A 71,309-nucleotide genomic window follows, 5' to 3' on the forward strand; every position below is an offset into this window, starting at 1 on the left:
GACCTGCTGAAATCCGGTTCCATTTGTACACTGTCAAAGTCACTAACTAATACTATCAACATACATCTATTCTATATACCCTCTACAACAGTGGTTCCCAAACCCTTTCTTGTCAAGGATCCCAGAATTTACACTTTATCAGCCCGTGGAACCTAACCCTGCAAATAAAAATAAAAAACCAACATGACTACAAAATGTAGGCCTACATTTTTACAAACTTGATACACACCTTTAACAAACATTTTCTAAATTTGTCATTGTGCCATTTTGGCACTGACCCAATTATATAAAGTAAAAAAGAAAAAGGTATGGTATAATTATGAGCATCCACATAAATTCAGTTACAGTCATGATGCAGTAGCAAATATGTAATACCCTCTTTTTAAAGCCTTTAGCAATGTTTTCACAGATAAGCTTTTATCTCATGTCAGCAGAGCTATTCCCCTCGCGCCAGATGAGCCAAACACTCGCACTTTCATCAGTGAATCCCTCATACTCGGAATTGGTAATCTTAAAATGATATATTATTATTAGTATTAAACTCTATTGTTACAAAATAGAGTTTGGTTTGTGTGAAGTGGAGATGTGAAGATGAAGAACTGTCAGAACTCGGCACGACATTAGGCTGAACAGGACAGAGAAGATACCTATGATGACTGGCAACACAGGGACTCCTTTCCAAATACGCTCGACACTGAAACGTACGTAATGGTTTTTTTGCTATCGGGGGAAACCCCCATATTTCCAGAGGATTTTACCCCCCAAAGGATCCAGTGTAGTTATTGACCCCCCTTCGTCAATATGTTATAAATATATATAACTATATGCATAACGACTTATGACAAAGACACCTTATAACTGACTACACGATAGTTCTGTGTTCCACTGATCTTATAATGCATTATGACCAGCACTTCAGTTATACTTCACAAACCTTGTCATAAGTTATGCATAATTATTAACATTTATAACGAGTGTTATAATGCCTTATAACCACACTATGTGATAATGCATTGTAGCCCTGAACTTAATATACAGTATACCCTTTATTGGTTAAATAATGTATAAACTAACTCCAGAAAGACTTTAGTCATCCTTTGGTAATTAACTAAAACATCATGTAAAACAAGTTTCTGGAGTTTATGGTTTTAGATTAATCTTTCAGTATATATAATTAGTACCAGTAAGACGCCCTGAGGGCAAGAAGAGTCGTGTGCACGCATCCGCCCGAGTGACGGCAGACTGCTGGGCGAGCGCTGGTGCTTTGGATCAACACTTGGAATGTCAGAATAGGTCAGCTCCATATATGGAGATCTAAGGGTGGCAGTGGGGGAAGTGTCTTGAATGTACAGGGTTTGATGAGGTCAGATCAACATATGGAATGTCAGAATGTCAGCCCATGGAGATCTAAGGGTTTGAGGTCAGATGTAGAGTTGCTGGCCGGCTCCATATGCAGATCTAGGTGTCTTCTCCATGTATGGCTATCCAGGGTTTGATGAGGTCAGTGTCATGATCTTCATATATGGAGACGGCCATGGTGGCGTGACGTGAAAATCTTGAAAGTGTTGGAAATTATTTCAACACAATCAATTTGGCGGTCAAAGTTTGAGAACTACTGTTTTAGAAGGCATTTGTAGAATCGGCCTCACTTGATTAGAAATAGAATACGATGCTGTGGAATGAGGTAGGGCCAGCTTCAGGTAAAGGAATTACTGTATTATCAGTTTCGATTTCACAGGATCTTCATCAGGTCAGTATTAATCCCAGTGTGCATAGGTATATGCTTAGAGAATACGATGCTAACATAATTCTCTTCAATGTTCCAGAGCTAGCAGTTGTACTGCTCTTGGCTACATCCAGTGCACAGGCTTCCATCCAGTCCTGTCTCTGTACAGCGCTGCAACCAGGCGGGCTACGAGTCAACTGCAGTTCCCTGAACCTCGTGGACGTGCCCAGGCTCCCTCCAGACACCACAGAGCTCCACCTGCAAGGCAACCAGCTCACCGTGGTACCACCGGGCCTTTTCGACAGGCTGCCGGGACTCATGAGGGTCTCTCTGGCCGGGAACCCGTTTCACTGTGACTGTGGGATCCAATACCTAAGGAACTGGTTGCTGAGGAACAGGGACGTGGTATCACAGGAGCCCGCGTGTGCCAGTCCCAGCTCTGTGGCGCATGCCCGCATCGCTGACCTCAGCGATGCTGATTTTGACTCCTGTGCCCAGCAAATGTGTAGCGGTGGCGCTTACGCTGTCCTGATCGGGACGATGCTCTTTGGCCTCATTGTTCTGTTGATGTGGGGTCTGAGGCTAGCCAAGAATTCTACGTTCACTCTGGACATCGACGAGAGACACGCGGGATTCCAAGCGGACTCTTTGCGATCGTTGAAGCCCAAACACAGGAAGAGGCTCCAGAGCGACCTGTCCGAGATCACAGAGACCTGGTCCGATGATGACCTGGAAAGGCCTCTCATCAACATGGAATTACTGCCACAAATACTGGACGTCTTGCACAAGGAGCACAACATAAAGATAAAGTCCACTTGAGAAGTATTCTGTCCATATGGATCATGATGTCTGATGATAGCCTTCAGTCAGACTGTACTTGAATATAGGCCATGACCTCTGTGCCCCCTCAGTTTGGTCTCATGACATTCAAAACATTTATGCCTCGAGGCCATCGTGGCCTTGATACTCTACACACACAGCAAATTTTACACATTTCTCTTTCCAGTCAATACGGTTTTTAGACACCAGTGTCTTTTGTTGATATTCTCAATCGTCTTTTGTTGAGATTCTGAATCGTCAACTCTCCCTGGCTCCCCTCCGAGTCCAGTGCGTTTTAACAGCGGGCGAGCATCGGGTGACACATCACCTAATCACCCACTATCGGGCGAAAAGATTAATTATTTTTATCTTTTCGGCGTTCCTCCGCCCACTTTTCGACTATCGGCCATTCGCCTGTAGTCACTGGGTCCACAAATATTGCACTTCCGGAAAATTGCTGTTAAAACCCACTGTTATCACTATCAGTCCAGGGCCAGTCCATGTACAAATGTTTGACTCAGGAATTTGTACAAATATTGATCCGTTTAAATACCAATAAATTGTTTGGGGAAATAAGAAAGCATTATTTATCATTTATTTCACTGATAATACTATGTATTGAAAATAGATCCACCCTTAAAAAACTCATTCAGTGCCACCTGGTGGACACCAGTTTTGTTGCCACCGAAGCCCATTATAAAGAAAATGAAATTCTAATGTGCATGTCATCACCTGCACACCGGATTAGAGGAATTCTCAAGATATGGAATTCAAAAAGGCGTCCAAAGGCGCCCATGGCACTTTAGGACATAAGGGGGAGGCGTCCAAAGGCGTCCTGTGGCACTGAGTGAGTTGGGTTAACAGACAGATAATAAAATAATCACACACAGCTGGAGTTGAGACAACAAGGTACCATGAAGGTTTTATTCTTTTTTCTTTCCTTTTTTTCTCTCCCATGTGCTCCCCACACACCAGGTGGGAACTGGGGACTTTAATTTAACCTCAGCTTGGTTCCTAAAACTCAACGTATTTCAGTCAGGTTGTTAACATTTACCTCAATAGGAAATGCATCAAATGAAATGCATGGTAAATCTTCAAATGAAAAAATATCTTGTTAGATTTATGTCTACAATATAAATATATAGCTAGTTTCCTGCTCATTTTGTCGTCCTCCAAATCCTACATTTACAAGGGGTAGGTCCACCAAACAGGGATATGGGGTAAGATTTAAACGTTTGGATCTGTGCAAATGCCGGTCAATGCTTACACAACGAGACACAATGCAGACAGACAGCACTATCACGGGACAATATTGCACTATTGATACATATCTATTCATGCTTATTGGGTAAAATGGGTGTTGGCCATTTGGAGATTAAAAAACAGAAATCATCTTGAGAACAAAAGGTTTAAAACATAAAAAGCACAAAACCATTGAGAACTTCTTGTAATAAATATCGGATGGTTTAAAAAAGTCGAACACCCATTCAAAACATGGCCACAGTTTAAGACATGATTTGCCTTGAATAAACATACCAGGAAATAAGGCAGTCTTTAAAACGTCCTTTTCCATAAAGTTAATTGTGCACTTATTCAATTAAGAGACCGTCACAAAATAAAAAAAATACTGCTAAAAACTGTTTAAAACAGTGAACGGTTAAAAGAGTTAATATGTTTAAGTATGAATGTAACCTATGTTTCTTTAACACACTGGCACGTCTGTAAACAATGTCCATGTTCATAGACATTAATAGTTAAAGTGATTTAACAGCCCAGACCTCTACCAGGGCATCTGGACCTGCACCAACCCGACCATTTAAACCACGGAAAGGAGTAGTCCACCTTAAGCATTCATAAGCCAATAAGGTGATGACCGGTGGAGTCTCCTATGTGTAATTGACAGAAAATAAGTAATTTTTTGGGTGAACTACTCCCTTTAAAACGTTATAGTCCACCAGGTCCACTCTATACTAGGTCCCCTCCCGTTTTAGCTATCATTGGATAAAACAGCCGAGCTACAAGCTCACTAGCTTGTACGAGCTACAAGCTCACAACGTGTGGCGTTGTGAGCTTGTAGATCGGCTATTTCCGCAGAGAGTTCCAGGAATGCATTGCTAAGGGTGAGGTCATGTGATCTACTGAGGCACAAACTGTTCTTGCTCAAAGATGAGGTTGACGGCTTCCGCCACGTCGTACACCAGGTGACTGGGCTCCACCAGCGCCGGGTCAAAGCGGAAGTCTCGGTGCCCATGGAAGACCGTCTCTTTGATGCTATGGCCGGCGTCGGAAGGCGTGTTAGGGTTGTACACGCCCGTGCAGACCAACACCGACTTACAGGAAGTGGCGGCGGGGGGTGCCAGCTCGCTTTCCCAGGCGACGTCCGCTTCCTCCTCCCTGCGGGGCAGAATGGAGCCGGCGGAGCCAGTAGCGGCCACCATCTTGGCCACGGCCTTGGACTTCTTCCTGGCGGCATTCTCCTCCAGGTAACGGTTGTAAAGGTTGGCGCCATAGATGTCCGTCATGAGGTTGTCCCTTTGGAGGATGTGAGAGGAGCAGGGTAAGCTCACCAGCCAACTGGTCTGATCTACACTTTGTTTTTCCAGTCCCCAAAAACTGTTTACACATTTGAAGTTGAACTGCTTGATAATGCATTATGGTGGTAAATAACAGTGGTGAGGGCAGATGGTATGGAAGGTCCAAATTGTAATTAATTAATCATTGAATAGAGTTAAAAAATAGACTTGTTTTAAAACAAAAGCATTATTCGGTCTGCACAATGACACATGCAGGAAATTAAGTTACAATGAAATTAAGTTACAATGAAGACTTTGTGATAAATATATACACCGGTATATTTGTTTTGTAAATTAATACACATTATCATAGAAATTGTCACACCAAAAGTAGTGAAAATGTGCAGATCTACAAGCGCCGAACACTCGGATCACGTCGCGATGCGATGTGTTCTGAGCTTGTAGATCGGGCTGTATCACTATTAAAAAAACTATTAAATTAACAATCAAAAAAGGAACGGTTTTGGACATACAGTACAAGGTTTCCACCCAACAGTCCAAAGCTTCTATATCTTAGAAGATATCTTCTATATCTCCTATGAGATCATAGGAGATATAGTGCAAATTCCAGCTCAGTGAAAGTAGACAGTGTTACACTATGTTAAACTCAGACATTGTGACGTTTTTCTGTAATTCTTCTCTTTATATTAGATTTTCTGTGGTCTGCGGTTTTCAGATTTTCCTGAATGACTGTGATGTCAGTCAGCAAATCCCATATATAACATAGGAATCTGCCAGCAGATGTCACTGTTTTCACTGTTTTCATTGCAGCTCAAAAGGACACAGAAAGAAATCCCAGACCACAGAAAATCCACTGAATGTTCAAAGTTCAGGTTTTTTGGGTGTAGTTGAGGTCATAAAACCTAAAATAAATAAAAAATAAATGAAAATTAATGTCATGAAACCTTTAAGACATTAAACAAGTCCATTCACCTGTGTATTCTGTGAGCCACCAAGGCTGATATTTTATTACAAACCCTACTCGCACTGGGCCATCAAAGCTGATTATTTTATTGCTAAAAGGGTTGCCTGAATGGAATGCCTACCATGAGGTTGATATTTTGACAAGCGCTCAACCACCAATGCTTATATTTTGTTAATAAAAAATATATATATATAAAATAAATAGGTCACTCGCCAAAGTGTTGGGTGACTTCCACACGGAATAAAGCTAAATGCAATCTCATGACTGAAAGTTTCATGATGATGTTTAGTAGGTACTATCATTCTAAATCTAAACCCATGTTGCTGCTGTTCTAATTCAGTACATACAGCCAACCAGTTGAAGAATTTCAACAGATTTGTGGCATTAACCTTTTGCTTTTATGACATTTCTGAGATTATTTATGTTTATGGAAGATGCTTCTAAACATGTCTTCTAATTCTAGTTTGATCACTTCAAATACTCTAACCCAAAAATAATAGCCAAAAATAGCTAATCTACAAGCTCAACACTTTGCAACGCGACATCTAGCGAGATTGTAGATCTGCTATTTCCGGTGGGCAACATGCTTTCATAGAAGACATGGAATGCAAATGACTTTAATCCATGTGTCCAAAACCAAATGAAAAATCTACACACGCTTGATGCTTGGCTAGTGATCATTTCGGACCGTGATAATGTAAGGAATTATGCCACCAGAAAGGATACATTTTTAATATATCAGTACAACGGCATCAGTGATGTAAAGTATACTAAATGCTGGAGGTCATCCAGAAACATGCTTGTGAGTAGACAGAGAAGTGGAAAGGTCACTTCTGTTTTTGATGAGTGACTCTGTTTACGAACGCAGATCTATGCTTTCAAACCAATGTCTGCCGAGGACTTAAATAACTTATTCTTTATGATCTCCCAGACTGCCAACAACGCCATTAACGCCTTTTTAAAACGTGTATAGAAAAAAATAAAAATAAAAATAAAATAAAGAAATGTATAGAAACAGGGCCTTTTTTGGACTGTGGTCTAATCGTTAGGCCACTAATGCATATCAAAGGGTCAGCCCTTCAAATTAAAAAAGGTTTAGAACGAATCAGTGGCATAGAGGGAGGTTTCTTACCCGATAGCGTAGAGCGAGGTGATTGGACGTTTCCATCCTCTCTCCATGGCCTGGCCTCTGATTAGGTATTCACAGAAGTGGTAGGTAAGTTCACAGGGTTTCCCCATCAGGGCCTCGTACTTCACCTCTCTGCCCGTTATCTTCTTATAGATGTTCTCAAGGCACACGAGGAACGCCCCATGGCCAAAGCTAAAATGAAATCAGAAAGAGTTACATTTAGAAAGTTCTAGATTCTAGTTACATCTAGATTATAAAACAGAGAGCGAGAGAGAGAGAGATAGAAAGAGAGAGAGCGAGAGAGAGACAGACAAGTGGGAGAGAACGAGAAAGGAAATTAGAAATTAACACTTCTGATGCCCAGGAGGTCCACACACGTCTTGTCAAATAAAACCGTGGGGTGCTAAGGAAGTGTGGGACGTCTTAAGGTCTTTATAATCAATATTAAACGGGATATCTGAAATCCATGTGCGAACCACAGATTTTACCTGGGCCTCAAGACAGAGGTCAGAGTCCAGTAGTACACCCACATTTTTGTCTACTGGTGTGACATTGGCTTACATGAAGTCGAGACAGTTGTGTAGGTGGGTTCTAGAGGCAAGTGGACTTATTGGTGTTAAGTTGCAGGGAATTTGTAGACATCCAGCTTTGAAGCTCGGCTAGGCAGGCATTAAGGGATTTTTCGAATAAGTTGCTGGACAGGTGAGTGAGGAGCTGAGAGGAAATAACTTTTTCTATACTTTTGGACATGAAGGACAGTTTGGAAATTGGTCTGTAGTTAATGAGGAGAAGAGGATCAAGACTGAGTTTCTTGGGTGAATTAAGACGTGTTTAAATAAAGAGGGGACAGAACCAGAGACAATAGTGATTAATTATATTGAGGATGAACGAACCGTTTCAATTACCTCTTTTAATATTGGAATTGTGTCCAGTGATCCTGTGATCTGCTGACACATTTGTGTTTGGTTGCGGCTATGAAGGATGAATGAAAAAATGATTTCCCTTTTTGCCCGAAAACATTCCAATAGCAGGACTGGTGCTGATTATGCAGTTACCGTGGAGACTGGGCCTCAGCCATCCACATGAGGTCCATGTTGCAGGCCAGCAGAGGGATGTGGGGAAACGTCTGGGGCTGATGGACACTGCTCAGGTTCCCATTGGTCAGCAGGACGTCAACGATCAGCTGGAGGTTGGTCTCCCATCGAATCGGCTCCCCAAAGAGGATGACAGCTGTGTGCGATGGAGGGACACGCATGACTTGAAGGAGCACGTCACCCATTCTCAACACGTCTTCATATAATTGATCCTCAGTAAGAGTTAATAATAAAGATGGCACCACATCCGTCTACTCACTCTACTGCCCAATCCCTCAAGCCCTGAGCCCTCATTGACTTTAGTGACGTCAGCTGCAAGTGCTTGAGGGCGAGAGGCTGCAAGGGCTCCAAATTGTTGTGAAAGGAATGGGACAGCACTTTGAAGATGAGTCCGCCATTCATGACACTTTGCAATTTGCATCACTTTATAAAAACTGTCCTTATTCACAGCCAGTGCCTACTGTATATGCTTGGCCTATTTATACTACATGTCGATCATGTCTATTTTAGTATTTAAGCTGTTCGTTTTATTATTTTCATAAATACACTTTCCTGTGATAGGGGTTGTAATATTCATATATAATAATATTCATTATAAATGTCATTTCCATATTATTTTACTTTGCTCATTAGTCATTTCTCATCATGTTTCCCTTATTATTAAATATATAGCCTATCCTTCCATTCCGTCTCCCTTTGAGAACAGTGAGAAAGCACTATTGTGTTTGTTGACATTCTAACCACGATACATAACTAATATGCACACTTAAATGATTGACGTTCGGAGGATCCCCCTCATTCCCCACGTAACACTATGAACTGTGGGTAATTTATTTGCCAAAGTCAGTCAAAGTCAGCATCGATGCTGACTTTGGCAAAGGGCACACAAAGGGACGGGGCTGAGCCCTCACTGACTTACCGATTTCAAATGGGACATCCCTCAAGCCCTCGCAGACTTCACATGAACGTGCAGCTAAGTCAGTGAGGGCTCATTGAGTCAGCAAGGGAGTGGATTGGGATTGGGCCTACGTCTTAGAGGAGGGCTTTGGACGGTTCAGGAACATGTCTACCAGTGACATCATTGATATGCAGGTTTTGGTCATTTTAAAAAAAAGGTTTTATATTGTATTAATGCAAGAACAATGGCATCTATTTCTGCATAACTTTCCAAGAATAGAAAGGCAGTCGTTTCTATTAGCTTGGAATACCCATCGATGATGTCATTGGTTATCCAAGTTTCTGAACTGTCCACAGCATGCCAATGAGACACAGAGTGAGTTGATGGAAATTGTGTGAACTATTACGAGTATTAGGATTGAGGAAGGCAAATTATATGAAGATACGGTTTACAATTAGTGAAGTACACTCTTCATTGCCGATTCTGAACCTTTTTAAGTTCAAGGACGCTGAGGAAGAATTGTGGTAGAATTACATTTTATGCCGTCATGCTGTCAAGGTGCCAAGGTGCCAGATTACAGACCTGGTAGCTCAGATCTGTGAACCAATACCAGAAATCAGACAGGCTCGGCCAGGCTACAGGCCTGGAAACGGTAGAGTTTTGGGTTCAGCTGTACAGCTTAGTCCTGTGACAGTCACACAAGCAAGTTCCTCTCTTATCTTTCAATATACCTAGGCTCTCTCTCTCCCTGCTTTCCCCTGAAAAGTAACTGTACCGCCTGGCTGTCTAATGTTTCCCTAGTGGTCCAAATTGTATGGGTCTCGAGTACATATCCCATTGTTTTTGTTTCCTACATTTTGTTTTGATTATTTCAAAATTCACAATTCTTCACAAGTTAAAAACAAATTCAACGTTTTTCAAAATAATTCCATATTAATTAGAGGGGAAAATAGCAGATCTACAAGCTCGATGCAACATGTGAGCTTGTAGATTCCCAAGTTTGGGTCACAGGGAGACATCAAATTTCTCTTTTGGGTCTAGAGCTAAAAGGTTTGGGAATCTCTAATGCACTTCTCCCATGAGTTCATGTATTTAAACTTCTATCTTGGCATGAAACATCTCAAACTCTTTCTGCCTCAACAATACTAGCTGATAAATAATTATTTTATATTCATTAGGCCATGGAGCCCCCCATTTGGTACGTGTTTGTGCATCTATTGGACTCCAATCAACACTGTAAATTTCTGTGTAATTCTACCAGACCCTAAGTGTCCATTTGTACCCCTGGTGGTCGGGAGCTGACGTTACACAGCCATTATTTGCCCTGGGTTAGGTAGTGATAAAAGGACCGGAAGGGTTGAGCTTCCGCTGATCGGTTAGCGGCAACATCAGTTCTATATACATCCAATCAGCAGAGTGGAAGACAGTGAACTTTGTCAGTTCGCATAATGGCGAGCTCAACAGCCAGGAACGCCTGCCATATGTTCAATCAACTCCATCCTCGCTCTGTTGAGAATTCCAGTGGGACTCTGGGCAGTTGACCATAATGGCAACATTGATTGAACGTGTTCAATCTATGTTCAATTAAAGTGCTGATCAAATGCGGTTTTGTCATCGTCTTTGTTAATAAATAAGGCTATGGTAATGTGTTTTTTAAAATTATCACCTAGCACAGGGGTTTTCAACTGATTGTGAACCAAGGACCACTACCCTCCTGACTAAAAATCAACATGGTTTAGATTAGTGCTTCTAGAACAGTCCAGGCATTATTTAACTGAAATATACAAGTGGTCCAGAGCCTTTTTGATCTATTTCTATCCCACGGTTACCCTTATTCCATTCTCTTACTTTATCCAAGCTTGCATTAAACTCACTCTTGGTTTACTGATAGACAGTACTAATATAGTAAACGCATAATACGATGATTAAATGGACACATTTACTAATAATGACTCAATCAGGCAAGCTGGTACACTTACCCTTCTTGAGATTCTATCTCCCTTTTCTGTGGAATTTCTTAACCTGACTTCCCAGTAACTGACAACATTGACGCACTTCCACAGAACCATGCAAAGTTTAGTGCACTGTTGCGTGTAAGAAAATACAAAATCTTCACTTTGCGATTAATTAATTAATTACTAAATGCATGGTCAGGGAACACATGCAATGCCTTCACAGACCACCCGTTGAAAACCCCTGACCTGGCAGTTAATCTGTGTTTTAGCAAATAAACTATAAAAGGAGAAATGTTCCTGGGCAACTTTGACAATGCCAGCTGATTATTAGTTGAGGTTATATAGATGTATAACACAGTGTAATATATAGATCAAGCACATACCTTCAACCTTAGGAAGGTTGCCAACAGGAGTAGACTGAAAGAAAGAATACAATCTAATTGGACATAGTTTACAGTGGCACGTGTTACTACAAATAGTTGTTGTTCTGGTTAATACAATTCAGGAAATTCCTGAGGCGTGTAAAACATTTTACGTTCCCGAGGCGTGTAAAACATTTCACTGTGCATTTTACTGTGCAACAATTGTATAAGGCTCAGTTTTGTGCGTTTTCTAACGGTATGTGTCACCGTGTTTTGTACATATGTGACTATCATTCACAAATGTATATTCTACTGTGGCCTGTGTTTTTAAGTTCCACATGGAATGTTCTGCATCTAGTCTCAGGATATCCGGTGATATGGCCTCCTACAAGGTTTATAGTTACTATTCATTCCTCACAATAGTCAATGGTATTGTCAGTGTTTGGTCATTGGCACAATAAAATCTAACACACCCATTACTAGGTTGCAGCTGTGTTTCATATGTACATATTTTAACAAGCTCAGCCTATCCCTTTTGATAATGTTTAAGCTTTAAATAGCAGCAAACTCACAAAACTGGCACAAAAGTGCCGCTAGCCAAGGGCTTAGTCCCCCTCTAATGCCATCCAATTAACTCACTGGCAGTTTCGGTCTCCTGTTGTGATCCACCATGTCCAGCAATGGGAATGATTCCCTCAGCATTTCAATACTGACCACATTCTCAAAGCCCAAACTAAAGAGAAAGACAAATTATTATTCTAGTCAGAGACTAGAATATACAGATCAAGACAGAAGCTCACAAGATTCAACAATACTTTCGTACTTTTTGGCAATGTCCAGGACCGGTCCTTGTCCTGACACGAGAACACACTTCTCATGGTACTTCTTGAACATCCTCAGTGGACTGTGCGACATGATGACCTGGTCTTGAGTAATCTTTAAACAGAAAAACAAAAACACAGGGGGAGATGAATAGCGCTGTGCATAAACCAGGTGAGGTATGAGGAAAGGCTTGGTCAATATAATCAATATTGTGATATAGGACTGGATAATCATGATCATATGAGATTATCGATCATTATCATAATATTGTGATATGACAAAAAGTGTCATTTCAAGATTTGAATCTCCCAACGTGTCTCATCATGACACGTTGTGAGCTTGTGGAGTTTAGTTGTATTTTTTAGTTTTGCTTTTTTTGTGTGTGCAAAATGTTAAAGAAAATACACATTATCCTCACAATAACAATGTTTGAGGTATTTGGTTAAATAATATTGTGATATTTTGCTGGACATCATAAACCAGTAGACAGGATGATACTAATATGAGCAAACCAGGTGAGGTATGCACTGCAGTCTCGTTGCATATTATTTAGTCATGATAATAGGGTTGGGATCCTTTACGATTTTAACAATTCTTAGCAGTCTGATTACATAAATGTTTAAGGATTTCTATATCCTCACTTGTTCTTACACAGGACAGGGACCCTCTGGGTTACTTGAGGAGGCTCAAATAGACCCTTACAGATCTGTAACTCTGACAGTGTACAAATGGAACAAAATTGACACGATTTGTACACTCTTAGAGTTATAGTGGTCCATGTAATTAAAACGTTTGAGAACGGTTGAGAACCACCGGTATTGTGATTGTATAGCATTAGAATACAAGAAGTCCACACGCCGGCCCCGACAGTTTGATAAACCAGTTCTGGAGACGGTTCCGAATGTCATGAGGAACCGGTTCCACAATGTTGGATCCCAACCCTATAGTTGCCAATGCATCTACTTACAGGTACACCCAGAATATGAGAGAGCTGGTCTGCTTTTGTCTGTCGCAGGCAATTTCCTGCGTTTGTGACAAAGACGACTGGTACCCTAAATTGACCCTCATTGTTGACCAGCTTCTGAAAAGCCTTCTTTGCAGCGGGGATGGGCGTCTTTCCCCGGACGAGGACCCCGTCGATGTCAAACAGCAGACCAAAGCTGGGCTGTGGCTGTGTTAAAAGAGACAAGAATGTGTAAAGAAAGAAAGAAAGAATATACACCGGTACATAATGTAGGGCAAAAGGTGTCTCGTGATCGGATGACAGGTGTGAAATGAAAGAAACAACCACACATGGAACTAAACAATGAAGGTGGTGTGGGATTCATGAGCTGTAAGTACGTATGCATACACTATTAAGCAGTGATTCTCAATGTGGGGTCTGGGGAGGGGACCTCCAGGAGTCATTGAGGGGCCTCCGGGAAGACCCTAGCAAAACGAGGAACAGTTACTTTGAACACTTAGTAGTTCACCCCAAAAAATATTCAAGAAAGTTATTTACCAAACTTTCCACCTCAGAGGAAAGCCTGGTCTGTGTAACTAAATCGCCTGTGTGATCCCATCTAGGCGTGGTCTAGACTGGATGATAAAATCTAAATAATAATTTAAAAAATATTATTCTGGTTAAGTAGTTCAGTTTTTTACGGCATCGCTTTGTTTTGGTCGCGCCTGTTTGTTGTTAGTCTTGCAAGTCGCTACGAGTTGCAATAAAAGATGGATATACCAAACAAACTATTCCAAAAAGTACTTAGTAAGAAACATACACTGCATCAAGGCTTTTATTGGATGGGCCCTAAAATGATGATGCCCTTGATCACATGGAATTTGGGGTAATGCTGATTGTGGTTTGGGGGTCCGGCCTGACGACTACAAACCAGACAAGGATTACCATCCACTCGCGACTGGATCATGAACCTGAAAATGGTATGACTTGACTCCCACTCCCAGGCTATCCATGTGGCCTTGAATTCATGGAGATTTTTTTGTTTTTTGTCCAATTCCTAAGCCAATAATTTGATGACGGGCAGAGTCCTCCTATTGACAGATGACCCGGTTATGAAATTATTGTCTCAGGAATGCAACAAAAACGTCTCCATGAAATCAAGGTTTGTGGTGTATGTAATAGATAGAAAATAAGCATTTCTTTTGGGGGGTGAACTACTCCTTAAACCCCATTAAAATGTTCCGCTATTTGAAAATAGCTGCTCTACATGAGGACATGAGACTAATGATGCATCTTTGTTTTTAATATTGCTGCAAGGTTAATATTAATGAGACCATACAAAGCATCATATTTGAAAACAAGTTAACTAAGTAAGTTAGAACTGTGTGGGCCTTTAGATCTGCTATTTTTAATAAACGTTGACAAATCTTCTCTTCTTACTTATTTTCAAATGGGAGTCCACAGCCAAATACAAATCAATTTGGGGGTCCTTGACATGATGAAGCATGAGAAGGCCTACTACTGTACTAAATGTTCTATGGTGATTCGGTGAATGACTCACAAATTACCTGTAGGCTATGCCTAGTGTAAAGTGATAATCACAGATGACCAACTATCTGTGAGCGTATGTCATAATCTACATTAGTTCTGGTCCATAGCTAAATCTACACTATATTTTATAGTGTTTTTTATAGTTTACTTTAATTTGAATAATTAAAATACTGTTGTCGTGTGATACATTATAGCATCTGAGGAGATTGGTCATTTAGCTATTCTATGGGATGGGATTATAACTATTTACATTGTTTTAATTGCATATTTGCCGCAAAGTATGTAGGAGTAAGTAATGATTCAGATTGTCATCCCAACAAATAGCTCTGGTCCATAGCCTTGTACTGCTCTTGCTGCCGTTGCATAGAGCTATGGACCAGAGCTACCCAACACAGCTAGAGGCTCTGCGTTACGACATCGCTGTCTAATTACACACTCACAAAAACAACCAGTGTGGAAAATGTACTGACAAAGACACAGGGGGAATAGTTGTTTTTCTCAGCCGTAGAGTAGGCTACACTACAGTATCACTCAGTATGCAAATGTAGGTCCCAAATACAGAAACGGTAACCAAGACAAAGTGTCCCGAAAGGGGCTAGCAAATGTCGTTGATGTGAGGTTAGGTCAGCTCCCTGCAGTTTAGTGGCTGGCCTGAGAGCCGCGTGCCGCCGCATCCAAGAACGTTTACAATGCATTGCGACGCAATAGCGTGAGAAGGAACTCTATGGACCAGAGCTAATTCATTTGATACGCTGACCTATTTAATGACAATCAATCGACATGGCAACAATGCAGTTCGATGGAGCCAAAATGAAGCAACGAACGGCTCCAGACCGAGTCGAAACCGTACCTTGTTATTAGACACAGTTCCGTAAAACCCGCACCGAGAACCGGCGGCTTGACGGTTACTGAGGGTGCATACCGCCCTGTGGCTAAACGTCAGGAGTCCCTTCATCTCCTCTACCGGGTTAAAACAATAAAATACGGAAAAAATAAAAAGCGCTATTGAAGGGAGCCGGCTTGGGCTGAGCTGCTCAGCTTGGCTCTTGGTCTTTCCCTTCTAGACTTGTTTTGCTGTTTTCCTCCGGTTCTCTCTCGCCCATACATAATTTGACTCGACAAGAGAAGATGACGACATATGGGCAGGAGGAGGTCCTTCGCGCATCGATGAAGACTCTGGGCATCGAACAGAAAGGAGTGAGGAGCGGAGCCAAGCTGCACCGCTGCCATTTTATACAGCATCAGGTGGACGTGGGAGTTTAAAGCCAAGGCACAGCCTCAAAGCAACGGCCAGTACTGCACACTGAACAAAACCAGTAACCAGGAACAAAACCCTTGATTTTCATACATTTTAATTTTATGCAAGTAGACACGCGGTTCTCAACCTCAAAACCTTAGAAATTCGAGGGACCCGTTTGAGGTAATAATAGGACACAGGATCACAGACTCCCACTGTGCCCACCCCTCTTGAGGGTGGGTATAAATAACCAAATGGAACTGTAGTACTGTACTGTACCATTGTATCCTCCGAGTAACAGACCTAGCCCCCGACCCCCAACCCACCTGTTAGCCACCATTGTATGAGCAAGTTACTTACCCAAACATGCCTCCGGCTCCTTCCCATGTTTCATCTCAGCCCCGCATAAGAACCATTATCTATAAAAATAACATTAATTGGTATTAACCCAAGCCAAGCTGGGGCCCAAGATCTGCTTTATATAGGGTACCTAAATTTACCCTAGCACTAGCAGTGCTAAGGAATTGGATGTAGAAATCTGAGCTATTCGTCCGAGGCTACAGAATGTCCCACATTCTTTGAAGAAAATGTCACCTAGTAACCAGTGGCCCATTTGTTGTGACAAACATGGCAAATGGGCCACATTCAACAGCGTATTTTGAAATGTGAAAAAGGTGGGTATCCAAGATAAGTGGTTTCCGAACTCTAAATATTTAATACATCTGAAATTTAAATTCACAGTTCACCAGTCATCCAGTAACTGTTAACCAAAACCACATCTTTACACCGTTCAAATCTGGATCCTTGACTTAAGTTATAAGTAGAGTTTCACCATTTAAATACTATTATATGGTCTACAGGTCTAAAACGAGACCATTGCTAGATCCAGAATGGATGGTTATTTGTAAAGGAATTCAAAGTGCCATAGAAACCCTGGTAGAATTTCATTAGAGCAGAAAATGAAACCCATGAACACATTCTTCCCCGTGCGCCTCCAGCTTTATTGATAGTTTAAAATTAGTTTACATTTCTATTATCTAGGACTTCAGTTGCATTTTCCTTCCGACTTAAAAACTGAGTACAAGCAAATGGTATTTTTACAGTAGTCTAAGTGATATTGTACAAAAATAACATTTCTGTGAAAACATTCTCCGTTCCCAAATAACTCCTAATTCTTCTGATCCGACAACTTATATAGCTCATGATGCTAATTTCCTCCAAGGTCAAATGTTCCCAAATCCATGTGAACATCAACCCTGGACTACGTGATATTTAAATTGTAAACAGATTATTATTTTTTATAAAAGAACTTAAGATTCTTTTGATTCCTCCAAAATTGAATACCTTTGCTATATAACATGTGGTTTGTTACCGCCCACTTTGCTGCTTGTAGGGCTCAGATGCATCGTGTTCCAACGGTTTCTCATGTCATACTCTCTTGGCCAACTCATATCTTCCCCCGCTAAAACAAAACCAAAATAACCCTACATGGAAGTTCAGGTTTCCATTTACTCCCTTCTTACTGAGACTCACTTCCACAAGCTCAGAGGTCCTATATATCCCATGTGTTTAGTCCCATTCATTCATCTCTGACAACCAGTGGCTGCTTGGAAAGGGGGTTTTCTTTAACAAAGCATTATACGTAACACCGCTACCAAACTAAAACATTTTGTATTGAATGCAGAAAGATATCTTTTCACCCCTTTCTTCGTATTACATGTCGAGAGGCTCACTGGCCTGGGACTAGCCTCTGTTAGCCAACCGTTGGCCAGTGAAGAGGACTCAGAGAAAAATAATACAACCAACCATCAATCAGAAAAAAGGAGGGGCAACTAAGGGCACTGATTATGCTGTGGCTTCAATGCACTCTTTTGCGAGGTGTCCCGACTTGCCGCAGTTGTAGCAGTTCATCTCATTGGATTTACTGCAATGCACGGCAACGTGACCGATCTCTCCACACCTGAAGAGAGAGAGGGCACTTGATTAATACAGGTAAAGAGAAGTCCTGTGCGATTCAGAAGGTAGGACTCATAGGTGCTCAACAGGAACAACTTGCAGAGAAAATAATATCTGGGCACTTCAGGGGATACCCCTGTTCCCCCTGCAACCCCCCCCCCCCAAACAACAACAACATGCAGGCCAGTCAAGGATCCCGTTATTTGGGTAGACTATCCTGAAGAGCCCAGGTCATTACTCAAGACACCGGATTAATGTCTGCTCCTTATTTAACACACAAAGAACACATTAAGGTCTTGTATTGTGAATTTTTGTTGTCTTTTTAACCACTGCACAAAAGTATAATTTAATAAAGTACCTTGAAAGTTATATTATTGACTCCTGAATCAAATAAACCTAAGTCTTATTGTGTATGTGTACGTTAATATATTGTGGAGCACTTTCACTACCAACAGGTAGTGAAAGTGCTCCACAATATATTAATGATATATATATATATATATGTATATATATAAGAGCTTTCAACAGAAAGCTTTTTCAACTATTAATTACCAGGTAGTCATAGTACAGTGGGCCAAGAAAAATGTAGAAAAAATCCCTAATATACTTGGTTTCTGGCCTAATAACTATGTGTTCCGATCTGTAGACTTTTTAATGTTATAATTACCATTTGTTACTCCTAGCTATATATTTATATGATATGCTATGATATTAATTTAGAATCCTATCCTGGTGTTAAGGTTTCTAATTTCTATACATGTGGTTCTCTCTCTATTTGATATTTCTAAATTTAAATGTATAGACAATATCTTGGAAATATGTATGTCTTAGTGAGAAGGAATTAACCTCCCAGTCTCATCTGTTATTCATGAGGCATAACTCCTCCCTAATAACCCAGGAATGTGAGACAGCTGACTGCCCGCAACACTATCAGTATGTGATTGGTTGAATGTTTAGCCCTGGCTCTATTTATATGAGATTTTAAATGTTTTTTCCATATACCCTGAAGAAGGCAGTTGCATCTGCCGAAACGTTGGTTCCTACTCTGCATCCTAATAAATAATCGGCACTTTGGCTATCAGTGTGTGCGGCCACTCTTGTCTTTTTAAGATCTCTTTAAAGGTTTCTATACCTACCAGTGAGAGGTCAATTATTTTAACTACTTTAACCATTATATGTACGCTCTATACTAGAACCTCTAGTAATTCTCTAGACGCCAAAAATAGCCCATCTACAAGCGCACTGTGATGCATTGTTCGCTGCCACATCAATATCTATTCTTGCTGAATGTCTGCCCTAACTAAGTACCCAACAAAAGTTGTGCAACCGTCAAGGCTCACCTGTAACACTTGACTTTATCGCAAAGCTTTTGGATGTGACCGAAGCCTCCGCAGGAATAGCATTTCTGCTCGTTGGCATGGTCACACTCACGGGCCACATGTCCGGCTTTGCCACAGCTGTAGCACACCTGCTCTCTCTCCTTCTTCGGCTCCTTGCAGTCGCGAGAGATGTGACCACTCCTGTGGCAGTTGTAGCACGCTAAACAGCAAAATTAAATAAAAAGAATGTGCCCTCAGTTTTATGTAAAGTGTTGCTTATCTGGATACTTGGAGCATAATTGATTTGTTGCTCAACTGGTTCAATAAGTGCACAAGCAGTTAACCACTTAAACCCTTTATATGTTGTATAGAGCCCCCCCCCCCCGGGGCTTCATGCTAGTCCCCCAATAAATTCCCTCTACAACAAATCTCTTTGCTGATAGCTGATCCACAAGCTCACATATGCTGAGCTTGCAGATCCGCTCTTTTATAACCATTTGTCAGCTTACCACTTGTCTTAAACCCTATATACTTAGTTTACTGGGGTGCCCTGGGGCTTTATACCACAGAAGCAAGTATTTCCCGCTATACATGACGCTCCATTTTCTTTACTATTTTGCAAAACTTTTTGGAATAGTTAAAATGGCCAGTCTACAAGCTCACAACGTGTCAATGTAGATTGGCTAGTTGAAATATTCAAAAATGTTTTTACAAATATTAAAAAAGGCAAAGAAGTTTAGGGATAAGGGGTTTAGCGGTGACGAAAATGGAGCCCTAAATCTCCACCACAAATAGCCTCTCTACAAGCTTAAGTACATGTCACAAGCTTGTAGATCTACTATTTTCAACGAATGTTCACCCCAGAATAGTGACGCTAGGGTTCACGTCGTTAATAATCACAGCAATTATTCTACCAGACATTTAAGAAAACGGTCCTCAAAGGTGTATTAATGGATAATGTAATGCCCACCATCCTCAGTCTGCTCACAATCCCTGGCGATGTGACCTTGTTCTCCACACCGATAACAGAAAAGATCTAATGAGAGGATATGAGCAGATTAATTAATTAATTAGTACATACATGAAAGGAAGATGTGGAACATGTCATGCTATGGATGAGAGTGCACTTTTATACACAAGTTTTGATCTAGTTGTTATATGTTATGTAATTCAATATGAAACTATATAGTTATGTATAATAACTATAAGATGAATATGCTAAACTCAAGGCTCTGTGATAATTAATCTTGGGTGCGGCGCTCAAATCATTTAGTACCCTTGCCTCTTCCCCGGCCCCTGCCACGTCCCCGCCCTCCAGCATTGGGACAGTTCTTGATCCAGTGACCTGAACGGCCACATCCAAAGCACTCACTGCTGCTGCTCATGTCCATTATCTAGAGACAAAGAAGAAAATGGGATGAGTATACAGAAAAATGAATCTTGAACTAATATCAAAACCATGGCGCCAAAGGTTTAACAGGACAAATCTAGTTCAAATATCGACAAATGTACAATTACAGAGAAATTCCAACCTTCCAATACGTCTTCAACAATGTCCGAGAGGAAAAACAAATCATATAATGTTTATTGTAAATGGTGATTAAGGGGATTTGGAGTAAAGTTTGTTACTCATGTAAGAGCACAACTAGTACTGTAACTGCATATAGGTTTAACTAGCGGGATTGACTACTTATGTATGTAATCTATTAACTACTGGGTACATTTACAAGCTTCTAAGAACTAACTACTCAGCTAACTTACATGATTTCCCCAATGGAATCATGTTGTGATCACCATTGGCCATACTTCTCCAAAGAGATTGCTGACGGTGCTAGAGACAGCAAGTCAGGAAGAATATGAGTTAATAAGTAGCCAAATAATTTACAAGTAGCTGCAGCCAACCCTCCTTTCCTTGCAAAGTTATTTAAGAGCCATAGTCGACATATACACCACTATTATGATACAGTCAAGTGACCAACTGTGCTAAGAGTATTAGTTAAAAGGATTAAATATGTTTGCGTAGCTGGCATCAAAGCATAGGATTCAGATACTTGTCACAATGCTGTCAAGTTATGACGTCTGGTAAAGGAGCGACAGGCCCTGTCAGATCTTATATAAATCTTATATAACATTACCACCCGATATGAGTTGCAAGTAGCAACTTGTTGCTGCTGCCAGAACCATCCAATATTACCTGACATAAGAACGTCAAGCACAATTTGTACTTCATCACACTCACACTACAGTGTTGCTCAGCGACTGTTATTAGCTTGCAGATAAGTCATTTCTGGCAAGCAATAACGTTGCACCAAAGCAGTTTTCAAAGTGTGTCTGGGTGAGACATTTTAATGACCATTATTTTACTTGCTGTAAGTTGCAATGAGAGTGAATTTCTATTCCAATCATAGGGTTCGCTCTCTACTAATATCTTCCCAACCTACAGTAAATTCAAAACCTACAGTATAGAAGTAGTATAACAAAAATATTTTCTGATGGGGGTCGCTGGCACAAAATGTATGCATTACATAGGGGTCCACAGCCTAATGTGTAGAAATGTGTCTTTGACATGGTCATGTTCGAACAGTACTTATTATTAGATATCAGAAAAGTTCTGAAAAGAGACATCTGTTCAAGTCCCTGAACAAACACATGTCGTGGCTCGTCAGCTAACTTTAGCACGCTAGTTTCCAACAACAGTCATTTCTTGACGCGTTATCGTCGCGAGGTCACATATTTTATCGAAGCCGAGCACCGTAAATAGTTGTATTCGTTTTAAGCGTCTGGGCTTCAATTCCTCGCTTGTCTAATGTTAAGATACATGTTGAATGAATGTGGCACTGATGAAGCAGGACTTTAAAGCAACGCCTACACGGGGCCTGTTGACGTTTGATGACTTTTTAATATATAGGATCAATGCTTCGTGCCTTTCACCAAACAAAAAAACATAATTTTCCAGATTAAACAGCGTAGTTCTGTTATTAATACGCTATAATTATTATTTCGACATAAGTTGCATCCATGCTGCTGCAGCTACGCACGGGAGCTAACCCTAGCGTGCGCTAACGCAAGACCGATTTAAACCCTCGTCGTACGGCGGTGTCGCGGGGCCGAAAATGGCAGATCTCCAAACTCACCGCCCCGTCACGGATGCGCCGCGCTGTGAGCTTGTGGATTAGCGTTTTCGAAAGCGCTGCACCATCGTACGACGACTTACAAATCGAACATAACAGCAGCAGCATCGCCCCTCCGCTCCGTCGCGGAGCCCCCCCCCCCCCCAAGAGAGAGAAAAAAACACGATGCATCTGCTAGTCGAATTGCCCTGCAGGTTTCAAAATAGATCAATCATTCTTAGGATAGTGCGGGTTTTCAAAAGTATTGATTCGCGATTAATACATTATGTAATGCACAAATAATTCCCGCGCGCCGCGCGGATCAAAGTCGTCACCGTGTGGCTAGTAGCAGGCCAACAGAGCAGGCCGAGCCCCGTTATCATCACCGCCCCGGGGTTAGATTTATGTTAAAAAGCGACTAAACCACCGATTTCCACGGACATATACTGTATCATGCGCTAAGATTGTGCAATAATAGTCGATGTAGTGAGTAAATCTGTATTTTGTGGTGTTTTAGTGGGTGCTCACCTCGCTACAGCTACGTGATTCTGTTTACCTCCTCCCTCTCTCTCTCTCTCTCTCTCTTTGCGCTACATGCGGTGTGAACACGAGTTCCTGTTCTGAGTGTCATTCACCGGAACCAGCTACGCATCCCACCAATCAGCTGCGAGAGATCCAGGACACCGCCTCCTCGAAGTAGCCAATCGCTGATCGGAATGGGTCCCGTCATGTCGCTTGCCTGGTTTACATTTGCTGTTCAGTGCTCAGATCCGCTCTAGAGGCCGCCTACTGTAGCCGCTAATCTGCGCACACATACATGCACGCATACAGTCCGTTTCCGTGTCCGCTCAGGCCGGATGTGCAACTTGGAAAGTTGCATCCTTATTTTTTCCTTACCCATCGTAGCTGTCGGGTGGAAACCTTGTATGTACAAAGCCATTTATTTTTTTAGCTTGTAGTACATATGCTATTCTGACTACTTTTATGTGACATTTTTCTATTATGTAGTAGGGCGTTGATTGACGAAAAAATAAACATAAAAAGTTGGAATATGGAGATACGAGGTTTCAGCCAGACAGGCCAATGCTATAATAACTATTATTCTTATTAGCCTACACTTAAGCATGTTATACAGTGGTGTATCATATACAATTAAATTAACAACATAGTTTTAACGCATGATTAATCCTTTAAACAGAATTGGTTATCACCATTATCACCAGCAATTTTTGATCGCAAGCAAGCACAGCTGATGTGTACCGTTTTAGTTCGTCCTCGAGAGGGCGCCGTGACTGCACATGTCCCACACAAAACTAGCCATTCCTTGTATAAATGTACAGTATAACGCAACTTGTGTTTTGTTTTCACCAGTCCCCTAAATGCTGAATCATGAATAGGCCCAGTGCTACTGAAGTCATGACGTAAAGCTATTTTCAAACCTAAAATAGTCTTAGGTAGGCTAAATAATAATAATAATAATAATAATAATAATAATAATAATAATAATAATTTTTAAAAAATACTGAGAATGACTACTATAACCTTAAGTTTTAATAATTAAGATATCTATCAAAACAAAATAGGCTATAACTCGGCCCCATTTAAAAATAACATTATGAATTAATTTATTGCTGTATTTGTATTTCTCCCAGCAGTGAGGATATGCTAAAGAACAGCCAAAAGTACACAAGTTTTGCAAATAGCCTATACAAATGAGTGCAACACATTTCTGTAATAAAAAGACAAATCAAATCTGAATCATAGTGAGTACATGAGCACTAGTGAGACAACAGTCAGTGGATCATGGAGGCTATAAGCATCTCAGCTCACTGTTCTGAGTGTTTGGTCAGATCAATAAAGAAGAGGAAAGATGCAATCGTCCCTTTCTTAAGGTGGCATTGGTTGTTCACAAAGAGAAGGGTGTGTGCCGTTTCATAGTCAGCAGGTGCCAGCTGATAACTGATTGCCTTTGCAGAAGTACAGTACAACATGGGAGTCACTACAGTAGTGTCTGGTGCATTATAACAGTTTAATATAGCCTAGAGATACAAAGTTATAGCTTAGTATGCCTTACCTGCTGTAACACTAATGGTATACCTTAAAAAAAGACTCAACGACAAAGCCCTGCCCTCTCACACACTCTCTCTCTCTCTCTCTCTCTCTCTCTCTCTCTCTCTCTCTCTCTCTCTCTCTCTCTCTCTCACACACACACACACACACACACACACACTGTATTTGGTGGTGTTTGTGGAATTGGTTGGATGACAATGTAATAATAACGTAAGAAATATCTACAGCACCAATGCAAAGGCCATAGATGAGAGATGGACACATGCATTGCAGGGCAGGCCCATTGCTCGAAAAGATAGGAACGTGGTGTGGGGCTAATGCAGGCTACTCATCTGGGTAAAATGTTTTCTGCTTCATGGAATCAATTTGGACTCAGCTCATCAAGGCAGATTGTCTGGGACTGGGAAGGTTTTGCGAAGCAGGTCAGCTCTGCACCTCAAACAAGGTTCTTCTGATAAAACAGAACCTATGAACCATCTGTGATTCTTGCTCCTCTCATGGGACCTGCTGGGATGCTATGGGATGCTGAACACATGGTAAGTGGCAGCAGCTTTAACAGAGGTTTAGATTTCACAGCGGTAGGCTACTGTGTCTGTTTCTGGGCCAGTTGAAACAGAATATGCTTATTATTGCTTAACTAACAAAAAGCTTATTTCCCCCCCCCCCCCCCTCTCACTCCCTCCCTCTCATTTTTTTATATCAAAATGTTTTGAACAATGCAAAAGAGGAAATTTACTAATTACTATTTATAACAAGTTAACAACAACCATGCCCAAACGAAGCGTATACAAAAAATAATCAGGCCTATTACCAATCTACCCAACTAGGCTATAATGTCGGGTATAATGTACATTTTTAAAATTTGCAGTAAAGTATAGGTTTCACACACTATAGCCTACACACCACAACATGGCTATTTTAACAGGAAAACAATTTTGCGCTGGCTTCACATCACCAGATGATGGTGCACTTTGAGCTATGTATAGATATTTTACTCGCAAGTTAAAACTAAATATACAATATACCGTGTACGTTGTTTACACAATCTGCAACTGTATTTTAGCATATGTCTGCCTTTAGATTAATAACGTGTTTATAGCCTACTATGGTTATAGTAAAGTTTTATTCTGGAGTGTATCAGCTCCTGCTCCGTGTCAAAACATTAGACGCAAGTAAATGATGAATTCTCATTGGATGCTAAGAATAGCGTGTTTTCTTAACATTGTACAATTTGTCTACCGTATGGCGTATTTATTTGTTGTGCTTATTTGTTGTGGTATAAAAAGCAGTGTGTCGTTGCGGAGTGGGTGGGCTCAGTCAGTGCGGCTGCTTGTTATGACTGAAGGTCCTGTTTCAATAAGTGGCGTCAGGCAGACTCAAACCCTTTCACCTTCTCCGTCTATATTCCTTCCCAAATCGATCGATCGAACACGAGTGGAACTTTTATAACTTTGTCGTAGTTTTAATTTGAACTGCAACCGATCTAAAAGACTCGAGGATGGGATTCGTGGTGTGACTTTTGTTTCGAGAAAGACGTGGGGGGAAAAAAGACGAGCCCGTCGCGTTTGAAATGCGGACTGAATTAAAGTTTAGACAAATAAAAGGAGACCAATCAATCGGATCCACGCCGAGTCGCTGACCTTGATACATACACATTGCAGTCTGATACATCGTTGGATACATTGTGATACATTGTTTTGTTGTCCGTCCGTCTGTTTACAGCGTCGATTTTTTTTGTTCCTCCTTTCTCGAATGCGTTCGTTGCAAATATGATGATGTCATCGACGCCACTTTTTCCTGAAGTTATGGCGGAGCAGAACTTTTCCAACTTGTCTTGGTAAGTTTTATGACCACACAGGCCTACGACACTGCTACTTTGACCGTTTGAAATGCCGATTACAACAGGCGAATCCCGTTTTCTCGCCAGACGAGCACACAAAGCATAATTTATAGAACTGTGCGTGTGTCTGTGTGTGCAATGAAGTTTTGGTTGTTAGTTCGCTGATGGCCTACTACTACAGGGCAGGCTCTAACAACATTAAAACCTTTCTGCAGGCAGCTTTCCTAGGTTTGATCGGCCACAGAACACAACGCCTGGATCGATGCAGTCTGACCACATATAGCCTATTCATTCTGTAGCCTATATTCGTGGCTTACGATATTGTCTATTATTTGATATAACTTGTACATTATACGAACTATAGTCTCTAACTGAACGCATACGAGTATTAGTTCCGTATTTACATTAGGCTACTCTTTCGACGAAAATAAAATACGGTAGAGCTCCTTTCTGATGACATTGGTGTCACTGTCACTTATACCTCCATATACCTCTCTTCTCGACCAATGCCTGCCCTTTAACATTAATTAATTGGCATTAATGTCGATTCAATTAATACCATATAACTCTATGGCAGTGGGTTCTCATAGTGGGGGCCTTAATTAGGTTCTAAATGAACCCCTAACAGGTCTGCAACTCGAGTGTACAAACTAATGCTACATGGACCTGTAGTGCAAGGGTCCATTTGTACCATCTTTAAGAGTTATGGGGCTCCTTGAAATTAAAAAGTTTGAGAACCCGTACTGCTCTAATAGATTTTTACTTGGGCTGATTTGATATAACCTGTGACTGTCCTATGCCATGGCTTGTTGTGTGGAAATGTAGTTGTTTCACATTGATTGGTGACATTATGAAAGTGTGTGAGTGCACATATTATGTGAAGTTGGTGTTCTTCGTTTGTGTTGATGGTACCCTTTCCTGGATGGGTCACAAGCACTTTGTTTTGAACACAACTCTTGTGGCATGGTGGGCACAACAGACCCAGAATGGTGTCTGAGTCTGCCCCCACTCCTCTGTTGTGACATGTGAGCCTGCCAGCCTTGTAGTTAACCACTAACTGCACTACATTATCTCCACAGTCTCTTAACGCACTGGTTCTCAAAGTGAGGTTTGATGACCCCCAGGGGTCCTTGAAGGGTTTCCAGGTGGACCCCACTAAAGGATCTCTACCGTCTCTTTACACACTGGTTCTCAAAGTGAGGTTTGATGACCCCCAGGGGGTCCCTGAGGGGTTACCAAGTGGTCCCCACCAACATGAGGGACAGTTTAAACAAAGTCCCATTTTATTTTCCGTTTGCATGTTTGCGATGCAAACGTGTGAAAGCACTGCTGAATCAGGCATCAGGGAGTGAAAGAGGGGTGGAGAACAGACAGGCAAGCATACACTTTTAGAGTTGTGTTATATAGGGTATACGTATAGAGCCCTGCATTTGTACTGAAAACAGAGCAGTTTGTGATGGGTAGGTACAACCTAAACTAAAGTTTCATTTTTGGTGGCTGTCCCTCTAGTTGAAGCACGAGGGACCTTGAGTTGAGTCCATGTTTTCTTCCCTGAACACAAACAAACACATTTATTTTGGTTATTTTAATAACACTGGCTGATCAACTGCGTAGCCTAGCCACCCTCATGCCATACAGATTCACCCACCACGTCCACGTTTTGCCATTACAGGCAAACATTAAAAAATAGATCGAAAGACCTAGATGGGTTCTTTTTTTTTAATAGGACTTAACAGGTTAACAACAAGCGTGAACATGATCGTTGGTGTGATGAGCTTAGTCTGGCTGTTATTCTGTTGGTACAGAACTAAGAGTGTGTTCCCCCCCCCCCCCCCCCCCCCCCGACATCGGTAACTGCATTTTATGCAGCTGATGTGTCCTTATAATCCCTTTCAACCTGGCATCCCTATTTTAACCTACATAGAAAAATGTAAAACCTTTCAAAAATAGCAATAATGCATCGCTACTTTCAATAGAGCTTACTGGTTACATAAAAAGTAACCTCGCGTCACAAGACTTTCCACCTCAGAGGAAAGCTAGCCCCTCTCGGAACCCCCTGGGTCAGCCCAATCCGAACCGAACCGGGCTGACCCGTAGGGTTCCTGGTCAAGCTAAGATTTTTCAATGCGATTGTTGGGACGCGGATATAGACACACTCATCGTTTAGTCCATCGGCGCGGAATTAGGACGCTTTTTATTGTGTTTTTTTACGGATGTGCGAACTATAAGTACCTTACATACCTCTGATAAAATCTCCTGTGTCGCGGAAGCCGTTAAGTATTTTTAATCCATGTTTGATTAAAAATGTCGCTCTGATTTCTTCTTGTTTATTTACCGTTTATTGTACCGCCTCTCGATGTGCGGTTGGCTTTGCGGGCTATGTCCCTTCCTCTGATCTGCTCCGTCATAGCTGTAGCACCACTAGCTAGCCAGATAGGCGGTACAATGAGGTGTCAATAAACAAGGTAGGAAGAAGCGACATTTTTAATCAATCATGGATTAAAAATACTTAACGGCTTCCGCGACACAGGAGATGTGTCGGTATGGTATGTAAGGTACTTATAGTTCGCACATTCGTAAGTCAATACATGAATAACCATGGTAAAAGCGCGCAGAAGTCCGTCTCATGGCTTGTTTACATTGTATTTGTTTGTGCGTAACTGGCGACAGCCCCACTTGAAGCAGGACCCAATGCAGTAAAGTCTTAAAAGTGTCAGAAACTTTACTACATTCGGGTTCTGCTTGCGGGGCTAGAGGAAAGCCTGGTCTGTATTCTTAAATCGCTTGTGTGATCCTGTCTAGACCGGATGGTAAAATCGGAAAAAAGAATGGGGGAAAAAAACCCTCTGGTTTTCACTTTGTTTTGGTCCCCCCTGTTTGTTTTTAGTCTCGCCAGTCGCTACAATATGGAATAAAAGATACCAAATTCCAAGAAGTACTTGAAGAAACTTGTTGGATTCATATCAAGAATATGATGCCCTTGATCAGGAGAATGTTGCGTAATACAGTTCCGTTTAGGGGTTTCCGGCCTGATGACAAAACAGTAGACGTAAATTACCATTTACATGACGTAAATTACCATCCGCTCCCGACTGGATCATTAATCCGAAAATGGTATGCCTCCCACTCCCAGGCAACAAAGTCCCTGGACTCCAGAGCAGAACCTCTGCTCCAAATTTGGCCTGTTATAGGGCCATTAAACAGATTTTGCTAAACTCATTCCTACTAAACTAAGGAAGAAATGTAAGCATAGATTCACGTTTTGACCCATCACTCCTGAACCATAGTTTGTACGACAATACCCAGATTCCTTGGATCCTCTCTCCATATAGGCCCCAGCCATTTGTCCCAGATTACATTTTCCATGTTTTCTTCAAAACACTCTTTTTGCTAGTACTACTCTTTTGTCCTAAACGCACACATCGGTACACATCATCTCTGCGGTCATGTGATCAAGATGTATGTATAGTTAAAATTTTGAGATCCCATAGTGGCTATGACGTCTTCGAGTTTGTGCCCTGATCGAATCGAGACCTGTGCTCCATGGAGTACACTTTTCGAATTTGTCTTTATTTGTGTGCAAGTTGCCTGTTCTCAACTACGTAAATCTGGCACTTTTTGACAAAACCTCAGTAATCGGTAAAACTAGGACTAGGGGAATAGGAACATTTTGCACCAGAATGCTATGTGTAGCATGTTGTATAATCCCAGCTACTTGTCTTGACAATACAGGGTTCAGTCCAAAGTTTATGGCCCGCAACACGGCCACTACACTGGATCAGGTGAAAGCAGATTTCTCTCTTTTATAATATGTCTGACTGTGAAGGAGTAGCCCTGCCTGAAGGTCATGAGGCTAATATTTACTCTGATTATGGGGGAGGGATTCCCTCTTGGACGAGCAGTAGTTGTTTCTTGTCCAACACGGGAGACCCAGGTTTAAATACTGGGTGTTACACTGGTGCCATGTCCCAGCGTGGGCGTTTGTTTTCCCACACGTGATACCCGGATTTGAATCTCAGTATCACAGGGATTACTGTGCTGATGTCCACCAAAGAAATGTCCTCCCTGAAAGTAGTCCTCGGCACAAGTAACGGAAATCATTCTACTTAACCACGTGAACCCTAGCGTGGCAAACAAACTGCAGAAAAAGCAGACTGACGAGCTTGCAACTCGTTGAGGTGCAACGCCGTGTGAGCTTGTAAATCTGCTATTTTTACAGAAGAGATTTGGTGTAGCGAGGCATAAAACAAGGGTACAAGGGAATGGAATAGAGCCCTGCGGGACCCTGGTCAATAAAAAACTTGTTGGGTAGACTCAGACTTCAGACTCAGACTCAGAGTCTGTATGTGAGGAGAAAGATAGCCTAAAGTAATATTGAATATTGATAAAGAGGTCATGGTGATGTGAGTTGTCCAACTATGGATGTGCGAAAGCTGTGTACACAGCATTTATAGGGACCTTGCCTAGTATAATGTGAGGCCAACATTGTTCTGTTCTTCACAGATAAGATAAATGATTGTTATAGAGTTAGTTTACAATTGGGAAAACATGTTAGGATTAGGCATTTTGAGATTAGGTTTAAGGTTTGGGCATGGAGTTATACTTGGTTGCACACCGATATTGCACACCACTATAACATGTTTTGAGCTTGTTGATGGGCTATTTTGGGTTTATGATACCTTTTAGGGTTCATTAAGTATTAAATCAATGGGATACATTATGGTAAAAATGGCATTTATAAACCATCCCAGCATTTTGATGGCCTCACAAATATGGTAATACAAAAACGTGTGTGCTGGCGTGTGTGTTTTCCAGACCATTGAGAGCACTTGGCTTTGCTAATGGAGCACCTCCAGGGAGCATGGAAGACGCTGAGCAACGGCTTCGGAATGAAGGACTCAGTGTTCGAGGGCCCGTGCCATTCGCCCACCATGGTCCAGGGCTTCCCGTACCAACGGCGCGCCTCAGATGACAGCAAGATGCCCGATTCTAAGGCTAGCAGCACTATCCGTGTCTACCTCCCCAACCAGCAACGTACTGTGGTGAGTGAGTGAGCTGAGCTGGTCTATCCGGCTGCCTCAGAGAGCCAGACTAGCCACTTAGACGCTGGTGGCCCTATTTTGGGCATGACAAAATACGACCTTCCCTAAAACACCCGGGACAACGCTCCATGCATTCTAGACTTTTCTCCCTCCTGGCTCCCAAATTATGGAATAAGATCCCCATTGTGGACCGAGCTTGCAGACTGACTCCTGACTGATTGTTGCTGTAGTCTGAAAACCCACCTCATCCCCCTGCCCTAGCACCCACCTCGTCCGACTCCACCTCAGCCCCTAGAACTCCTCTCTCCGTGTGTCCTTTCTAGTCACCTTATGTTTGCTAGACTAGTCTTGACCACAACATTAAGAATGTTATTTAAATGGCATGTTTAGACAGACACTGTTTGCCTGGTAACTATCCTAGTTTCTTTGAGGCACTACATTTTTCTCTCTGCACTATATAATATGACTAGGGTTGACTGTAGATGACAATTTCCAAAAACTTTCAAAAATAGGTAAAATAGCCAATCTACAGGCTCATAATGCGTCGCAAGCTTGTAGATTGGCTGTTTTTTGCTTTGCAGCACCATCAGGCTATACAGTGGCTAAGCTTGGTTTGTCACACTGGCCATGATACTTAAAATCTAAAATGCTACAGCATCATTAACAGTTTGTCAGATGCAAATTGAATTCATATGCTCTTGGGATTGTAGGCAGAAAATAAGACTGAACTACTCCTGTGTGTGAATGTGTTGTCGTCCTTCAGGTGACTGTGCGACCAGGTATGACCCTGCACAGTTGCCTGAGCAAAGCCTTGAAGGTGCGGGGTTTGCAGCCAGAGTGCTGCGCTGTCTTTAAACTGCACCCTGGACAACGGAGGTGAGCGCTAGACACTTAACGCCGCAATCGTACCATTCCTGTCCTGCTTGGGATTTGAACCCTGGTTCAGAAATATCTACCACTAGGCTAGTGTGTGTGTGTGTGTGTGTGTGTGTGTGTGTGTGTGTGTGTGTCACATTACTTAAATACTTTGAGTACCAACTTATAGTAGGCCTACTCAAACATAGAAATTAGCAGATGCTCATAACGTCGCATCACAGATCAGCTTTCTAACATTTTTTGTATTAATAAAATCTAGTGGGGTATAATAAATGAACTCTCTTATGGCCCTTGATGCTATTGACGTAATGAATAAAACAAATCCCCCACTACCCTTGACGTAATTGACGTAATTGTTTTATTCCCTATAATCGGGGGCTTAATGTAACAATGTAGCAACTTTTGGCTAGTTTGGCTAACGGCCGATATAATCTACCTAAAACCGGCCGAAATCCTCGCGTGCACGCTCTCACACGCACACGATCTTTATGTGCATACCTGCGTAATGCGTGACTTCCATTTGTGTCCGAGCATAGGCATGGTAACGCCCCACCTGCCTGTGATTGGCCTACCGACACTGTCCTCCGAGGTGGATATGCTGGATGCCTGGACAGTCTGCTTTAATGGAATAATTGATTGAACATGCACGCCATAATATGATTTGATTTGGTTCTCAAATAAAGTGTAATTTGTTTGTGTAAACTTGAAACATTATTGTACTATAAAAAGGTCTCTTTTCCCTTCATCTTTATCCTTTTTAGTGTAATAGTATTAGTTTACTATAATTAGATTAATACACGATAATCAACAGTATCAAAGCAAACGGCATAAACGATAAGTTTGCCTCTTCTACAAAAATAAAACGTACAAGTTAGTTACAAGGCTCGTGTCAAGCTGTCATTCTCTTGTAGCCTATTATTTATTTCTCAATCTCGCCACGGAGTAACCTGCGTCTCGGAGGACAGTCAAAACGGGCAGTGTCAGTAGACCAATCACAGGCGGGCGGGGCGTTACCATGCCTCAGCCATGCCTATGCTCGGACACAAACGGAATTCACACCTGCGTAATATGCGATATTCGGGGCTTGATTAGAGCTTAATTTGACTTGGATATTAAAATAAACGATGATCGCTTAGCATCCCGGACAGATGACTGTGTAACACAGAAGCAGAAAGCTAGCGGATGTTGTGATCCGTTTAACCTGAAATGACATCGCCAGATTCGCTCTATTCGGTCAAAATCGGCATAATGGTGAAGTTAACCGCCACCTTCAGGACTGGGTCTCTAATACTATTGTGTATATCACATCAGTTCCCAGGACACCCAGCAAACTTGCAGCACCAAACCAAGCTACTCCTCATACATTGAGTTGGCAGTGCCCAGACTCGAACCCATGACCTAGTGTTCCAAAGGCAGTAGCTCTAGCTACTGTGCTATCCGTTGTTTTGACCATTTCTGGTCAAAACAACACTTATTGCACGGAGCATAGCGGTCGCTGTAATGGCGCCGGCTGTACTTCTCATCAGCTAGTGTGAGAGATCAACACCTACTCTAAGCAACACACACACACCATTCAGTCAACATCCAGTTCTGGTCGCAGTGTTTTGGATCTTCAAAATAAGGGTTGAACGGGGGGATATCCTGGCATATAGTAACCAACCATTCTTTAATTAATGGCTTAGGGTTAACATACTAACATTTCGTGAAATTAAAAAAATAAGAAAAACATTGATTGCAGCCTGATATATCTAGTTATTGGATGAGCTTGTAGATCAGTTATTTTTGGCATCTCCACTACATGCAACCAAGTATAAATTGTGCCTTTTATATTAGGACTCTGGGAAAGGGGATGATTATTTATTGTGGTCTTTCCTAATGGATACAGGTCTATGTGAAGGAGTATTATTATTATTATTATTACTACTGTTTCTCATGGAGTTTCTTTGATCAATTCAGTAAAAAGCTGCGGATGGACTGGAACACGGACTCCACGTCGCTAATAGGTGAAGAACTGCTAGTGGAGGTGTTAGATCATGTGCCCTTAACTACACACAACTTTGTAAGTACCCATGTTATTTACAGTAATGCTCCAGACACGCTGCTTGTTTCTTTTCCCACTGTGAAAGGAATAAATTGTTATCTCTTTAATTTTCAGGTTCGCAAAACATTTCTGAAGCTAGCCTTCTGCGATATTTGCCAGAAGTTTCTTTTGAATGGTTTCCGATGCCAAACGTGCGGCTACAAGTTCCACGAGCATTGTAGCACCAAAGTGCCCACGATGTGTGTGGACTGGAGTAATATCAGACAACTCCTGTAAGTCTCCTCGCTGGGGGAAGGGTAATCTAAAAATAATTACTTTAGCTGTTCTTTTTGTTTGAGATGACATAACTTTCTTAGAATAATTTATGCTGTAGTTTGTGGTTGAAATATGATGGGGCAAATGAAACTTGATATCAAACGCAACTAAGGAGATTAACTCTTTGCCATGTCATCTTAAACTAGTTTCATATTTCATCAGCGATGACATTGTCAGGATAAAAGAGGGAGAACGAGCTCTGCTGAGCCTGCAGGTCCTTTAACTTGAGTAGTTATAAGCTCATGTACAAAGCTTTGCATACTTGCACTGAGAATAGAGCATTGTTTTGCATGCAGGCTTTAGGGCTGACAATAAGCATTCACAGATGAATATCAGTGACAGTTAAAGAGATAAGGCTTTCTGTGACTACCATTTTGCTGACAACCTTTGTTAATCTGGCATCTCTCTCCCTCACAAAGACATGCATGCACTCCGTTCACACAATAGACTCATACGTCCGTCTGTCTCTGTGTGTGTCTGTCTGGCAGGCTGTTTCCTACGCCAGGTGAAAGTGGTGGGCCGTCTCTGCCCCCGCTGACCTCTCGGCGAATGAGAGAGTCCTTGACTCGATTTCCTAATAGGTAAGACAAACGTTCTGACCCTCGAATCATGATCCCTGTGCTTACGTAACCAAGTAGCCCTGCCCGTGCTCATAAGCCTTGTGTAATAACCCCCCTCCCCCCCACACGCATGCACGCTCACTTTCAAAACTGCTGTACCATTACTACTTGGACCACAGTTCCTTTTTAACCTTGTACCAACAGTAGGAAGCACATCTTGACAAGGGGGGAAAAAATCTTTTGTGGGTTAATGGAGGTTTTGGTGGGATGCAGATTCGTGCAACATTTATTTAGGGCAAATGTTTTTGTGTCAAGGACCCCCAAATGAACATTTATTAGGCCACAGACCCCCCCCATTTGAAAACATATGCCAGTGACACCGATGAGGGAGGATTTTTACGGCTCTAGCAGTGATTCCGAAACACATAAATTTCATGGACCCCCAGTTTCACACGCATTATGCCACGGACCCCTGATTTAATGGCATTTCTATCTCTGGGACCCCAATTTATATTGTAAAACCACTGTTAATTTAACTCAGAGTGTGCACTCTCTGAGTTACAGACCCATAAGGATCCATTTGGTTGTAAATGATCATTTAGCTGGGTCCCCCCTGGAACTCCCTCAAGTACCCCTGGGGGTCCCCGGACCCCACTTTGGGAACCACTGATTTAGGGTGGACACTGGACATACTACTTATGCAGACCCCGGTCACCTGAACAATTCTCTTTGAATTGCTTCTTTGCACCTCAGTTGGTGCACTGTAGTCGTTACCGTAAAGTGGAAACCGTTCCTGTTTTAATGACGTCTTCACTCTTAATGCCCGATTAATGGCGGCTTACCAGCCCATGTGACAAGAACTGATGTAACACGAGGTGTGAAAAGAGCCTGTTGTTTGAGGAGCACTTAACGTAGTATAAAAATACCTGTAGCCAAATTAGTACTCGCAAAGTATCAAGTTGTTCCAAGCAGAGCAATCTCAAAGACGTTTTCGAAACACCGTTTTGTATTGCCAAAAGGGGGATTTGTGCTGGTGGTGAAGTGCACACTATTGGCTGTAATTTGATCTTGGTTTATAGACACTCAAATGGACTCCCACTCTCTGTTTTCACCAGTAGGCCACAGTGTAGTGCAGAGGCAGACTAGGGACATCTCTGGATTGGTAAATAAAATTGGCACAAACGGACATCATCCATTGCTGTCACTGTTGTTGTATTATGTTAATTTGTGTTTAACTTGTGCTGCTGCAGTGTGAAGAAACCGAACAAATATGTTTACCCCTGTGTACTACCTACTAACAATAAAGGCTCCCTTGATAATTATGTTTAACTTCTTACATTGGTGTAAGGTAGTGTTCATATTTGAACTTGTTTTTGTTGGACAAGCATTTGGATTGTTTGCCGTTTTCTTAATTACTTGGCTGACGAGCTTCGCTCTGCACACTTGAGGCAAAAACCCTGGCTTGGCAAACATAAAGGGCAAAATGGCTCCACACACTGCAACAATGGGATATGGGGTTGGTTAATAGTAACGTATCTAGAATTTATGTTGCATGTTTGTTTCTGAGAAAAGGTGGCTTCAGTAGTCTAGCGTTGTCTATTTGTATGTACTCACCGGGCCTTGCCATTTCTGATCAAACAGACTTCCTCTTGCCTTCTCGGAGGAAGAAGCAGCAAATGGTGCCTTAACCACATTAACTCTGGCATCCCTATTTTGGGCAAAAGAAGAATAATTGAAACATTATAAAAAAGGTTTCACATTTTAGCAACACTGAACCCAAACGCGCCCTCCCCAAGCCCCTCTAAATCCCTCCACGTCGCATCGTAACGTGTTGTAAGTTGTCTGCTTTAGCTATTTTTAATACAATGAATTGCTGTATAACTGCGATGACTGAGGTGATTCCTGCAATGGGAGAAAGTGAGACAAAACGGCAGAAATGAAACCGAACTGTCGCATCCACCACACCCCAAGCGGTCCAAATTAATTTACATTGGTGTTCAGTGGGTTTTCATGTTTATTTATTTTATTTCTAGTTTGTCCTACAGACTCGGTAACATTAGCAATGCATCTTCTGTCCTCCTTGCAGCACCATGCACCGCTACTCTACACCGCACGCCTTCAACTACACCACACCCTACCCACCGACAGGGGGCAGTCTGTCCCAGAGGCAGCGCTCCACCTCGACACCCAACGTCCACATGGTTAGCACCACCCTGCCCGTCGACAGCAGCATGATCGAGGTAACTACACACCACGCGGGCCCCCCCGGGTCCTCCTGGAGGTCTGGGCAGCCGGTCTTAAAATACCAGCCTAGAGAGTGATCTTACCCTCTTATACGCGCAGCAGGCATTCCAACCCGCCTGCTGTAACGTACCACTGTGTTAAGTCATCACAACTGGATGCGGTTCAGCTTCATTTGCATGCTTCTCTTATTCTGCCCCCTCTCTGCCTCTCTTAGTTTGTACCCCTTTTTAAAGCGATTGTAAGTGATGGTGTTTTGTTAAAATAATGCTCGAAATGATGATAAATGAATACATTTTTATAGAGCAGTGGTTCTCAAACCTTTGCATTGCAAGGACCCCTGTCACTCTGTGACCACTGTCACAAATGGACCCGTAAGCGATACCCCTCAAGGAAACCCGAGGGTCCCTCGAACCCACTTTGAGAACCACTGCTATAGAATGTTTGTTCAGTAGCGGGAGTCTCCCCGTCTCTCCATCTGTCTTTTAGTAAACGGAAAATAAATGTTCATGTCAGGATACCAATTTCATCCAATCAGGAATGAGAACTTCTACAGGTTGTAGGAATTGGAAGTGATTAAAGCGGACATGAACTTGGAGCTGGAGGAGCTTCGTGGGGTTCTCTCTCCGGATACAATTTGTAACTCACCTGAAAATGTCAATTATTTAATGTTTACTAAAGAGCTAGAGAGACTGGGAGATCCCCAACATTGCTGAACACTATTGATATAATTATCGGATTGTAGAGCTTTTGCTTTTTAGCAATACACGTTTTGTTCTAATAATTTTTATTAATAGTTTTTCTTAGCAGCTTTCCTGATAAAGTTGATGTTAGAAAAGTGCTAAGATGGTAAGATTATGGAATAAAATCACAAAACGATAGAAATCACTTGCAGCACCTTTCAACCATCTTATCCTATGCTGTTTGTCCTTTATTTCCTTTCAACCATCTTATCCTATGTTGTTTGTCCTTTATTTCCTGTGCGTGTTTAGTTGGTTCTGTTTGTTTTCACCCGGGTGCTGCTGAACGCATCCCACCATAACCATTCTGCATGCTTTGTAATGGGGCTGAGCGATAAATCGATATTGCCTCGATATATATATATAATATTGATTGAACATGATTTTCAAAATACATTTTATATTATCGCGACGATATCAGATTATCAATATTGTGATGTTTATCGCCCAGCCCCACCTTGTAGAACACTGGTTCTCAACGTCAGGTCCGGGGACCACCAGGGGTTCAAATGGACCCTCACAAGTCTGTAACTCTTAGAGCATGTATAAATCGAACCTTCATGCACCGGTTCTATTTGTACACCGAGTTCAAACAACACTGAGGATTTTGCAGTGTATATTGGACTCCCCAGAGATTGAAAATAAATGGTATCAAATGGTGGTCCGTGGCCTAATGCATGTTAAAATGGGGGTCCTTGAAATTCAAAAGGTTGAGAATCACTGTTGTAGAATATTCCTCCTGATTTGAAACTCTTCCCAATTGCACACCCTGGGCTTTTACCAGTTCTTCTAGCCTTACTTTCCTTTCCTCTACTGTCTTCCCTTTCCCTGCTGTCTTCCCTTTCCCTGCTGTCTTCACTGGTGTCTTGTCTGTTCCCCTGCTGGGGAATAGCTAGACTGCCTGAATGCCTCCCCAAGCACCTGGTGCCATAGATTCTGGCTGAAGAGGAGAGTAGGTAATGTTCACTTTGTTGAGGCGGCGCCCGAGAGTCCCAACAAGGTTAGGAAGCTGTGTGTCTGTGTGCAGTCTGTAAACGGGTTATCCATGTTTTTGTGCAACTCTGTTGTAGGGCTGCAACTATCAATTATTTCAGTCGCGATCATTTCTTTTCGATTAATCGCATAATCGAGAAGCCTTTTTCTTTTCTTTCTTTTTTACGGTTTCACACTTTTTATTGATCTATTAGATCTAATCTTATATACGAGTTAAATGTATTACTATTATGAATCACTTAAGCTCTATTTAATATCTTGTGGTACAGTGTAACAGAAATTGTGAAAATGGATGATCGACAAGCTCAACGACACACGAGAGCTTGCAAATTTGTATACATCATGTTTTTCAAAATAAATGACCTGTATTAGATTATTTTTTTTGTCAAAGCAGTCATCATATTTTCATATGTTGTTTTTTTCTGTCTCTGTAGGACGCGATGCGTGACCATGACTCTGGTGAGTGACGACGTGAACACTTGATTTACTGAGCCGAGGAACACACAACTCGGCTAGCTTACATTGGTACGAATCCACAGACTCTGGGAGTCCTGTCCTGAATGCTTCCTCTTCCATCCCTTCCACCTGTTTAGAGGGCAGTTGTTCCCCCAGCCAGAGCCCTACAGGGTGGTCCCAGTCCCACTCCCACAAACTACCTACGCCTGCCCAGAGAGAGAGGGCCACGTCCTTCAACACTCAGGAGAAAAACAAAATTGTAGGTTCTGCATCCTTCTTTCTCATCATACATTCTGATGGCACCGCAGATAACCCACCAGATATAATATTCAAATTCTGTCTACCTCTTGTCTGTATATAACTTGTACCATATAACATAAAAACAGAATAGGGCATTGCAGTGGCAGCAATTCTGTGGTGCCACAGATATAAAACCCATTCACTCTTCTCATCGAGATTTCTGAAAATATTTACCTGTAGGCCAATATAAATTATTTTTAGCCTGGCACAAAGTTCTATATTATATACGTACTATATTTAATAATTACACTTTTTATATATATTATTATTTGTTTGGACACAGAATCAAATGTATGGGCATGATTCACCAGGAGCCTGGATGGCTTTGTTCCAGAAAATTGAATAGGTTTCTATCTGTGGCACCACTACTAGGCCCTATACTTGCAAGCTTCTGGTGCCATTGAGCCGTTCACACCAAGAATGATAATGATACTATAATGATAAACTACTGTATGTTTTAATCGTTCTAACTCAAGCAGATGGCAGAGTTCACACCACAACTATAAGTGTGGTGAACGATAATTTGGATCACTTTCAGATTGACTTCATGGTGTACATGTTTGCTTTGTGTCCAATCCAGAGACCCAGGGACAAACGGGACTCTAGTTACTACTGGGAGATTGATTCCAGCGAGGTGTGTCTACAATCCCGCATTGGTTCGGGCTCCTTCGGGACCGTATACAAAGGGAAATGGCATGGTGAGAATATTTGCCACTTCTTAACAATTGTATCTCTGACAGTTTAGTGTCTTGTCACGTCTCCTTTGAGGTAGTGAACATTGGTCAATTTACAAGTGACATGTTATGTAACCTTGTGGCTGTGACATGACGAGCCGGCTTCCTGCATTGAGCACTACTGCCTGTGTTGCCAGATTTTGCAAGAGAAATTAGGTCTAGGAAAACCAGCCCAAAAGAATGAGGCCACATGAGACGTTTACACGTATATGCATTGGGGATTCGAAAAAGAAAATGTGAAATATTTGGAATATTATTTTTGAAACATTTCAACAACTCTTGTATGGGGGGTCCCTTGGCACAAAATATTTTCAGATGGGGGTTAGGGAGAAATGCATATTAATTGGGGGTCCTTGACATGAAAATATTTGAGAGCCACTTAGAAAGGAAGCCCAAATAAGAAACTACACTTTAAAAACGAGCCCTCTGGGGGGGGGTCCCAGCCAACAAAGCATATAGGATGTTTAAATGGTTTATACCTACTCTAGGTGATGTAGCAGTGAAGATTTTAAAGGTGGTTGACCCCACGCCAGAGCAGTTCCAGGCCTTCAGAAATGAAGTAGCTGTCCTGAGGTAAGAAATATAATATATACAGTATTAACACAACACAGATGCAATGTTTTCCCTCGAATCAAGTTTTAATTGGTCGAATCTGTCTACCTTGACAGTTGCGAACCTCTGATGAATTCTCTGTAGATCATCTTGAGGCTGTTATCCTCATCTTTTATTCTGGTAATTTCCTCTTCCGCACCGCGCTCTGACCACAGGAAAACGCGACACGTCAACATCCTGTTGTTCATGGGCTACATGACGAAGGACAACCTGGCCATTGTGACCCAGTGGTGTGAGGGCAGCAGCCTCTACAAGCACCTCCACGTCCAGGAGACCAACTACCAGATGTTTCAGCTCATTGACATCGCCAGGCAGACCGCTCAGGGCATGGAGTAGGTTTCCAACAATATCATTCTCATGGATTCAAGTCGCCACGACTAATTTCAGTCATTTGGTTTCCATAGAGAAGACTTCTATGAAAGCAAAAAATAGAATAGAATGGAAAAATAGAATATCTACAAGCTCTCAATGCGGCTTGTAGACTTTCGATTATCTTTTTAAAGAATTTGAAGTGGTCAAACTAGCAATTATGACAAACATGGAAAGCAAAGCTTAAAGCCTCAATCCGTAATTTCTCCCAAAGGTTGGCCGTATACAGTAGGTAGAACAGCAGGAACAATATTACAAAAACATCACAATTGTACTTTGTGTCAATTGGAAAAGTGCGAGTGTTGTGTCAGTCCTGTCGCACTGTCTCACAAATTACCCTATTCATTCTGATTACACAATGTATTGCACAATGCCAAATGCCATTATATAACGTCTCTTTCAGCTACTTGCACGCCAAGAACATCATTCATCGCGACATGAAATCCAACAGTATCCTTTTTCCAGTTGAAATTTCTTGAGTGGGGGCATTGCATTCATAGGTAAAAGAATATTTCACAAGGTTGATCCTGTTAACACTTTTGCTGGCGTAACTATACGCCAATTGAATTAATCTGAGATCTACATCGATTGGTCTTTTATAGTGGTTATGATAGATTGAGTAGTAATGCTACTTATATTAGCACTGGGTTAGGGGGGAAAAAAACTTCCATCTTGATCGCCACACGCATCAATACCCACTGTTTGTGTTCCTTTCAAATGCCTTTATCTTGGATTCCTTGTCCCAGATTGCATTTCTGGTCAAAACGAGCTTTATTCTACGGCCTATAGCTTAAGTAGTGTTCGCCACGGCAAGATGTGCATCGTCAACACATCGTAAGTAACATCCGGTTCCAGTTTTTGGGGTGCCATGGATCCTTCAAAATAAGGAAAAAGGTTGGCGGTGAACAAATTAATTAATGCTGTCAGGAAAAGTTTTAACATTTCCGTCGTGGACTTTAGTGGCGCTTCCTTGACAGAAACATAGACATCTTCTTGCACGAAGGGCTGACGGTGAAAATCGGGGACTTTGGTCTGGCTACGGTGAAGGCCAGATGGAGCGGCTCCCATCTGGTAGAGCAGCCGTCTGGCTCTATTCTCTGGATGGTCAGTAAGACAAGTGATTTCTGTACCATCTATTGACAACTATTTGAGACATTAATTTGAGATTTTAATGCACCGGAACTTCTGCCGGAATGTAGACTCGGCACACGCAGGATTCAAGAATTTAAGACGTGTTTTTGTTATTTTTTTCCCTCGTGTCCAAAGGCTCCTGAGGTTATCCGGATGGACAACAACCCCTACAGCTTCCAGTCTGACGTGTATTCCTACGGCGTCGTTCTGTATGAGCTGATGACAGGGGAGCTGCCATACTCTCACATAGCTAACCGAGATCAGGTGAGGTTAGCCCATACTGTGGCTCAAACGGCGTTGCTGTCTGTTTCTCCATAGTCCATATTATACGTTTTACGTAAGGTAATGCCCTACTTCATCATACAAAAGTAGCAGAAAGAGACGTTTACAAGCTCAGATGGCATCACATCGAGGCACGTTATGAGCTTGTAGAGCTGCTATTTTGACAGTTTTTGACTTTATTTTTTTAAGTAAGTCTGTCTTTGCCTTTTTATAAATATTATATGCATTCCATGGAGACCTCCAGTTGGTTGGCTTCACTGTACCTGAGGGAACGGCGACGTTTTGGACATAGCCAGGTGTCTAATGTGTGTTGTACTGATGCCGTTGTGTGGGATGTACACGGAGATTAGACACAACAACGGACCAACATGCGAAACAACGGTCGGACATGCGCTGCTCCCGTGCTTGCAGTTAGGGTTTGAGGTAGTGTCGGTCTAATGACAGTCGGACCAATTGTATGTCTAAACTGAAGCCTGTACCCCGTTGTGTAGCAAAATTCTAACCGGCAACCTTTGTCCTCCGTTTGTGCTCTGTTCCTGTGGTTTACCAATGTCCACCCTATATAAACACAAAGTGATTGGTCATAACTTGTAGGCCTGTGACCTTCAACGCAGTGTTTGATTTAAGTCAAACAGAATTTTAACGGGTGACCCATTTCTTTTGCACATGGACACATGGATGTTGTGTAGTGTTCAGTGTTGCTTTTCGTGGAGGGGTCAGAATAAAATTTAGACCTAAACTGTTAAATCGTCTATAGTAGTATGCTTGGAAGAAGTCCAAATAATTAACTACACTTTGAAGACAAGCAAGAACAATCCGCAACTACAATATTTTGCAATCAACTTTGCATAAAAACAAGCCCAAAGTTGCTTATAATAAGCAGACGTGGCAACACTGCTAGTGTTCCCTGGCTGGCTGTGAAGCCCTGCCACCCTGGAGCCACGGGACTAATTTTAGAGCCAGTAACACAACCCTATGTGTGTCTGTGGTTCTATGTATGTCTACTGAGACCATTCTACAGTTCAGGCCAGGAACCTGTCCTCTTATACACTTTATGCCTTGTCTACCCGTAGATTGTGAATATGAGTGATTCATTGCTCTGCTTGAAATTACTTGGCTGAAGATATGAGTTGTAAAGCGCATGGCTTTGCTCTTAAGCGTTTATTACTGATCACCATACACATGTCACCGCGATAGCTCGGGTGTTTCAGATGCCAGTCAGACTGCTTGATGGTCCTCTCGGCCCAGGTCATCTGGGGCTGATGATGATATCCACACCCCATGGGCCATAATTCAGCTCAGATATTGTGGCTTCTTATTATTAAAATTTTAGCCACAACCTCAGACGCCGGCAGGCTCAGGCAACAGCCTTTTTTCCCCAGGACATGAAACTGTTTGAGAACCACTGCAGATAAAATACACATCCTCTAACTACTGTTTACTGTCTCACTCGTTTGATAGATCATCTTCATGGTGGGCCGATGCTTCCTCTCTCCAGACCTCAGTAAACTCTACAAGAGTTGCCCCAAAGCCATGAAGAGACTGGTGGCCGACTGCATCAATAAGTCCAAGGAAGGGAGGCCGCTTTTCCCACAGGTACGCCACCATGTGGTGTCTGCAGCCAAATTCATATCATTTTGACATAAAACGTCCGAGAACCACTGGACTAAATATATTTGTTTGTCTCGTGGTTGCGTGTGCGTTTCCAGATCTTGTCGTCCATCGAGCTCCTCCAGCACGCCCTCCCTAAGATCAACCGCAGTGCCTCGGAACCCTCGCTGCACAGGGCCTCGAAGGCCGAGGACATCAACGTCTTCACCCTCACCTCCAGACTGCCTGTGTTCTAGAGCTTCAGAAAGCATTACACCACCTTCTGCTGCCCCCCTCTGCTCCTCCAGCGCCAAATATCTTACACACAGGACGAAATGAGCATCAAGCACAGATGTAGGTGAACATTTATCAAACGTACTGCAGGAAGAGAGGAGAGTGGGTGGAAGTGGAAGCTGGGAACGACTATGGAGGGGTTTGATCAATCAAAAAAACTGATGGATCTCTACCTGGGAATCCAGTTATTTGCTAACCACTGCAGGAATGATTGGTGTTCCGCAAGAACTCTCGCCACACACCCCTCCACCCGTCTTCTGCGGCAATGTAGTTAATGAGATGAGTAAATATAATGTGCAGTCGTGCACGCACGCCTCCCTTGAGACGAGACATGCTACGTGCACGCACACCTACCTAAAGACGGAACACACAACGTGCACGCACACCTACCTATAGACACACGCACACAGACGTTTGAAGGAAAACTCAAGAGAAAGACTGAATTGTCTCTTGGGTTTGAGCTCTGCACAAAGTGTTTCAGATGAGAAGGACCTTCAAAAGCTTACTTGCCTTAAGAGAAAACAAAGCCTGAACTGAGGCTCCATTCATACTTGGTCGCGCGACCTTGTCACTCGACAGAAATGACGCGGTAAAAACGCACAATTTGTGTCAACAAGGCCGTACGGGGGGAGTATAAATGAGTCTTGTTTACTCTGCACAACTTCACCTCTGACCATCAAAAGAAAGCAGTTGGATGTAGTCCATTTAATGCTTAATTTATACCTTGCCGTACGGTGGTGTTGCACGCCACAAATGGCACAACGGCGATGCGCCGTAAGCTTGTAGATCGGCTATTTTCGGCGCGAGACACCGGCGCACAACAAAGTATCAAACGGGCTTTAGTTGCACAGTAGTATTTGATTCTGCATCGTCTTAATCAGAATGGAATAGATATGGGAATTTTATTGTCATCTTTATCTTTTAATTTCTTTTTTTTCTTTTTTCTTTTTTTTCATTCTGGAGGATTATATTCTGTCAGACAGGAAGCATGAGTGATTGAGGAAAACGTTGAATTTGCACATTTTAACAAAAGCAATGGCTATATGTGTTGACCGTCCAGAGCCTTGATCTGACCTTTCTGGTCACTCCTTATCATGGGTCATGTGGTATCGTGAGCTGGATATTTTGGCAGTTGTCTTAAATATTTAAAGAATGATTTGGAAACTAATTAGCCTTTTTGTCTATCATGTCTCGTTCAAGAGTTTAAAAACGTTTTATTGGTGAGAAAGTTCTTTATTCACTGTTGTTTTAATAAAAATTAAGTTAAATTCCTTTGCCAATGCTGGTCTGTGTCTGCTTGTGCAGGTGTACCCAAACCTTTTCCATGCCACGGACTCTGGCTGCAAGCCTACCTATTGTGAAACGTGTGTATGTTTTCACATTGTGTGTGTAAAAAAAATTGCCCCCTTTCTTTTCTTCTCCTTTCCAAATGCCCCCCCAAGCCCAAACATTGAAACCGTAATCTAATTTCAAACTAACTACTGATCTGCTAGTTTTAAAATTGAACAGAGAAATTGAGGGTCATATTGAAACCACCTGCGTATATACAGCTTGCCGTCCTGTGAACAACAGGCCCCGCTGTGAAATCCCCACACATGTGCAATACTTGGTAGCGGGGTGTTAATGTTTGCTGTTGCAGTGGCAAAGTGGTGGAACCTCGAAGGAGACACAGTCAGACACTCAGTCTACCGGGGGGGGGGAACTCCTACCATGGGCTGATGCCACTGCACAGCCACTGGCAAGTAGCCTAGCTTGGCCAGCCTCATAGCGGGGATTCTTCGTGGAAACATCAGTGAACCCTCGCTATGAGTCTGGCCGCGCCAGGCTAACTGGCAAGCTCACTGGTACAACACGCCAGCCAACAAGGCCCTACTGGTCACATGCTTCACAGGGAGAAGACAGTCCTGTTTTTGTTTTGAAGGTAAACATCCATTATCTACATCCTGCTGGGCAAGACCACTTGAACCCAGCAACCTTCAAGTCAGAACTTAAGTCATTGTACATTATATTTAGCTTTTTTTTATTATTATTCAGGTTTCCGACCTTAACCCATCACAGATTTCATGATGTAAGCAGTGTTTTTATTTCAAGCCCCCTTTTTTGTAGGGAAGGAATAACCCTGGTGTCATCAAAAATGGTGACTCATGTTCAGATCAAAGACATCTGGTGACCTCTGGCCTTCTATCCCTGCATCAGTTTGGCTAAATGTGTTTATCTGTTCTATTTCTGTTTCTTGGGCCACAGAGACTGCCTTAAATAAGACCATCACAAGAACCCTGATCTGGCATGACTGGCTCCATCTAGTGGCTACTGTAGGCCAGGGATACTCAAATAGATTTACCTGTGGGCCACATTACAAAAATGGCAAGGGGCCAGGGGCCAGTAGATAAAATTACGACATTAATGATACTTGATAACTTCTCTCTTTCAATTGCTTTATTGTCGCAAAATGTATCAAAGTACAATGTGCATGCACACTATGTAAATAAATAAATGTGTTACATTTTCTTGCATAAACACAAAGCTGTTTCCATAACTGCACAAATTATTGCACATAACATGAGTAGCTGTTATAATAACATAATATAACATGAGTAGCTCTTTGCCTGCCTGCCTGCCTGTCTGTCCATGAGTAGTTATTTGTCTGTCTGTCAATGAGTAGCTGTCTTACTGTCTGCCTGTCTATGAGTAGCTGTCTGTCTGCCTGTCTATGAGTAGCTGTCTGCCTTCCTGCCTGTCCAATTGTCCATGAGTAGCTGTCTGTCTGTCTATGAGTAGCTGTCTGCCTGCCTGCCCAATTGTCTATGAGTAGCTGTCTGTCTGTCTATGAGTAGCTGTCTGCCTTCCTGCCTGTCCAATTGTCCATGAGTAGCTGTCTGTCTGTCTATGAGTAGCTGTCTGCCTTCCTGCCTGTCCAATTGTCCATGAGTAGCTGTCTGCCTGCCTGTCCAATTCTCCATGAGTAGCTGTCTGTCTGCCTGTCTATGAGTAGCTGTCTGACTGCCTGCCTGTCCAATTCTCCATGAGTAGCTGTCTGTCTGTCTGCCTGTCTATGAGTAGCTGTCTGCCTGCCTGCCAGCCAGCAAGTTGGTTAACAGAAAATAAATTGTTATGGCTGAGTAAAATAAAATACAATAAACACAATTTGCCTGAAAATAGATTACCCAGCTATGACCTTTTTCATGAAAAAAAATGAGTAGTGATATGGCTGACTGAGTAAAATAAAACAATCTACCTGAAAATAGATAGCTATAAGTGAAGAGCAATTTCCGCAATTTCCATTTCCACCATTTCCGCAATTACCATTTCCGAAATTTCAGCAATTTCCGCAATTTCCATTTCCACATTTCCACAATTTCCGCAATTTCCGCAATTACAATTTCCGCAATTTCCGCAATTACAATTTCCGCAATTTCCATTTCCGCAATTTCCATTTCCATTTCCAACTATTAATGGCAGCTGGGTTTCATCATTCAAATAAAATAGAATTCTGTCCGTTTAGCTATAAAATTATGTCAGGGAATAGGGATACACAGTATATGTCTTTCATTTGCATTGCATCTCCCCCCCCCCCCCCCCCCAAGCTTTTATTTTCGTTCGAGTAATAGTACAACTCTAATAGTATTACTTATAATAATGTAATTAAAGATAACTTCATTCAGATTTATTTATTTTTATTTCATTTTCCAGATTTTTTTTTCTTCTTTTTTTTAGATTTTCATTGGTGGGCCAGTCATAATGGTCCCGCGGGCCTGATGTGGCCCGCGGGCCTGAGGTTGAGTGTTTGATTGCTTGCTGGATATGATAACACTGCACCCTATTATGTATAGGTATTAACACATGTGTACTTAAACGAGTATAGCCATCTGTCAAAGTGGGCACAAACAAACTACCTTTACCAGGCAGGGATCCGAAAACAAAAGAAGAGGTGGAAAGAGGTGTCTTTCCATTGCTTTCAGAAAGAAAATTTGTATATAAGCTACACGCATTTATTTACTCTAGGGACAATAAGATCAATTGATAAGATAACAAAATGAAATTAATCGTATTACTACAAGTGAAGATTTATTTATTTTTTACTTTTTTGACATGGCGTTTTCACCGTTTTGATTGAACAGTTTGCAAAAAAGGCAAAAAAGACTACAGTTTAATACAAATAAAATGATTGAACCCAAGAAAGCACTATGAAAGTTTCCATTGGGGTCCTGAAAAGATTAACATATTGAGCACACCAATGATTCTAGACCACCCAGAGCAGGATGAGGAGCAAGTAATTATTTTTTACTTAATCTTTATTTAACCAGGCATATAGATTTAAAGAGCCAGAGAGCAGCAGCATTCCAGGGAGTGTGAGGAGGCGGAGATGACATATACAGATAGAACTGTGTGTGTGTAATCAAATATCACAGGTGCAGATATAAAGTCTTGGGGCAATCATTTTGTGAAGGCCACATCCTTGAATGAGGACATTGAGTTAATTAAAAAGTGTAAAAGAAAAAAGGAACACCTGGAGGCTGGAGACAGACTACTCCCTTTTGAACAGAGATGAACTAGTACTTTCATTGATGAGCTTCTTAGATATGAAGACGAGCTTTATGATTATGAAACGCATGCATGTGAAGCACTCCCAAGATAGATAAAAACATTAAGACGGGGGTTGATTCTCTATTTTGACATTATCGTAGTAGATCTCCAGTTTTGTATGCGTACAAATGGAACCAAGTGGACCTGTATGTTTGGTTCAATTGTACAATCTGAGTTTGACCTTTTAAGGGTCAATTTCGTGCCAAACTACAATTTAACTGGGGACCCCCCAGCCCATCAAGGAGCCTTTGGGGTCCCTGGACCTCACTTTGAGAATCATTAGCCTATACGTGGGACTATCAGATATTGTAAATTATTTACAAAGTAATTTGCTGGGCCAGATGTCATTGCTGGCGGGCCAATTGTGGCCCATGCATGGGTGGGCCACCTGTTGCCCATGAGTAAGCCTGGGACAGAGGCTACCTGTTGCCTAACACTGTCCTACGGGATGGGGTGGCACCTGTCAGTGGGGAGTGTTGGGTGAGATGAGTAGGACAAAGGCTTGTCCTGCAGAGTCTACATCCCCCTGGTGGGGGCTCCACACTGGTGGGTGAGCCAGTAGAATACAACAACAGAAGTGAAAACAGAAATGTATGTTTGGGAGGAATCAACTGGCATAACAACTACATTGGGGAGACAAAAAGGGGTAAAAACTAAAGCAAAAATAAGGAATCTGGTTGGAGGGGAAGGGTTAGCTAAAGTCTTTAGCTAATAAACAAAATTCAAGACAATTTAATTAGGCATTTTAGCACTCTTAATTCAGAGCGACTTACAGGCAAGGACGACACAAAATAATACAAATGCATAGAAATAGTAATCTAGGATCATATGTAAACCAGACCTAACAGTAGGCCTTTAATATTAAAAATATATAATCTAATTGTACATTGAAACTATATGCACTATAGGATCTGTCTGCTAAATTACATTCTAGCCTTTACATAAAGCCTGCAAGGTCATCGAGGCTAGGGCAAATGCTACGGGCTAAGAAAAACATTTTATTGTGCCAGTAGATTATGATTTATTTTTTACTGATACAATTTCACTGAAGTGTCTGCATATAAAATAAGAATCAAATTGTCTTTATATAAAGAGGTAGAATGGGTTTTCAATTCAGTATATTTTGCAATTGCACTTGTGTCCTGGTGCTCATACCAGTCAAAATAATGCACTCTTTCATACATTCTGTAGCGTTGGAGTGTTTAGATTCTTGTTGCGACCATAGGTCGCAGATTAGCCTACTATGAAAAACTGCAAAAGCTGTCAGTCTGTCGTTCCGTCAGTCACGCCACCATATATGGCCGTCAGTCCCTCACGCCTCGTGACACGTCAAGCCACCATATATAGCCGTCAGTCTCTCATGCCTCGTGACACGTCAAGCCACCGTATATGGCAGTGTAGTCCGTCACGCCTGTCGCCTCGTGACTAGGACGAGTGGAAACATCATAGCTAATCCAACTGAGTAAAAGCTGCCATATCTGCACGGCGCTGATCACGGCGCTGATTGTGTTAATGAACTTGGCGTTGTCTTTATGTCATTTTAACAAATACTGTACACTTTTTTTAAATAAATCGTCCTCCTTAATACCTGATCATGTTTTAGGGTGGGAAGAAACGGCACTCCATCTTTAAATGGTTTGACTCAACCATAAAGAATAAATTAACACAGCCATTGATTTTATTAACATGGTAAATAATTGCCCCAGCCTTGTAAACACAATTATACTAAAACATGGGGTCCAGTGCAATAATAGCCATGCTGTTTTTGTTATTCCCTTTATTGCACATAAATGGCAGAAGTATATGTTAATCATCCTTACAGGTATACAAGATCAACAGAACAACCAGCAGTTGTGAAGGTACTTTATGGCAAACATTACCCATGCAGCCCTGACCAACACCCAGCATACAGGAGTGCTGAAGATAAAGCCACATCAGCACATGGGCTACTTTCAGACCCATTCATGGTTCAGTCTATAGAGACCCTTTCAGTAATCAAAGTGCTCTTCGGCCATCTTATATTTGCGTAGAACTTTTATGCAAAGGTCTGTTTAAAGTCGCATCCAATTTCAAATTTCCAAGGGAAAACGAGCATAGCAGCCTCTTACACGGAAACCCTTTCAAATCGTGAGAACAGGAACTTGGCTTGTGTACGTAGAGAAGACTATAAAGCTAACTTCATTGTGTACGTACGCAGAGAAGAAAGACTATAAAGCTATACTGCAGAAGGCCCAAGTGAACATAAATAACTTGTATCCTCATTCATGAATGTAGCCCATGAGAACATACAAATTTCAGTTGGAGGGAACTGGACACACGGCTAAAAAGAACATGACAATAGACCAACAGACAATAGACATTACTAGAGGCAGAAAAAAGGAGGAGAGATTACCTCACATGCTTGACGGCAATCACTCACTCTCTTGCCTCAAGAAATGTCTTACACCTATCCAATGTCATTCTTGACAAACTAAAGTCACTCAACATTCCCATTGAAAATGGGAGAGGACAGGCCTATGACAACGGAGCAAACATGAAAGGGAAGAAGTGAGGTGTCCACTGTCCAGGCATGACTAGTACTACAGCTCAACAGCATTGTTTGTTCCTTACGCAACACATGCAATGTAATTAAGGGACCAAGCCCGAAGGGACTTCTTGGTCCCTTATTGTATTGTTCTTGTATCTGTTTTTGAGTGGTGCTAGCCACTCCTATAGACAGCTATGTGTGCCCCTGTGTCTCTCTGTGTCTGTCTGTCCAAGGACGGAAATAGCATTTGTTCACCACCAAGTGTCACTGTTGCGCAGCCTAACACAATCACACAGTGCATCGCAAATCCACTATTCAACACGCACGCACACGCACACGCGCACACACACACGCGCACACACACACACACACACACACACACACACACACACACACACACACACAGGCCAGGGAGGAGGGCTTGCACAGTACAGTACAGTACTACAGCACGAGTACAGTACAGCACCACTAAGTTCAGACGGGTCTGATTTTTTGGCAATAAGGTAGAGCCAAATGGTAAGGATGCGAAGCCCATGACCATTGGGTGGCGCTATAGCACTCATTTGAAAATTCTAACTTTGAACAGGTATAGCTCATGAACAGTTTGACCTTGACCGTCAGCAATACAACTTTGATACACATATGCGTCTCCTCAATCCGAACAACGTTCATGTTCTGACTTTTGACCCACCATTTTGAATTATATGAAAAACAGTTCAAATCTATCTCCTCCCGGGATCTTTGATCAAAATGCATGACATTTTTTACACTTGAACTTTGGAGTTTTGACCAAGTTTGGACAGACAAAATAATAGGAGTAACTTTTTTTAAGGGAAGAAATTAAGATTTTATGGGCCATATTGCAGTTTTATGAAAATTCTTCTTGTGCCCCTAATACATGCATGAAGAGTCACATTGTTTCTGAAGCTTTACAGTATTGTACACTACAGGATCATGCCAAATAGCACTGAGACAGTCTTACTCCAATTGGCCAAAGGGGGGCGCTATAGCAACTAAAAAGAAAAAAATTTAAACATTGAACAGGCATAGCTCATGCCTAGTTTGACCCCATACATCTAAAAGAAGACTTTGATATCAAACCATTCCTGTAAATGTAAATATGTATGTTTTTTGTATGTATGTTTTTATTTTAGGGCAACCACACTAATTAACAGTCCCGTGCTACCACCTACCGACTACCATCACCCTCACTAACTCTAACAGACATAATGTACACCTTTTAACATCTACAATACTATATAATACTATAATACAGGTCAAAACAAATGTCTAATCAACTTAAGAAATAAATACTAAACAAAATCTCCAAACTAACAAAACTCTCCCCAACTATAGGCTACCCCTCTCTGGCCATTTCCAGTCAGGCTCATTGAGAGTGCTGAAACCAGAATCTCCACACTCTGGTTTTGCTGAGGTTGTGTCAAATGCTAATGCCAAGGAGCTCTGTGAAGTACTGAACATAGAGACAGAGCTTAAGGAGAAAAGGCTCAGGAGCTCTATGCCCTCAAAGGGCTTAAAGTATCATTTTCAACAGTGTTGTAGACCCTGCTTTGATGTCTCTGCGACTGCAAGAGAGATTTGAGACACAGCAAAGTTCAAGGATTGTCAAAGGAGGACTTCATTTCACTGCAGTGGAGAATAAATATAGCATTTTTGTATTGTTCCATATGCCTCAACATGACGAAGAGGACATGCGTTTCTATCCGGCTTTCATCACTGATGAAAGCTGGATAGCCGAAACATTGGTCATCTTTGTTCGTCTGACATCTTTGTTATCTTTTGTATATCTTGCCAGGGGCACCAAAAAAGGCATTGCAAATAGGACACCCAAATGTCCAGAAGCAACCATGAATACGCTGATTACACGTAATTGATTGGACGTTGTAAAAAAATACTTTAAAGCCCTAATCTGATTTAGAATTATAATTGAATAACTCAGCAGAGAGTTGGCCAATATGACAATATGTTTTGGAAAGGCTTGAGCTTAATTTGGCACGGTTCAGAGGGTTTGCCCCACGAAGGGAGGGGCTGGAAGGAGTTTGCTGGTGAAGCTGGTTCATGCTGGTAGTCCAGCATGGTGAAGCTGGTCCACCAGCTAATTATGCTGGACTACCAGTATGAACCAGCTTCACCATGCTGGTCGACCAGCTAAACCATCATAGACCAGCATGGAAATTATGCAGTTTTTTTCTAGCAGGAAAGTCCCTCCCTTCGGGGCAGAAACTGTGTCTCTTCTGGGTCAGATATGTTGCACATGATGTGGTCCTTTTCATTGAATACATTTTAGACCACAGGGGGGCATACTAGGGCTCCTTTTGGTGGCTGCAGTGACATGTCATCACTCCCCTCTATGCTTCTACTGATGTCTGAAAGCCATTGGGTGCCCCTCAAAAACAATCAAACACATGTGTGTGTGTGGCCTACAATTTTTAGGGGAAAGTTATGTCACATTGCAACTTGGAAAAACTGGCTTACCAGACCACAAATGTTCATTTGCTGTTAGAATGTATAGATAAGGAAGTCTTGCCTACATTTATACACACCCCATTTGGATGACTCATAGTTAAGTTTAGCAGCTCCCATCACCAGCCACTAGATGGTATTGATAGAAGACAGGAATAGATTACATGGATGGTATAGTATAGAGGTTATGAGGCTGGACTACTGGCTGTTAGTGTAGCATATAACTTCTCACTAATTTCGGGATATATGCAATATGAGGGCATATCTATAGGTTTGTTCTAATTATAGCCATATTCTCTTGTCTCACAGATTAGCTTCTCATGAACACGAGCTCATGAACACCAAACGACTTCCCGACGCCACACTGTGGAAACATCAATGAAGAGCGGAGTCCTTCCTCCCTTCTGTATCCTGTGTAGCCTACACCACACACACACACAGCAGGTTGAAAAGGCCCTCAGCTCTGAACTCAGTAGAATCTGCACCTGGCTCGCTGATAAACTATCTTTACACCTGGGAAAAACTGAAGGCATTCTCTTTGGATCTAATAGTAATCTCAGCAAGTCAAATGGCTTATTGGTTAGAGTGGGTGACAATGTTATCACACATAAAGATGCAATTACCTACCTAGGTTCCATCCTGGAGGGCAATCTTTCCAGTGATAAAATGGCCACCAACGTAATCAAAAATGTCAACCAAAGAACAAGATCCCTTTACAGGATCTCCTCACTGTTCCAACAAAGACACCTTGAAGACCTTAACAGGAGCTACTACTTGGCCTAACCCCCCAAACCCACCTCACCCCTGCCCGCACTTTGACAGGCTGGAATGGCTTAGGGTCGACGACAGAGTACAGCATCTTGCAATGGGTCTGGTCCACAAGATTCGATACACCACCAAATTACCCATGTACCTGTCTAGATACTTAACGAAGTCCACACCCACAACACCAGAGGGAGTGCAACTAACCATGTACAACCCAGATTCGGCACAAACAAGGGACTAAATAATTTTCACTCCTATGCCACCAAAATGTGGAACGCCCTACCAACAGTCATTAAGACATGGGAATCCCCTGCCTCCTTCAAAACCGCTCTCAAAGGGCACCAATTTGGTGGCTGCAATTTGAAAACACACAGACACACTCGGGCACGAGCGCGAGCTAGCACACACACACACACACACACACACACACACACACACACACACACACACACACACACACACACACACACACACACACACACACACACACACACACACACACACACACACTAGGTGCATATAGAGATAAATATCCTCATTCATATTATAAATTAGAATCCTTTGCATACATACTGTATAGATACATCCTCCATATCTCTCTCTATTTCTTTCCTTTTCAACTTACTTTTATATTTATCTTGTTTTTGCTTTCATATTCATTATTTATTTTGTTTGTTAACTAAAGCAAGAGGCCTAAGGAGTAACACATATACAGTAGCTAGCAAGGAACCAAACCAGAGTAGCAAAATAATATTACAATAACATTTATTGGAAATAATGGATCTTTACAGCATATTTAGAGTAGGGAGAGCATAAACCCTCGGGGTGGCCAAAGCCAACACAACAAACAAAACCCCGCCCTACCTGAAAAGGAAAAGGTTATCCTAAAACTACACCAAACTAAAATTACAAGTCTATGCTCCTTACTTTAAACACTCAGTATTAAAGTTACCTTATCAAGCACTCAGCAGCATAAGGTTTGGCACACAGCCTACAGACTTGGAACACATTCACAAGGTTGAAATGCTAGCTACAAACACAGGGTTCAGCACATGGAGGTGACAGATGGCAAATGACCTGAAGTGGTGTTCATCACAGGTTTTTATAATGACTGGCCACTCCTCCAATCTCCACTCGACTCCACCCTCCAATCACCATGTAGGGCACAGAAATCACAGGAATCAATCAAGAGGGTTAACACACCATATGAGGCCACACAGGGCCGTAACATCCCCTGCCATGTGTGTGTGTGTGTGTGTGTGTGTGTGTGTGTGTGTGTGTGTGTGTGTGTGTGTGTGTGTGTGTGTGTGTGTGTTTGCGCGCGTGCGTGCGGGGGGTGGGGGGGTGGGGTGGGAGGTGTGTGCGTGCGGCGTGCATGATTTTGTTCGTGCGTGTTCCTCAGCCTTAATGTAACCTACAGTACTGTATATCCATGTGTAAGTCTGAGTAAAATTAACACTGCAGTGGACTTTAAAGTGCAGGGATTCTGTAAATCATAGCAGTTTCCTGTGAGAGAATTACCATGCGCTCACGTTCAGAGTGTTATGTAATTGAAGCCATGCTGTATAAATGGAACAGTCAGTCAGGTGACCATGCCTGTGAGGATTACAGGCTTTGATGGTTCAACAGGGACATTTTCTCTTTCAGCATCATGCTATTACTATCACTATCACATTTTAAATCACGCGCACCGCATTTGATATATTTCAGTTGTGTGTCTCCGATTCACATTTTTCATTTCCATATGTTAGAACACATTTACACACACAGACACACACACACACGCACACGCACACGCACACACACACACACACACACACACACACACACACACACACACACACACACACACACACACACACAGTCACACACATATTTTTGGGGATAGCTCCCACTTCAGAAATGTATTGTTGTTATGCATTTCATCTCAAATTGACTTAGTTGGAAAACATTTTATCATTGTGTCTGACCTAATTTCTTACAATATTCTCCACATCCATCATTCTATTCTGTTTTGAAAATAGCTGATGCACAAGTTCACAACGCCTTGCAAATTGGCTATTTTCATAATATTCATGTGTGGAACCGAGTCAAATAAAACAAAATGCCTCTACTCCTACACAAGTGCTTGTCAGGGTGGGGGGTCCCCATTTCTGGCATTTCATGATCATTTTGTGGGAGTCACCGCCTGAAAACGTTCCACTTTTGTGTGTGTGTGTGAGTGTGAGTGTGAGTGTGAGTGTGTGTGTGTGTGTGTGTGTGTGTGTGTGTGTGTGTGTGTGTGTGTGCACATGCTGGTTTAGCTCATCGCTGTGCTAATCCTGCTGCACTGCACATCTGTGTCTCCCACTCACGTGCACAGATATATGAGCCACATGGCTGCGTTCCCACTGCACTCATCTCTCTCTCTCTCTATCTGTCTCTCTCTCTCCTCACTCACATTCATTATACCCATCACTAGGGATCATGGTAAATCTTCAGGGGTTGTGTAATAACTTAGAAATTTGTTTTCTAAAACAAGAGTTGGGAAACACAGTCAAGTAATGAGAAAATACTTGCACATGGTACACAATACAAACGGTAGGCCTAGGCTTACATTACATGATACGATACTCATTGTACAGTATACCATGTACATACTGTGGTACACAATACACATATTTCTGAAGAACATACCCCGTGGGTTTATGCTCCATCATAAATTAAAGGCAAAGGTACTAAGGTAGGCAATAGGCATGGATGAAGCAGGCACGTGGATTCTCAGAGTTCAGAGTATGACTGAAATACAGTTCAGTTCAGTTCAGTTCAACCAAAGAACAAGATTCCTATCCTCACTGGTCAACAAAAACACCTTGAAGACCCTAACAGGAGCCCTCGTACAAGGTTTCTACGACTATCCATGCACCTCTTGGTACCACAGCACCTCAAAGGCCCTTAAAACAAGGCTCCAGACCTCCCAAAACAAACTGGCCAGGCTACTAGTTTGGCCTCACTCCCCAAACCCACCTCACCCCTGCCGGCCTGCCCACTTTGACAGGCTGGACAACAGAGTACAGCATCTTTCCACAAGATTCGATATACACCACCAAGATACCCATGTACCTTCCTTAATGTCAGCAAGTCTACACCCACAACACCAGAGGGAGTTCAACAAACCATGTGCAACAGATATGGCACAAACAAGGGACTTAATTCATTTCACTCCTATGCCACAAAAAAATACCAATATACCAACGCTATATACCAACAGTTATTAAGACATGCCTTAAATCCCTTGACTCCTTCAAAACCACTCTCAAAGGGCACCTATACCGCAAAAGCTGAATCCCCCACCCTATACCCACCCCTTTTCCCCTCACTGTACAGTACAGTGTATGTTTTTTCCCCCATTTTTACCTCCTCTATGATGATTTCCTGTTTTTGGCTAAGTGTATATTTGTAGTCTCTCTAAATGCTTGAAATGTAGGCCTACTGTAATTCTCTAATCTGTTAATATATACTTCAATCAATCCTCAGAGTTAAATGTACTCTGGGATCCCAATATAGGCTACGTTGTAAAATCAGTAATGCATATCAAAGCTGGGGTTTAATATTGCAATGAAAAGCGTTGAGAATCACTGCACTACTACTATGTCTATGTCTTTAAATCACAAGGAATATAAACCCCTCCCTCGTTCTACTGTCAACTAGAAAGAAAAAAGAAAAATCATTCATGCGTCGGAATGAACGAGAACGTGCACGCAGTGCGCGCGCACACAGACAAGCGAGTAGAGAGAGAAAGAGAGAGAAGTTGAACTAATTGTTGTTTAGACATTTTTAACTTGACATTTATACGCGAATTAACGTGTAATAAACGTCCGCTGCACGTCTGTCTGCGAATTATTATGATTATTGTGATTATCTAATGGAAGTGGAAAGATGAAGAGGAGGAAATCTTTTCTTCGTTGTCGGAGAAGAAAAACTGAAGGAGCGCGACCGATGTGTAAAAAGAAATACCCGATCGCAACATATTTTTTTTGCGCGTTGATAATATGAACGCTAGTTAGAGTGTGTGCGGCATTCGTTAGTTGGGTTCTCTTCTGTTTTGTTTTAACAGTGGCACATACGTACATTGTATCCTCGTTACTTAAAACAATGTAGTCGCTAAAAAAAAAAGAAGAACTAAACGGTCTTATAAATAACATGTCATTACTGAGTTCGAGAACATGTCGAACAACGTGACGACGACGCCGAAGCCGTGTTGCAAAAGCGTGGAATGGCTGCAACTCCAGTTGGAGTCCGGCGGAGGAGGACTCGGAGGCTCGGCCGGGGGTTCGGGCGTGCTCGTGCTGGACTGCCGACCGCACGAGCTGTACGAGGCGTCCCACGTCGAGACGGCCATCAACGTGGCCGTGCCGGGCCTGATGCTCCGCCGGTTTAGGAAGGGCAACATCCCCGTGCGGACCTGCATCTCCAACCACGAGGACAAGGAGAGGTTCGTGGGGCAGTGCGCCGGCGGCGCCACGGTGCTGCTGTACGACGAGAGCACCGCGGACTGGAGCAGCCCCCCGTCCGGCCCGGGGGGCTCGGTTCTGGGGCTGCTGCTCCACAAGCTGTGGGAGGACGGCTGTAAAGCGTATTACCTGGAAGGTAGAATACACAATATTTTCTGTGGTTCTCAAACTTTTTAAAATTAATTTCAAGGACCCCCGTGAGAGTGTACAAATAGAAGTATAGAACGGGTCCATTTGGTTCTATTTGTCCAGGCATTATCAGAGTTACAGATCCATTTGGAACCCCATCAAGGAACCTTGAGGGTCCCTGGAAGGCTGGGAATGGATGATGGATCCCACTTTGAGAAACCCTGTTTTAAGCCCCAGAACGCGTTGTGAGCTTTAATTGTAGTTCTTCTATTTTCGGAGTAGAAAATGTAATCAAAAAGTCGTGTGATGATGAGGAGTTGTTTACTCCATCCGTATAGCCTAGAGTAGGGTCGCCTCAAAGAAAAGAAAAAACTGAACTGATCTACAAGCTTGCGACAGTGTTATAACTTATTACTAGTAGTTTGTAGATCTGTTCTTTTTGGAAAGACACTATGGATCAAATTGATGGAATGAATTGAGGTTTATGCTTATTACAATATACAATCGAGCCCATATAATTTAATAATGGGAAGAAGTTTAATTACTTTATTCTTTTGTCTACTTTTGAAGTTTGGAAATCTAATTGTAATTACTTTACATTATTATAGATTGGTATGTTGGAGGGATTCATTCATATTATATAGAGTAGAATAGATTATGTCTAAAACATTTCTGGTGTCTGTCTGGACTGTCACTGAGATTCTTAATTAAAATTCCAAAATGGCTGCGCAGTGTTTTTGCTCCAACAGGACCAGGCATGCATTTCACAAATGGTCTGTTTGGGAAACGTAAACCAAAAAGAATCTGCTCATTTCGGCAAGCGGCATCGTCCTAATACTGTTTATTATTAGTATTATTAAGTAGCTTCAGTCCATGATGTGATGAGTGTATAGGTCATATTAACCCGTGTAGTGGATAAATCTACCTCTGTGAAATGGGTTTAGTACATAAACCCTGGGCCTAAATATTTAGATGACCAGGGTCCCCCAGGGCCTATAGGTCTAGTATTTGCCTCTACACCAAATCTCTTTGCTGAAAATAACAAATCTACAAGCTCACAACACGTCACATTACGAGCTTGTACAGTAGATCGACTATTTTCGCAGAATGTTCATGTGGTTAACTAACTATATGCACGTTGCCTCTTGTCCAGGGGGATTTCTCAAGTTCAAGTTGGAATATCCGGAACATTGTGAGACTCTGCACGACAGCTCCTTTCCCGGTTCATCTCCGCCGCTGTCCGTCATGGGGTTAGGAAACCTCCGGATCAGCTCAGACTGTTCCGACGGCGAGTCGGACCGCGATCCCAGCAGTGCCACAGAATCAGAGGAAAGCCCAGTCCCCGTCGGCAACCAGCCGGCCTTCCCGGTCCAGATCATTCCGTACCTGTACCTGGGCTGTGCCAAAGACTCGGCCAATCTGGACGTGCTGTCCCAGTACAACATCAAGTACATCCTGAACGTCACGCCCAACCTCCCCAACATGTTCGAACACGACGGACACTTCAGGTACAAACAGATCCCCATCTCGGACCACTGGAGTCAGAATCTGTCTCAGTTCTTCCCAGAGGCAATCTCATTCATTGGTGAGTATAGCTCATTGGCTGACCGAGTTAAACAAACACACACCCATTGGTTATCTGCATCAACAGCATTTCAACACATTTACTATAAGTTTGCACGATAGACAGACAGACCCTTTTTATACGCGTATGTTTGCTAGTGTGATATAGGAACCCATGCCCCTGTTATGCAATTCAGAGCACTTACTGCAGCAACCATTATCATAATACTTGGAGTCCATTCTATGACATCTCCTTGATAACACCAGGAATCTCCATATATGGGGATTTGTGGATTTATAGATATTTCTGGAGTGCCACTGATCTGACCTACTTCACACCAGCAGACAGAGACACCACACTCAATTGGGTCTCCAGCGACGCACACTAAGTTTGAAGTGGTTCTCGAGACACACAAAGGACAAATACACAATAAATCACTGAATGGTTAAAGACAGTCTGAATTGTACTTTTGCTACACGTAACCCATTTTCTCACACCTCCACTTGAAAACACAGGTGTTTCTCTTTGTGTGTGATGTGGGTGGTTTGGTTGGCGGTGTTCCGTGCTCACATGGTTTAGTGGTAGAAGGAGGAAACATGGCTGTTTGATCGCCAGGTCATGAGTTATGGTGCGCACACACATCCTGATTGTGGCGAGGCAGGGCGTAACACTCAGTTTGATGATATCTGTAAACATGTTTAAAAGAGGATGTGTGAGGTATGCTCTTATCAAGATGAAATGAGTGTGTGTAGATAGATTGGCAGTTATGCAACACAGTACAGAAAAAGTATACTTCCAGGAGTAAAAAATAAAAGATAATAAAGAGTAGGTAGTAAAGCAAGAATTAAGTACCAGAAACCAGGAGATTAGCGTGGTGTATGAGCTAACACTTTTATAGCCAGACTTTTTTATCGTGAAAATAAATCCTTCACTGTGGGAGCTTTTCACTAACGTTTGAAGAATCACCCGGTCGTGATTCGTAGCTCCATTTCACAAAAATCCGCCTTAACCCATTCTGACCTGAGATCAGATTCATACGAGGTTTCCACTGGACACACACTGGTCTGATTAACCCATTCTGGCCTGAGATCAGATTCTAAAAATGTCAGTCATTCTTCGATTTTTCAAAAATAGCAGACCTACAAGCTCGTAGCGCGCCACTCGGTGGCGCGCTATGAGCTTGTAGATCTGCTATTTTTCAATAGCTAAAGCATAACATGATGCTAACACCAAAATGGGTGCCCGGTCAGAATGGGTTAAAATAGTGCCATCGCTTGTCATAGTGTCGAAAAATATTCCACGGTCCCGATCAACAACAAGAACGGAGAACAGAGCGACATGGAGGCTGGGGGCATTGGTTAGACGTAAGGTTGGTGAGGGGTGCGTTAAAACAACCAGGTTAAGGTTGGTGAGGGGTGCGTTAACACGACCGGATTAAGGTTGGTGAGGGGTGCGTTAAAACGACCGGATTAAGGTTGGTGAGGGGTGCGTTAAAACGACCGGATTAAGGTTGGTGAGGGGTGGGAGAGGGTTAAGGTTAGGTTTAGGTGTGCTGCCCCGTGGGAGGTTAGGGTTGGTTTGAGATAGGTTGTACTAGTTGTAGGACTAATGACTGGTCTAAACTAAGTACTGCACCCGGAGGCTGCCATGATTCTCCATAGGCATATATGTGCATATGAGGAAGTTTACCAGGTGACAATATTTACACTATAACTTCTCAATACAGTAAAGAAACTATAGGAACAATATATAAGCTATGAAAGGGCATACATATTGATATGGATGAATAAGTATTCATTTACATGAATATATGTACAGTATACAGTATATATTCCATGTTCCATGATAGGCCTACATTGAACTGAATAAAATGTGTACATAGTAAAATCCTCAGTGTACACGAAACTTGAATGAAATTACAGATTATTTGTTGATGTGACTTCCTTGTGTACATTTGGATGACAGTCCTGACTCAATATACCTCAATATCGTGAAGTATATTATAAAGATCACACAGCTCCTATGTGGAAAGAGCATGTGACGTCACACCATTGAAAGTCAAGATTTATGATAATTTTCTGTGTATAAATTAAAGCTCAAGTGATTAAAACCAGGAAAATATAATAGTGTTGATATATTGCCAAGCCCTATGAATATTCACCAGCGGCTGTATTCTTCTCTCACAGATGAGGCGCGGTCCAAGCAATGTGGCATCCTGGTCCACTGTCTGGCGGGCATCAGTCGCTCGGTCACGGTCACCGTGGCCTACCTGATGCAGAGGCTCGATCTGTCTCTGAACGACGCCTACGACTTTGTCAAGAGGAAGAAGTCTAACATCTCCCCAAACTTCAACTTCATGGGGCAGCTCCTGGACTTTGAGAGGACGCTGCACAGTCCCTGCGACAACCGCTCCACGACAACCAATGACACGCTCTACTTCACCACGCCGACCAATCACAATGTCTTCCAGTTGGACACATTGGAGTCCACATGATGAGGGTAGACCAGACTTTGACCCTCTACATGTATGTTGCATTCCGTAGCTTGTCAAGATGCCTGGCTGGCTGGCTGACTGCTGCTGTTCTCATACTAGCACAAACAAAAGCTACAATTCGATCCCCAAGTGGGCAGCTTCACTGTCGCCGAGATGCGCTTGAGGGATTTGCTCAACATGCTCGTTGATGTCATCAAGCGTGCATCCGTGTGTGATAGAAATAAAAAAATATATAATAATTGAAAATATAAAGAACAGGGACCTGGCTGATGGCAATGGCAATAATATGTTTCCAGTTGAAGCAGAAATTGTGTGGATAGAGGGGAGTTTAACCAAAATGGGATTCATCGATATAATATAAATATATAATCCAGTTTTGTAGTTTCTGTACTAGTTTGTCACGCAGCAAGGGGTGTCTGGCATCATGGCTTCCATTGAAAATGGCTTGTAGCCTGTCGCTTCTTTGCTGCTAGTGTGAACGTAGCATCAGGCAGTGAGTCAGTCAGCAAAAGCCTCTAGGTTGATCTCTTCACAGCCAAAGCTGAGTGGGTACAGACTAGAGGTCCCTGGTTGAGTAGACTGGTGTTCGCCCGGTCTACGTGTCGCAGTATCCCTGAGCGAGACACATAAACCCTAACAGCCCCCCCTTGTGCAGTCATCATGACCATCTAAGCAGCCACCAGCTCACTGAAACACAATGTCCCCTGTGGGATCAATAAAGGTGTACCCTTTTTGTTTCTTTTTCATGGTGTGCATGCACCCATTTTGCATAGCAGTACATACTCTACATAAGGTCCTCGGATGCCTTAAAGAATTGACACAAGGATTGCTTTTGTAATCCCCCATACATGGTACGTATCGTAAGATGCTTGGAGGTGCTCAGTACTAATCACAGGACATTAACTGACTGTTATTTGTTGTTCACCACCAGCTGAAAAGTGGATGTGTATTTCTTTGTAACTCTTGTGCCTGATTTATACTTGGCTGCATGTTGTGTCGCACACCAAAAATAGCCAACCTACAAGTTCAGAACCGATCGTGAGCTTGTGGATCTGTTAAGTATAAATCAAGGTTTATAGTTAATTTGCATTGTTGGTCTGAAGAAAGACCAGTCCCATATGTTTTGATGGTACTCTAGCTGAGGCAAATAAGCTACTACAGTAGGCTGACCTTGAATTATCGTACAATCTTCCTCGATTGCAGCTCGCTCACAGCAGAATGGACTTGACCATTGAATGCATTTTACCCAGAATATCTTCACTAATGTCTTTACATAGCAAACACAGTAACATTAGCCACTTATGGTTGCGCTTAAAAATCTTTTCAATGGTTTGACATCACAGAAATAATCAGTGGTGAAATATATTTGTCCAACAACTCTCTGTTGATATCAACGGCATCATTTTGCATACTATAATGTTCTGTCAAAGACTTTGTTCATATCGTCTGTTCCTGTGGCCTTTACTGCACCTTAACACCAAATGAATCTACAGTATGTCTGCTTCCGGTAACTACACAGTAAAATCCTGAACAAAGTACACCACAAAACAAACTACAGATAACTCTTCAGCCACAAATTACTTCCGGGTCCATTTAGTTAGAGTTGTACACTCTCAGAGTATTGTTTTCTACATTTTCAGGTCAATCTCCAATCAGGAGAGAATGCATGACAAACAAGTGAAATTGGGAGTGTCCCACATGGCATTTAATCTTGTTTATTAAAGCGCTGGAGAGAAGGGAGCCCCCTGTTAATGAACAAGCACACACGATTTACCAAAAAAAACAAACATGCACAGCACCTTAAACAGTGTGGATTCTACTGTGTGGGGATACAGTACAAAGGATTGTCTTTTCTTTTGTCATGCTTGAAACAGCTCAACTGTACATGTTTTCCAACCGAGGCTAAAGGAATGGGCCTTTATGTTATTGTCAATGTTAATTCACAGTCTTCATTCTGCAGCTAATCTTCCCGTGGCATAATTATATTGAGGGAAAACATGACATAATTAAGCCGGTTCGGTTCTCTTCTGCCAGTCTTGTCTTTATTAATGTGTGAGCTCTGAGCATGAAAGAAGTTGGACTGATGTGAGATTACCTCAGAGAGATATTTTCAGGGACTTTTATTTTTTATAAGGCAATTGTATTTTGCCACAGCCTCTTAAAGTGCATCCAAGGGCTGTTTTGTCTAGTATGTGTTTTGTAAAGATGTACATACAATTTGGTGGTCATAAGGGGCGGGGCAGGGGAGGGCAGGGCATTTTCTTAAAATCATGAAGGATGTGAAAGTGACCCTAGCTACTTTATGTATAGTATATGTAAAACTAAATGTCAAAGACATTGTGTACAAGTTTATACAACAAATATATTGTATATTTTTACTTGATTGTGTGTCATCTGTCATTGCTTTCACTTATATTGATTTATTGAACACTTAAGAAGTATCCAGTTCCTAAGTAAGCCAAGTCCTAAAGTTTAGGACGCTGCAATATTGACTATAATATCGTTATAGTGTTTCTTTCCCTGGTCTTTAATTACTTAAAACCCATTTAGACCTGAGATCACATTCTAAAAATGTCTTCTACATCCTGACAGTTTTCTGAAAAATCTATGTTTCTATGTCAGTCGTTCTTCGATAAAAAAAAAAATAGCAGACCTACAAGCTCGTAGCGCGCGCTATGTCGCGGGTTCGACTCTCGATCCCGACGTGCGTGTCTTCCCCCCCCCATCTCTATCCCCATTTCCTGTCAGTCTACTTTCAACCTATCAATAAAAAGGCAGAAAAAGCCCCCCAAAAAAAAGGTATGGTGCTTGGTGTGGAATGACCTTTATTCTATGGCAAATATTCAGCGGAAATATACAAGCTGTAGAGATAGGCTATTTCCGGCGAATAGGGCTTTATTTGGTGAAAAGGGAAGGGGGCCTAGTATAGATCCCTCCATCCTTTGATGACTGCTCTGTTCTTTCACCCTTTGATAAATGTGATTATTCTTTTCTTTCTCAAAGACCTCATCCAGTGACATCACCACCACCACCACCATGTTCTAATCTCTGCACTCATCAGCAAATCCATCCACTTCCAAAACACCAGATTACTGTACTGTACACAGTACTAACAGAGTGTTAGTTAACCATTTAATTTAACTAAACCGCTACACAAATAAACGTGCCATGTCTTGCCTTGCCTTAATGGATCCAGGTTACATCACCTTTTTGACAATGTAATTAAGTTCAGGACAGGTGTGCAGTGTGCTACAGGGTCCATTGATTCCAAGTGATTTGCGGACCATGATTTGTTTAAAAAAAAAATCACATTTGGGGGACAGAGGAGGCAGAACTGTAAATTATGCTAAGGACCTCATTCATATGATGATCGTCATCATTTGCATGTGCATCCATCTCTTTCTGATATATGATATATTCAGCACATTTACACAGGTTGGAGCATATTGCATGACTTGCAGCAGTAAGCTGCTCTTGCCATTTTATTTGGGGGTTTGAGATGAACATGAACATCGAGCTGCAGTTAGCAAACTGCAGTATGCAGTTGATGTTCATGGATCTGGGTAGCTCGTGATCATTAGCATGGTTTTAAGTCCCTCAGTTCTGTTGGAGATGCACTACACACTAAGTTGATTCTGCCTACTGGTCTCTGATGTGGTTCCATGCTTGTTCTCTGCTCAGGGGGAGTGAAGCAACAACTTTGCCTTGAATGAAACTCTACTTAAATAGAGCTGGCTTGATTGCAGATGATTGTGTCCAGGTGGGCACCCTGGCAGACAAGCAGCTCCAGGCACGCCCACTCCCAGAACTAGATCAGAATGTGAGACAGAACCAACATATTGCTACCAGTAACATGAAACATATTTTCATGTGCAACCTAAGATAATAACAATACATATGATATATTTCAGGCAGTCTTACGACTAGTACATTCATTGTAATGCTAAATGCAAGTCTATAAGTGTAATAGTTTGGAAAACAAAGCCCACAATCGACATTAAAAAACAAAAATTGGCCTACTTTTGTGCTTTCATGTCAATAATGGCTGCTCTGAAAAATGGCCTATAGCCAGTGTTTCACAACGATCTTATTCTTGGAGGTTTAAAATACTACGCTGAAATTCAATCTTGGTTCTCAGATCTCCACCCTCATAGAGCTGAGATGCCTGAGGAGATTTTGATGTAGTAAAGCCAGACGCTGTCAACCAATGGCAGAAGAAAGAACCCCTCTCTTCCTCTCTGACAACTGAGAGAGCAGCAACGCATGAAGGGACTTGCCTAGCAACACCTTGCAGTTGTGATAATAAAAGGTGTTGAGTGACGGTTTGGCCGGCGTGGCACATACCTGCAGGGCCAACCTGTGATTATGTGTGGAAGACGCCCACGCTGTGCGGTAGGGCGGGAGGAAGCCACGGGGACCTGCCCTCCCAGACTCAAGGGGCCTCGCAGGACACAAATGCAGAGGATAAGGCCTTTGGTGGTAATTAAAATAATGAAGCCTTCTCTAGCTGAGGAATCTCTAGATTACAAATGCACTCGTTTTTTTGTTTGTTTGTTTTGTATTTCAATGCTATAAACATTGAGAACGAGGGTCTACTGAATGTTCACACATTCACATACATTTATCCCTTGAGTACTGAATAAAAAGACATGTCGATAATTATACAAAACAATTATACCTGATACCTCTTGAGTTTAAAAAGGAAACCAATCCTTGTAATCATAATCTTGTCTATGGTATGGGGTAACTAATGTATAGGTCACACAACTTATTGATATAAAAAACAAGAGTACTAAATCTTTTCATCACTCCGGTGGCAAAATCTCGCTCCCTCATCCCTACCGCAGTGCTTGAGTGAAATTACTTCCTGTTGGGAAATTGTTCCCCTGCTGTGAGTTCACAACCGCTCCTCACAGGTTCTTATCTGAGAATTAAAGCCTGATTTTTAACCACAGAGGTCGAATATAGGCAATCTACAAGTTCACGCAACATGTCGCCTTGTTGCTACGCGTGTTGTGAGCTTGTAGATCGGCTAGGCATACCCTTTTGTGTTGTGTAATTCCTGTAATTTTAGTACACTACCTGCTTCGGCTTTAAAGGCAAAGTGTGAGGTAATACTGAGGAACTATTTCATTCAAGGAAGACTTTGCACCCTCATTATGTGTGCTTCACGAGTTTCTTGATCTTAGTTGTAATAATGCAAGGACTAAATGAAAGCATCCTTGAGCTCTACTAAGTCCAGGATAGACCAAATCAGCATGACATCACCACAACCATAAATGTGTTTCCCGGGTGAATAACGCCGGCAGCGGTAGTATTTAATTCATCTTATTTCTGGAATAACAAGACACTTGATGATACAGGTGAAGTAAACGTTGAAGATGCTTTGCTATACAAACAGAATCAGCTAGAGCTATACTTACAGGTGTTGCAAGTTCCTTCCTCTTTGGTAATCCTCGGTGGATGGATGATCTGAGCATTGCGAGTACCAGCTGTCATCAGGGTCATCAGCTGGGAGCCATCCTTCCTTGATGTTTCGCCCCTTTCATCCCAGAACATCTCCGGATGGTGAGGCCCCGCGGTCAGGGACATCTCCCTCATGCCGCTCCCTGCAGCTGGACACGGGACTATGCATGGCAGGGGCGTCCTACTCCCTGAGCCAGGTCTGAACCTGGCCGCATACCTTCTGCTTCTTGACTGGTTGTCAGTGCATGGGGCTGCAGGGTTCCAACTGTGGGCTCTCTTCAGCCATATCCATCTTGATGTGTGTCACGGTGTGTATCAAAATGGAACCCAAGTGCAGGCAACACAGGCAGAGTAAGTTCAATAGTTTAATAGCGACCAAAACCAAGGGAAAAGGCTTACAACGAAGTACATCAGGCAGAGGTCAAAACCAAGAAAGCAGTCCAAAACAGGCAAACAAATCCAAGGGGGCAGGCAGAATATCAGAGTCCAAAAACAGGCAGGAGGTCAAAATCCAAACTAGTAAATAATCTAAGAACACTAGGAAAATACAGAGAACAGGAATGTAAACACATGTAACAATGGTTATCTTCTAGCAAGGAATGAGGCAGAATGAGTCCAGTTTTATAGGCGGTGGCTTGATTGCAGAAGTAGGCACAGGTGTGTAATGAGAAGGGAACTGTTGGGCTGATGAGGCAGTGGGAGACAGGTGTATAGGTCTGCAGTGTGGTGGAATAGAATGTGGAGTGGCTGAAGTGGAACTACAGACAGGGGAAGACTCAAACCATGACAATGTGGTCTCGGCTACAGTGGCTATCTCCCCAGTGGCTTTCTTCAGTTGCTTGGGATCCAACCCGATCTTCTGCAAGAAGTAGCGCACTGGTGTTGCTGGGAAACCACGGCAGCCAACTTTGATGGGGAATAGGGATGCGTGCCATCCTTTGATAAGAGCCTCATCAATCAAATCCTGGTACTTAATTGGCTTTCTTCAATTGGTGAGAGTTGTTATTGACTGCTAGAAATATATTATTTTGACAAACTAGACAAAGTTAATGTTCTGGACACTTTATTGTATATTGTGTAGAATAGATATCCATACATGTTTGTGTACAAATATTCTGATCTGATCTATTTCATTATACAACTATTGCAGTACAGGCCTGTACACACGTGGGCATCATTTGCGGGCAATGGCGCTATTTGTGTCCCGTTGTGGTGTGTCATTCGCTTGTGTTTAGCAGAAAGGAACAGAAGTTACAGAACTCACGATTTGTAAAACAGCAGAAAATGTATAGGCTATACTCCATCGCTTGCTTGCTGAACAATATTGACAAGCAACACCGACATGCGAAGAGATTATACATTTGGATTAAGACCACCACTGCTGGTTACTCAGCAGTGGTGGCTGTGAGTGTATGTATGTGTGTGTGTGTGTGTGTGTGTGTGTGTGTGTGGGTGTGTGTGTGTGTGTGTGTACTGCGTGTGTGCATGCAAACGAGTGAGTGAGATGGTTGAGAGGAATCACAGAGCAGAGGCCCATCATGGTCCACACCTGCTGTGGTTCCGAACATTAACAGAATAACATCCCACAGCTGCCTGAAGCCTGTGTGTCTCCATTGCACAAGCATCTGTGAGATAATTCACTTCCACTTCAATTATCCCTCATTGTACCAGGGACGATTTGAGTGCCATTATATTTTAAGAAGAGACCACAGGGCTCCGTACCCTCATGGGAATGAGATCAGTGGCATTTGTTGGCATCGGATAAACAGACACTTCCCAGTCGTGGCAAGGTCACTTATATGACAGAGAGGTGTTTGGCCTTATGTTGGCATCTGGATTACCGTTATCCCCCCCCCTCTCTCTGGGGGCGACTACGGTAAGTACATAGTCATAGGGTG

General features: G+C 42.3%; 5 protein-coding genes across 8 annotated transcripts; 3 read left to right on the forward strand and 2 right to left on the reverse strand.

Annotated features, from left to right (window-relative positions):
* The first annotated feature begins 472 nt into the window (after window positions 1-472).
* gp9 (glycoprotein IX platelet) lies at window positions 473-2,936 on the forward strand. Its single transcript, XM_080764612.1, has 2 exons — window positions 473-701; window positions 1,827-2,936. Exons 1-2 carry the CDS (start codon window positions 650-652, stop codon window positions 2,543-2,545), a joined length of 771 nt encoding a protein of 256 aa, XP_080620738.1. The 5' UTR covers window positions 473-649; the 3' UTR covers window positions 2,546-2,936.
* Window positions 2,937-3,441: 505 nt separating this feature from the next.
* Window positions 3,442-15,879, reverse strand: LOC308315696 (haloacid dehalogenase-like hydrolase domain-containing 5). The gene is made up of 8 exons (XM_080763811.1): window positions 15,648-15,879; window positions 13,271-13,474; window positions 12,305-12,417; window positions 12,121-12,214; window positions 11,503-11,536; window positions 8,228-8,402; window positions 7,176-7,364; window positions 3,442-5,077 (listed from the first exon to the last, which is right to left on the reverse strand). The coding sequence occupies exons 1-8, from the start codon at window positions 15,750-15,752 to the stop codon at window positions 4,681-4,683; spliced, it is 1,311 nt and encodes a 436-aa protein (XP_080619937.1). The 5' UTR covers window positions 15,753-15,879; the 3' UTR covers window positions 3,442-4,680.
* A 1,132-nt stretch (window positions 15,880-17,011) lies between these two features.
* Window positions 17,012-23,035, reverse strand: cnbpa (CCHC-type zinc finger, nucleic acid binding protein a). Of its 2 annotated transcripts, none has more exons than XM_080763549.1 (5): window positions 22,948-23,035; window positions 20,592-20,703; window positions 20,280-20,345; window positions 19,331-19,529; window positions 17,012-17,994 (listed from the first exon to the last, which is right to left on the reverse strand). In XM_080763549.1, exons 2-5 carry the CDS (start codon window positions 20,698-20,700, stop codon window positions 17,880-17,882), a joined length of 489 nt encoding a protein of 162 aa, XP_080619675.1. In that variant the 5' UTR covers window positions 20,701-20,703; window positions 22,948-23,035; the 3' UTR covers window positions 17,012-17,879. The 2 variants fall into 2 exon arrangements, with proteins under 2 accessions (XP_080619675.1, XP_080619674.1); XM_080763548.1 differs by having other exon boundaries at window positions 20,586-20,703.
* A 1,815-nt stretch (window positions 23,036-24,850) lies between these two features.
* On the forward strand, window positions 24,851-46,185 carry raf1a (Raf-1 proto-oncogene, serine/threonine kinase a). 3 transcript variants are annotated; one of them, XM_080763458.1, is made up of 18 exons: window positions 24,851-25,025; window positions 31,145-31,371; window positions 32,135-32,247; window positions 34,204-34,306; window positions 34,403-34,560; window positions 35,092-35,184; window positions 37,250-37,403; window positions 39,037-39,144; window positions 39,572-39,596; window positions 39,731-39,852; window positions 40,474-40,591; window positions 41,116-41,200; window positions 41,395-41,571; window positions 42,012-42,058; window positions 42,594-42,712; window positions 42,875-43,003; window positions 44,483-44,617; window positions 44,731-46,185. In XM_080763458.1, exons 2-18 carry the CDS (start codon window positions 31,171-31,173, stop codon window positions 44,866-44,868), a joined length of 2,025 nt encoding a protein of 674 aa, XP_080619584.1. In that variant the 5' UTR covers window positions 24,851-25,025; window positions 31,145-31,170; the 3' UTR covers window positions 44,869-46,185. The 3 variants fall into 3 exon arrangements, with proteins under 3 accessions (XP_080619584.1, XP_080619583.1, XP_080619585.1); XM_080763457.1 differs by lacking the exon at window positions 24,851-25,025 and adding an exon at window positions 25,812-26,326; XM_080763459.1 differs by lacking the exons at window positions 24,851-25,025; window positions 39,037-39,144 and adding an exon at window positions 25,812-26,326.
* A 12,809-nt stretch (window positions 46,186-58,994) lies between these two features.
* Window positions 58,995-66,524, forward strand: LOC308315651 (dual specificity protein phosphatase 7-like). The gene is made up of 3 exons (XM_080763745.1): window positions 58,995-59,894; window positions 61,041-61,472; window positions 63,638-66,524. The coding sequence occupies exons 1-3, from the start codon at window positions 59,471-59,473 to the stop codon at window positions 63,943-63,945; spliced, it is 1,164 nt and encodes a 387-aa protein (XP_080619871.1). The 5' UTR covers window positions 58,995-59,470; the 3' UTR covers window positions 63,946-66,524.
* Window positions 66,525-71,309: the final 4,785 nt, after the last annotated feature.

The sequence above is a fragment of the Protomyctophum bolini genome (assembly GCF_963924005.1).
Source record: "Protomyctophum bolini genome assembly, chromosome: 5".
Lineage (NCBI taxonomy): Eukaryota > Metazoa > Chordata > Actinopteri > Myctophiformes > Myctophidae > Protomyctophum > Protomyctophum bolini.

What these genes read in the sequence shown, in the direction of transcription:
- gp9 (XM_080764612.1), top strand. Translation starts at nt 650, where the DNA reads ATGATGACTGGCAACACAGGGACTCCTTTCCAAATACGCTCGACACTG. An exon ending in AATACGCTCGACACTGAAAC is followed by an intron (nt 702 to 1,826) that starts GTACGTAATGGT and finishes TCAATGTTCCAG; the next exon opens with AGCTAGCAGTTGTACTGCTC.
- LOC308315651 (XM_080763745.1), top strand. Translation starts at nt 59,471, where the DNA reads ATGTCGAACAACGTGACGACGACGCCGAAGCCGTGTTGCAAAAGCGTG. An exon ending in TAAAGCGTATTACCTGGAAG is followed by an intron (nt 59,895 to 61,040) that starts GTAGAATACACA and finishes CCTCTTGTCCAG; the next exon opens with GGGGATTTCTCAAGTTCAAG. An exon ending in AGAGGCAATCTCATTCATTG is followed by an intron (nt 61,473 to 63,637) that starts GTGAGTATAGCT and finishes CTTCTCTCACAG; the next exon opens with ATGAGGCGCGGTCCAAGCAA.
- LOC308315696 (XM_080763811.1), bottom strand. Translation starts at nt 15,752, where the DNA reads ATGAAGGGACTCCTGACGTTTAGCCACAGGGCGGTATGCACCCTCAGT. An exon ending in CTCATATTCTGGGTGTACCT is followed by an intron (nt 12,418 to 13,270) that starts GTAAGTAGATGC and finishes TTCTGTTTAAAG; the next exon opens with ATTACTCAAGACCAGGTCAT. An exon ending in GCTGAGGCCCAGTCTCCACG is followed by an intron (nt 7,365 to 8,227) that starts GTAACTGCATAA and finishes ATTTCATTTTAG; the next exon opens with CTTTGGCCATGGGGCGTTCC.
- raf1a (XM_080763458.1), top strand. Translation starts at nt 31,171, where the DNA reads ATGGAGCACCTCCAGGGAGCATGGAAGACGCTGAGCAACGGCTTCGGA. An exon ending in TCGACAGCAGCATGATCGAG is followed by an intron (nt 37,404 to 39,036) that starts GTAACTACACAC and finishes GCTGGGGAATAG; the next exon opens with CTAGACTGCCTGAATGCCTC. An exon ending in CTGGCTCTATTCTCTGGATG is followed by an intron (nt 42,713 to 42,874) that starts GTCAGTAAGACA and finishes TCGTGTCCAAAG; the next exon opens with GCTCCTGAGGTTATCCGGAT.
- cnbpa (XM_080763548.1), bottom strand. Translation starts at nt 20,700, where the DNA reads ATGGACATGAGCAGCAGCAGTGAGTGCTTTGGATGTGGCCGTTCAGGT. An exon ending in GGGCCGGGGAAGAGGCAAGG is followed by an intron (nt 20,346 to 20,585) that starts GTACTAAATGAT and finishes TCCTCTCATTAG; the next exon opens with ATCTTTTCTGTTATCGGTGT. An exon ending in TTGTGAGCAGACTGAGGATG is followed by an intron (nt 19,530 to 20,279) that starts GTGGGCATTACA and finishes TTTGCTGTTTAG; the next exon opens with CGTGCTACAACTGCCACAGG.